The 72,089-nt window shown below is 42.7% G+C and overlaps 2 protein-coding genes and 2 long non-coding RNA genes across 6 annotated transcripts; 2 read left to right on the top strand and 2 right to left on the bottom strand.

The window, feature by feature from the left end:
• Nucleotides 1–9,773: 9,773 nt before the first annotated feature.
• On the top strand, nt 9,774–12,403 carry LOC107390441 (N-acetyltransferase family 8 member 3). The gene is made up of 2 exons (XM_015967141.3): nt 9,774–9,870; nt 10,384–12,403. The coding sequence occupies exons 1-2, from the start codon at nt 9,852–9,854 to the stop codon at nt 11,130–11,132; spliced, it is 768 nt and encodes a 255-aa protein (XP_015822627.1). The 5' UTR covers nt 9,774–9,851; the 3' UTR covers nt 11,133–12,403.
• Nucleotides 12,404–37,823: 25,420 nt separating this feature from the next.
• On the bottom strand, nt 37,824–38,398 carry LOC129164715 (uncharacterized). 2 transcript variants are annotated; one of them, XR_011516764.1, is made up of 2 exons: nt 38,120–38,398; nt 37,824–38,047 (listed from the first exon to the last, which is right to left on the bottom strand). It is a non-coding gene; the product is annotated as an uncharacterized lncRNA (long non-coding RNA). The 2 variants fall into 2 exon arrangements; XR_011516765.1 differs by having other exon boundaries at nt 37,824–38,004.
• A 7,183-nt stretch (nt 38,399–45,581) lies between these two features.
• On the top strand, nt 45,582–46,852 carry LOC129164716 (uncharacterized). The gene is made up of 3 exons (XR_008564219.2): nt 45,582–45,708; nt 46,612–46,675; nt 46,762–46,852. It is a non-coding gene; the product is annotated as an uncharacterized lncRNA (long non-coding RNA).
• Nucleotides 46,853–49,177: 2,325 nt separating this feature from the next.
• On the bottom strand, nt 49,178–51,593 carry LOC139063400 (spectrin alpha chain, non-erythrocytic 1-like). Of its 2 annotated transcripts, none has more exons than XM_070545218.1 (7): nt 51,437–51,593; nt 50,256–50,378; nt 49,968–50,185; nt 49,779–49,883; nt 49,590–49,694; nt 49,482–49,514; nt 49,178–49,409 (listed from the first exon to the last, which is right to left on the bottom strand). In XM_070545218.1, exons 2-4 carry the CDS (start codon nt 50,263–50,265, stop codon nt 49,848–49,850), a joined length of 264 nt encoding a protein of 87 aa, XP_070401319.1. In that variant the 5' UTR covers nt 50,266–50,378; nt 51,437–51,593; the 3' UTR covers nt 49,178–49,409; nt 49,482–49,514; nt 49,590–49,694; nt 49,779–49,847. The 2 variants fall into 2 exon arrangements, with proteins under 2 accessions (XP_070401319.1, XP_070401318.1); XM_070545217.1 differs by having other exon boundaries at nt 49,779–49,855.
• Nucleotides 51,594–72,089: the final 20,496 nt, after the last annotated feature.

Here is a 72,089-nt window from a genome sequence, read left to right as displayed (position 1 = left end):
CCAAGGAAATGTTAGAAAATCTGACATAAAAAGATCTAAAAACGCTAAAGGAGGTGTCTGATGGTTTATAGTCGAGATAATATAAAAGATAGATTCACATTCTCATAATTCCACTAAAATGCTACGTTTTATATTCTGCTCACAGCAACCTGGCAACTAGCATTCCTGATTATAGCAGCTGGTCTCAGCTGCTGTGCTGAATGATTTAGAGCTTTTCATTACTGGTAGTTCCTGTGCCATTCCATTCATTTGGCTGGGAAAACACCATTTATGGCAAAACCTTTAAAGGAACCAAAGCATAACTTGCTCATCAACCCAACCTGGGAGAAAGAGTGACAGAAAGTAACCGTCTTACTTCAAATCACTCAGTTCAAAGCCAATTTAATGCTTCATGTTAATGATAAGAATTTGCTTTAGTGGTGTGGATCTGATGAGAAACATCTGCCAACAGAGGACACCGGTGGTGCATTTTAGACAAAATGATCTACCTCTAAACACACAAGCAACACAGAAAAGAACATTATTTAATCTTGTTTGATAGCTTGTTTCTAAAATGTATGTGGATTTTGATCTTGGTATGCTAATACAGTATCATCATCATTATCATCTGCTCAAAACATCTTTTCTCAGAAAACTGCATTAATTCCCTTTAGCAGCAGGCCTTGATCCTCGAGGGGCTTTACCTAGCATTTAAGTGATTTCTCTGCTTCAACCGTTCTGGTTTTCATCAGTGACAAACAGCTGTCTGCAGAACTTGAAGACTTCCAGAGAAGGTAAGCATGGATAAGGGTCCCAGATGACCACAGGTAGACACCGCAGCCTTAAGCTGAACTAAAAACTCTGAAGAAGCCGAAGGACAGGCTGATGACGTTGCTGACGTTACTGCGCTACAACAGGCGCTGGTGACCTTTAGCCCAGAGGTTGGTGACTCACCTACCAAAGGCGAGGGGGGTCTCTCTGACTGCACCTGCGCGTCAAACGAGGGCCCTCCGGAGCCTCCACCTGCGCCGAACCCTCGCAAGGCTGCGCCACTCTACAACCTACAACGTCCCTGGTTTCCATTTCCAGGCCTGGTAAAATATGTTTTGTTAGTCGCGTGTTTCGGGCTGCTATCAACCGTAGTTGGTATCCATCACCAGCCACCTCTAACATGTCTGTACGAACCTGGGCCCTCTTCGGGTATCACACTCCGAGACCGCCCAGGTCTACTAATGACTAACTATCGTCTATTTACACAAAATATTTTCGTCAAATTCGACCCCGCTATGGCGTGTACTGATAAGATGAAGAATGCCTTCGGCAACCTCTCTGAAACGGGGGAACACTGGACCCGTACCATGACACAGCATGCAGTAGCTGATGTCAGTCACATTCTTAAGCAGGCACTTAAGTACACAGTTTCTAACAGTGAACTTTCCGGTACCAGCAGTAGACCAAAGCGTTTCCTGGATGGACTTTTCTCAGTTGGTATTGCAATTGGCAATCTTTTAAACTTCACATTCTCCCCAGTCAACTCGGTTGATATGCACACAGTTCGTCGACACGTTGATGAGCTTAGCAGAGAATACCCGGATCTGCGTAAGCAGGTACTGCAGCAGCGACGCGCCCTCAGACAGCTGGGCATGTCTGAAAAACAAACTATGGTGGTACTCAACACTCATAGCGACATTTTGCGCAAAACAACTTCAGCTGTGAATGAGTTGCGTTCCTTTGTGAATGCTGATTATGCTCATACACAGGCGCTAACCGCCTGCTGCTCTTCCCTTTTGCTGGATTACAATAAGTGCTCTTACAAAGATCAATTTGCTGTTTGTAATTATTCCCTACCCGTGGATACGTAAAAGCTTTGCTCCTGCTTCAAATTATTACCCGTGGAGATATAAAGTTGCTGCTGCATCAATTATTGCTTCCATGGAAATATCTGATAATCTACTGACTTGTGTGCTTCCCGAGGAGTATGCAAGACTGTTCTTCGGCGTGGTGTTCGTACCTCACCACTGTTGGCCTCTTCCTGTGAGATTGCGCCCTGCTCTGTTGTCGGGATCCTTCATAACTCTGGTTTGTTCAATGACCAGGTGGTCTCTGGACGGACCACCGTGCCCTTGAAAAAGGGGGGTATGTAACGTGATGAAGGAGCTATTTCTACCCTGACAGCTGTTTCCTTTTGACACAGTGTCAGTGTGCATGAAACAGCCTCAAGGTCATGCATTCACTTCTAAACTGTTTACATTCCAGCGATGAAGACAGAAGAGAATGAACTCTTTTCTTTTAATTAATCAAATAACTCTATTTAAATAAATCTAATCCATCAAAGTGTTAGTCAATAATAACCATGTGACCGATCTGTGAAATCATGATGTTATGTTTAATGTTTTAATAAGTAAATGACTTATTCTAGCCACTAGACACACTGATACACAAAGATAAATAATCATGACACATTCCGGTCGCAGACCCAATCAGAACCTTCACGTCTGAAGCGTGGCAGAGTCTCTATGGTGTTTATTTAATCTATCAGCTGTGATTCGTCCAGAATCGTAAACATCAAGATTAGTAAAACAGAACAACACAATTTTAAGTTCAGTATTCAGTCTTCAGCCAGCTCTCAAGATCCCCTGAAGTTCATCGCATGCTAAGTGAAGTATGGACCAGCCATGTATACTTTTCTTTTTAAGCTAGAACTGCCAAGCTGGGAAATCCTGTCGTTGTTATCAACAAAACAACGGTTCCTTCAGAATAAAAGCTGAACTCGCTAACCCAAAGGGGGGTCCCTTTTGACGCTATGAAACACCTGTCGCTTTTTACCTGGAGACTATCCAAAGACCGGTTTGTCGTGCTGCCGACGCTGTTTCATCGGCTCCAGTACCAGTGGAAGGTCGTGAACCTGGCATCCTGATCTGTACGGAAGTCTCACTGAAGGGTAATGTAGAGCGACACAGATGGCGTCTCATGTTGTTTATGACCACGGTTCAAACATTGATCAGTTAGGAGCAAAACATCATCTCCTACTCAGACTCGCTTCTCCAGAACGGAGGTTCTGAACTGACATCGCACCAACACACACTCCACCTCACATTCCATTCCATGAGCATCCATCACTAGAGAGTTAGTTCTGTTAAACTGCTTAAAATCATTTAGATAACAAATGTTGCTTAAACGTTTGGAGGTCTCTCTTCTCTTGTCTCTCAGAGTCTAGGGTTCTATTAATTTTAAACGGTTCATGCAAAGTGTTTATTTAATTTCCCTGTAATAAAAAGAACCACTCTTCTGATTTAAATAGCCAGTGTCCAGTAGATGGGGCCCATACTAGATATGGGTCTTTAATGTCTCTGGTCATAAATTAAAATGTAACTCTTTAATCCTCCATTACAATGATTCACTCCATGATGTTGAGACCAGGGCTCTGTGGGGGGTCAGACCATCACTTCTTTATGCTGAACATAGATCTGAATGACTTTGGATGTTTGGGGTCACTCATTTAGCATTTTGTAAATTGATAAAAATAAACAATTGTTATTTATATTTCTGAAAGCATATTTAATTTTTCCACACCTGCCTAAAACCTTTGCACAGTGAAAGATAATGATAAATGACTCGCACTTGTACAGCACATCTCAGAGTAAGGACTCCAAAGCGTTTTACACTACAGAGTATCATTCACCCATTCACACACACATTCACACACTGATGGGGATGAGCTACGATGTAGCCACAGCTGCCCTGGGGCGCACTGACAGAGGCGAGGCTGCCGAGCACTGGCGCCACCGGTCCCTCCGACCACCACCAGCAGGCAAGCTGTGTTGTGTCTTGCTCAAGGACACAACAGCAGAACCAGTAACATCCACTTGCTTAAATGTTGTGATGCAAATGTTGTCTATGCAACAGCATCACCCAGAAACCTCCAGAGATGCACGTGTTATCTAGATTTTTGTGGCAGCACGCATTTCAGAACCCACCTTGTCCATCTAAATTCAGAGCACAGCAGATGCAACGGTAAGTAGAAGAAAACAACAACAACTTGTTTTAGGGACAAACTTGCTCAGTAATATTTGGAAAATTAATTACTCAGTGACAAGGACATATAAAGCTCATTATCACTTCCCAATAGGCTGTAGTGAAAACTCTAGAGCCTGCTGTGGCATGCTGGTGCTCAAAAAATATGAACCCTAACCCTAACCCACCATAACCACGGAGCAGTGTTGGTATTCTTGTTTTAATCATTAGATCTTTCACATATTTTCTATCCTTCCTTTGTATTTAATTATAATTATTAGAATAATTAGGGGTGACAGTGGCTCAGGAGTTAGGTGCTCGCCCCGTAATCGGAAGGCTGCAGGTTCGAGCCCGGTTCAGTTTGTCGCTGTCGTCGTGTCCTTGGGCAAGACACTTAACCCCCCATGCCTGCTGGTGGTGTTCAGAGGGACTGGTGGGTGTGTGGATGTCAGTGTCGGTGCACCCCAGAGCAGCTGTGGCTACAGCATAGATCATCACCACCAGGGTGTGAATGGGTGAATGACTGATTGTGTTGTAAAGCAACTTGGGGGGTTCCAGAACTCTAGGAGGTGCTATAGCAAATACAGGCCATTTACCATTTACAATGACACTATTGCTACAACATCACAAAAATAACACAGGTCAAAAATAAGGTCATCACCACCCAAAATGGAGTTTGTAGACTTCTGCTGGGAACAAACTGTTGACAGTAGAGTTCACAACCCCTTAAATGGGTAAAAGTTGTTTCATTCATTGTTGATAACTTTATTAAAGACCTCACTTTGAAAAATAAAGATGAGTCCTGATTTGATTGATGATCTAGCTGCAGCAGAACTACTTCTATAGGATTTTCCTGCGTTCTTTAAATCTAATCTCAGATATTACAAAGTAGCTCATGTGAAACTTTGGTTTTAATGATTACTTTTATAAACTCAGACACAGTTTAACAATTATAAATCGAGTCCAAATGAGTGAAGCATTAGGACATTTTTGAGACATCTGCTTGATGTAACCACAAGGTCTATTTAACTGCTTTCTGTCTCATTTTCAAAGGGAATCTTGTGGTATTTGCTGAAATGTGTGATTGTTAGTTTATGTGTCACTGATTAAGTGTAAATGGACATGGAAATTTGTAAAATTATTGCTTGTTTTTTTCTTTGCCAACTGAAAATGTTTGCTTTCAGGATGAAGAACTCTTTGGGAAAAAGCAGAAACTTCCATGAATCTCTACTTCTTGACAGTAGCTGTACAAAGTTTGAGTTGGATAAAGTGAAGAACAACAATTTTACTGGTTTATGACATTTCAGCTCATTCTCAAATGAAACATATGTGCCAAGTGTATTTGGATTGCAATACTGTTTGTTCCACGGACTAGTTTTGGTTATCTAACCTTCTAGTAATTTCTGTTAACATTTTAAAGTCATTCAGTGACAAATAAAGTTTTTTGAACATTTCTGAATCCGTGTGTAACGGGCATTGGCTGAATCTCCTTTACATAGGAGAGTATCTCAGGATCCCATTGGACTATTTTGGTGATTCTAACCCCTGTTGAAACATGAGCCAATAGAATCTCTTGTTGTAGTTATTTTTTTCCCGGCTGGCTTTTATAAACCAATCACAGGAAGAGATTCGCTGTAAACCAGAAAATTATGGAACTTGGCACTGAAGATTTGTAAAGACTCTCCAGCAGGTAAAAAAAAAAGCCCCGAACAGTCAGGAATCAGTTCAGTTTGATGACTAGGACATAGGATTACATGAACCGAGTGTTATTTTTTTACTATAACTCAGATTATGACCATAAACCAGCAAAGGTAAGACTAAATTTATGTTTTTGACATCACAAAATTAGCTTAGTTTTGATGCCCTGTTAGCATTTAGCTTGATTAGTTTTGCAGGTAGAGTAATGAGACTGATGTTAGAAAGATGTGAGTCTGGGCTTTAATTGAAACTGCTGCTTTGGACAGGGTCATATTGCAATGTCACCACTGTGTGTTTTTCTTGATTGGTGTAATTAGCGTTTGTACAGGCTTTTTCAATTAGCAACTTGTTGTTGCTTATTGGGGGCATTTGATGGTGTGAGGTAGAAAAGGTGGATTATATCGTTGAAATCAGCCTCTTGCCATTATGCATAAATCGGGGAATATCAAGCATGATTTTGGTACAGCTTTGTTACAACTTTACCAGAAGTGTGCATGGATCTGGCATCGGGTCTGTCAGGCTCAGATGGTTTTACATCTGCAACAAACATTGATAAAACCTTAGACATATCTATTCATTAAGAGACTCTTTGAGCTTAATTAAGCCAATTATGTGCCTTTGAAGTTTTTTCTGACAATTATGAAATGTGCCAATCCATCCATCTGTTTCCGTCTGCTTATTCGGGGTCGGGTCATGGAGGTAGCAGCCTAAGCATAGCGGCCCAGACTTCCCTCTGCCCAGCCACTTGGGCCGGCTCCTCCGGGGAATCCTAAAGCGTTCCCTGGCCAGACGAGAAACATAGTCCCACCAGCGTGTCCTGGATCTTCCTTTAGGTTTCCTCCCATTCCAGAAGGCATTCTAACCAGATGCCCGAGCCACCCCATCTGTTTCCTCTCAATGTAGAAGAGCAGCAGATCTACACCGAGACTCACCCAGATGGCTGAGCTTCTCACCATATCTCCTAAAGCCGGGCGTACACTGTGCGACTTTTTCACTTTTTTGAGCCGTTTTTCCAGTCGTGCGAGAATCCGCGAGATCGGGGCGAGTTTTGCGCCGAGCGGTCGTGTAGTGTACAGGGGGTTACGAGAGGCCATTAACACCACGTGACCAGCTGCCGATCAGCAGTCGTAAGGTCGCACGGATTTCTGGAGTGTTTGATATTTCGCTCATCCCTCGTGAGGGTATCGCACTGTTGAAGCGGTGCTGCGAGCAGCTACGATCCAAAAAGTATCAGAACCGCTCACGGCGCATGCGCAATCCTGCACCAACGCCGCTCGCTCGCTATTTCCATAATAACACACGCTGTTCGTTTTTGTTTCTACACGTTTTTTTACTCACAAAGATTGTCAAGAAAGCGTGTTTGTCGTGTTCATGACAAATTAAACTGATCACAAAACACAGATTTACTTTCTTTATTTCGTTTTCCTCATCCAACCCCCATAAATCCCCGTGTGTCCTCCTGCAGCACTCCCGAAGGACAACAGGCAAGACAAGACAAAAAAGTCTGACGTGTTGAGTAAAAACTGCTATTTTTAGCATGTTTTTAGGGCCGACGTGTTGCTATCAGACGTACAGTGTGAGCAGTCAGGTCGCATGCGAGAACTGGGTCTTACAGTGTGAGCACATGACTCGTGAGATCTGCCCTGCGAGGAAGTCGTACAGTTTGAGCTGAAGCTGAACGCTGCGAGTGAAAAAGTCGCACAGTGTACGCCCGGCTTAAGAGGGAGCCAAGACACCCTGTGAAGAAAACAAATTTCGGCCGCTTGTTTCTACAATCTCGTTCTTTTGTTCACTACCCAAACCTCGTGACCACAGGTGAAGGTTAGACCGGTAAATCGAGTGCTTAGCCTTCAGGCTCAGCTCTCTCTTCATCACAACAAACTGATACAACGCCCGCATCGCTGCAGATGCAGCACCAATCCGGCTATCGCTCTTGTGCTCCTTCTTTCCCTCACTCATGAGCAAGACCCTGAGATCCTTAAACTCCTCCACCTGGGGCATGGCCTGGAGAACCCGCTTCCGACTCAAGACCATGGTCTCAGATTTAGAGGAGCTGATTCTCATCCCAGCTGCTTCTCACTCGGCTGCGAGCCCCTACAGTTGTAGGAAGCGTGTAAAGCTATAAATAATTACAATCTCACTCTCATCGTAGACAGGATCTCTGGTAGCAGGAAAAAGTTTTTGCCCAACAAGAGAAGTCGTTTGTAATCTCTTCATATATCTTCCAAGTACTCACATCCAAAAGCGGAGCTTCACTGAGAAACATGTAAAATCTTTTACTGTAATACACGTAATACTCTTTGACATGAGATTGGTCATTTTGAGTTTCATATGCATGCTGAACATGAAAATAATCTTTAATCCCTATTTCCCGCATTAGCCAGGCTTTCCACCGGTGAAGTGATGCCACTCTACGCTTCCGGGACGGGTCCCAAAGCGTGTGGACATGTGGCCAGTGGAAACCCTCATGGACTATAAAAGTAGCTAACTGCATCGCACTACGCCTCACAGACATTATACAGTGCTCTCAGGGCTTGTGGAAAGCTGTGAAACGGTCGGGTCAGAAAAAGCCAATCCCTTCCATGTCACGGGAAAGTATTCGCATTTATGGATTCACCCACCTTTGTTTGTGACCATGGAAGGCTGTGTGGAGTTGGAGGGGAGAGCAGAGTGCATCTCGGCTACTGTAAGCTAACCATTAGCATTAGCAACCCCCCAACATGGCAGAACATTTTCAGGCTTGTATTTAGAGTCACGCTGATGTTAGCCAATCAGAGGTGAGAATCTGCAACTCATGAATGCTAATGACTGAGACTGAGAATCCTGCTGTTTCCCGTCCCCCGGTCCTCTGGCTAACTTCTGCCTCCTGAGACAAAAACTCCAGAGCTTTTGTTTCCACAGACAATAACTCACATGGCATCCATTTATACCAGAGACCACAGGACATTTATTGAAATACTGAGTATATGCCTACTTTAAAACGGTACTATTCTCCAAATTTCACCCTCGGACGGAGGAAAAGTACTAGATTCACCTGCTTAAAACTTTTTAAATAACTATAATGTGAACTTGACAGCAATTATAAGGTTTGGAAAACAATGTCACATTAGTGTTTATTAAGTTTGGCTAATATGAGAGTTTTTAATAAGGCAGCAATTCCTGAACAGATGCTCTGTAAGCTCTGGGTTATAGCATTAACTCTAACATATCAACACACACAGAATGACTTTAAATAATGTGCTTTCTGTGCTAATAATGATACATTTGAGAGGAACATTATGGGGAGGATTATTATGAGTTCAAATGAATTTTAACTCAGATTACTGATATTTTTCATAAAAACATGTTTGGTGTGTTCCTCCTTAAATCAAATAATTCTCTAACTCCACATTCATCAGTTGTGATTACAGCTGTTTGAAGTTTAGAAGTTCAGAACCTACAGGTGAAACGTCTCGAGGTGGTTCCAGACGAACTCGACCTTCCGGCACTCACAGATTCATGAGGCGGTGCTATTGATTTAAGCAGGTGTAAAGGCCCTTCTCCTGCCAAGTCAAATTAAATCATATCCAAGGGCTACCAGATTATTGCACCAGACACCAACACCGCAGGACACCTTCATGCAGAAGGCCAGACTATATTAATAATGCTTTCACCCAGGACTGCAGGAAGGACATTGTCTGGACCAGTTCAGACGATTCTGGAGAGAAAACCACAAAAATGCAAGCACGAAGGAATTTTTAGGAACATTTTGGTCCTGGAAATAATAGAGAGCCAGAGTTGCGTTCTACTCAGTTTTCTGATTTTATAAACTCGGGAGATTTATTCATTCTCCTAATGAATTCTGGTGATGAAACTTTTTATTCAGCTGGCTGAGCCAGTTAAGTTCAGGAGACAACCAAACGGCACACGTTTATGAATTGGTATCATTTTTTAATCGTGCAATTTTGTATGAAAAGTGTTCATTGCTTCACGTGAAGTCCTTTGAGGTGTGTGTGTGTGTGTGTGTGTGTGTGTGTGTGTGTGTGTGTGTGTGTGTGTGTGTGTGTGTGTGTGTTCTTTTCGTGAACAGCTGATTATTAAATTCTGTCGCTTAAGTCCAGGCAGCACGGCGACAGCACTAAGTCCTTCAGTCTGAGCGATAGACGAGGGGGAGAGTCAGCATGGCCCACAAAGACAGCTGTAAGTTTCTTGCTTTGTTGATGCTCTTCTGTGTCTTTCTCTTGTAGCAGAGGCGATTATTATCGAGATTACTGATCCAACAGCAATGATGCAAATTATTAGGATCATTAACAAGCCTAGACGACAGGAAACTGCACTGAAACTGGGGACCTTTTGTTTGTTGCCTTCAGAGCTCACATTGATTGGATTTCCATCAGTAGCACATTTGACACCTAAATGTATTCCATCCCATAATGACTCATGCTTGACATATGAAAGAGAAATAAAGACATAATAGTTTCACTTGCATATGTACTAACATGTACTTGTCATATAAACGTAGGTTTTGTATTAAAGTGGAAAACAACTTGATCAGGAAGCATATTGTTATCTACTGTGTAAGTTAATTTTTAAAGTTTGGTAAAGTTTTTCAGCACATTGTGAAATCTAGCAGCGATTGCAGCAACAGGCGGATTAGCCTCATTCATCCATTTCTCCCCCTCCCTTCCCTTTCCTCTCTTTTTCTCCATATAGCAATTCAGTTTTCCATCAGGGAATTTCAACCCGCCGATCAACATGTGGTCATGTCAATGTTTCACGAGGGGATTCTGGAACATGTCTACCCAGCTTTTTTCAAGGCCATGAGCAATTCAGACCACATCGGCGTGGCTCTGAGCATTTCTGTGGCTGGCTACATTTTAGGAGGCAGTTCCTACTTCCAAGCTTTCCTCTTTGGTGCTGCGTGGGCTGGCCTCATTTATTACTGCTGTCGTGAAATATATGAAGAGTACATGACGGTGAGACTAAACACAGACATGGCCAACATTCAAGCCACCTATCTGGAAAACCCAGATAACAGCTTCTGGGTGGCGGAAGCAGATGTCAAAGGCCAGGCCAAGGTGGTGGGGATGTTGGCGGTGAGGGGGAGAAAAGGAAAGAGAGAAGATGAAAGATTTGATGAGTGCAATGGAGGAATGAGGAACACAGAGTTCACTCAGGAGACTGGGAATGGACGTTATGGAGAGATATCTCATGTCATTGTGATGTTTCCATGGCGCCGCAGTAACCTGGGCTCACAGTTGACACGAAAGGCTTTGGATTTCTGTAAGGAAAGAGGCTTTTCTCGCCTTTCAGTGGCAGTCAGCTCACCACAGGCAGCTGCTATTTCCATGTTCCAGAAATTAGGCTTCATTCAAACAATTTCTCACCACAGCACGCATGTAAATCGGTGGTTCTCCAAGCTAGCCAGAATAAACATGGTGGAACTGGAGAAGAATATCTGAACATCACCAATAAGTGATACTATAACAGTGACCAAATGTTCCGAGAATAACACCAGTGTTGGTTTCCACAAATCTTCCTCCTTTAGTGTTTTTAGGTTGTCTATCAGATGTTACCGTGGTCACTGAAGTAAAATTTATATAATAATGTTCCCTGATCCACTTAGTGCTGTAAATGACACCGTTCATCCATAATCTGTTGTCGGCTAGCCTGAGGAGTTCCTCTGCGAGGATGTCTAGGTTCCATTCTTTGTTCATGGCTGCATTCTGAGGCTTACCCCGGTTTCTCACTAGAAGCATCAGCAGCGCGAAACGGCAGCAGAACGGTTTACTCGCAAACTTCAAAGCAGCGCTTTTCACACTGGGAGTCTTGGCAGTGGCACGGCTTCCCTGCTGTGCTCTTTACTGGACTCGTGAGATCACAAGATCCCTCGAGACTTCAGGTCACGGTTTGTTTCTGCAATCTGCCATTAAGCCAAAAAGAAGGACATCCCGTCTGATATCTCTGTTTGACGTCACATATGATGTTGTTCCTTTCCACTGCGAGGATTAAAGCCATGAAAAACACCGCTGCACTTGTGGAACACTGCTGGGAGTAAATAAGCTGTTGGGTCACACATAAGCTTCATTCACATGAAATTGCACCTTTGTTACATTTGTACTGTGTTAGTTATCCAATTGAATTTTCTTTAGTTCTTCGTTGTACACAGAGAGATAAGGGTTTGTGTTCCCTTTGCTGACATGTTTTGTCATTCATGTCACGTCAGCAAAGGTAACAACAAGCCCTTTTCACTCCGTGTACAACGAAGAACTAAAGAAAATTACATAGAAATAGCATCGATAGCAGTACTTTTATTTTGAAAATTACTGGGTATTTTACACGGAAACTGTGTGATTTCCTGTCTAGCTCTAATTAACTGCGGAAGCTGACATAAGCGGCTCGCGGCAACAATAGAACCTGATCCAATCTTTAGCGTTATGCTGGAAATTGCCGCGTTGCTGCTGGTTTGAAACACTCCCCAGACTATAATGGATTATTTCTGAAGCCGTGACATTCTGCTGCCGTTCCACGCGGCTGATGCGTTCAGTGTGAAACCGGGGTGAGCACTCTTGGCTGAAAACCAACCCTACACATGATTGGTCTCTGAATGCTTTACTGATCTCTATTCTGAGTTTATGCAAACTGCCTGAAACTTTGTGACATGTAATGTTTGTCATTTTCTAAATCTTTGCGCATGGACATAAACACAGTAAAAATCTGATTTTTCACTTGACCCAAGGTATATCAGCAAATTTATTGTTTTTATTTTTTCATTTAATAAATAAAAATGTTTCTTAACTGGTCATTCATATTCATAGCTCACTATCTAGCAAGTCTGTAGGAACAGGTTCCCTCCAATTAGCATTCTGAGGGGTTTGGACTTGTTCATACCTTCATGTAATATGTATTCACCTGACTCATTCATACACTTAGAGAACAATGAGTTCATTAGTCAACTTCTAAGTTTGTCAAATGAGCTTATTATTAACTAACAGAGGGTAAATACCTCTCTTAGCAGCTCATATTGAATTGATCGCAGGTTGTTAAGCAAAATCACATTTAATTATGCATTGTTCCCCTGACCACTGCAGAGAATAAAACAATTGTACAAATGGAGATATTTAGTCATATGAAAATAGAAAAAAATTCTCCTAAGCCTCATTCCAGGGAGAAGCTGAATCCCTCTGCCTCACAGGAATTAATGCCAGCTGACTTCTAAGACCTCACGACTCTTTGCCTAAAATACCAATGAAAAATGCAGTAGTATCAGGATATCAGAGGGTTTTAAATTCTTTGGAGCTAAAAGAGCTCTGGGAGGGAATGCGTGTGGCATGAAAAGAGGAGAAAGGCTTCACTGTGCTGCAGTGAAGTTCAGTCATCAGACACAGAGCAAAAACTAAGATTATTGAAAACAAACAATGCCTCTCTGTTTCTGTGTTTGTGGTCTTATGGCATGGGCTAATTATAACAGATGTCATAGCAGGAACTGAAGAATTACCTATTTTTTACAAAGCAGGTTTTAGGTAGCAGCAAGCATCAAGTGGCATTAGCTGAAAGTGTAGATTTACAGATTTCTCAACATGCATTGCCTAAGAAATCCCCTGAAAGGTGATTACAGTTTCCAGCAAATTATCACTGCCACACAGTACCAGCTTATCATGGATGAGGGGACGTGTTACCAAGCAGGAAGCCTACAAGGTAAAACATCAAGCAGCCAAAGTGTGCAAGGACAGGTGTGGACTAAATGAACGTGAAGAGGGAGTGGTGGATGGATGGAGCAGCTTGGCAGTGAGATGCACACACCATCAGAGGCCTTCTGGCATCAATCATTCCTGCTGAGGCCGTCGGAACAACATTCGGCTGGTGGCCAGTGAGCAGGTGCTGAACTCGCCAAAGGAAGATGAGAGTAAATACTGGCCAAACTGTTGTCATCCTCGCACAATTACCAGTATAACCAGCCTCAAGGTAATGGCAGCTTGATTGCTATTCCTCTCTCACACACGTCACACACACATACATACACACACACACACACACACACACACACACACACATACATACACACACACACACACACACACACACACACACACACACACACACACACACACACACACACACACACACACACACACCTGTTGACATTTTTGTGGGACAACATGCTAAGAAGAAAAGGCTTCCTGTGTCTAGGATGCTGCCAAAATGATGCAAATATCCTTCTCTAAATGAACGAATTTTTAGCATAGCATAGCATAGCATAGTTTATTTATATAGCACATTTAAAATGCAGCTTGGGAGCTGCCCAAAGTGCTGCACAGGCTAAAACAAAACACTAATGTTAAGATGACACTTCTATATTAATGAGGTTTTATTTGCTATTCTACAACATAACAGCAATAAAGACAGAAAATTAGCCTTCAACATGCAGAACCCTAACCCTCTTCAACCAGAGGTCCGTAGACATGCGTGGGACTGGTCATTATGATGAAGATACTAATCCTAATACTTCTGAATACTTTAAGACCAGGAGTTTTTTAAACAATATTCTACAACAGATTAAATAATGAATTTAAAATATAAAAACTGAAACAAAAATTTCAGATAATTTTCCAGGTGGGAGTCCACCATCACCTCCATCATAAAACAAGCCCAGCAAAGGATGTGCTTCCTGAGGCAGCTGAAGAAATTGAAGCTATCAGTACAGTCGATGAGGCAGTTCTACACCGCAGTCCATCCTCGCCTCTTCAATCATTGTGTGGTATGCTGGAGCCACCATCAGGGACAAGAAGAGGCTGCAGAGTGCCGTACGCTCTGCTGAGAAGGTCATTGGCTGCAAACTCCCCCTCATGCAGGACCTGTACACCTCTAGGACATTGGGGGCATGCAGGTCTCACAGGATCACAGCTGACCCGTCTCCCCCTCGACAGTCTCTGCGACTCGCTCCCATCTGGCAGGAGGCTCCGATCCATTCGGACCAGAACCTTTTAACACAAAAACAGTTTCTTCCCCTCTGCGGTCCAACTCATGAGCCACAATTGTAGACCGCCGACAATAGCTGCTTTGTTTCAGTCACATGACCCTGTGTTTGCGACGATGCGGTGTGGGTGGCGGCGGACCACGTGTGGTGGAGCTGACCCAGGAGGCAGAAATGCAGGCTCAGATAACATAAAACGGATTTAATGACTGAGGATACAGCAGGAGCAACGAGACAAGGTGGAGACACAACAACAATGATCCGACAAGGACACATGCAAAACGGGAGGTATAAATACACAGGGAACAATCAGGAACACGTGGGCAGGTGAGTCCAGTAAATAACTAATCAGGGGCAGGAGAGAGCAAGAGTCAGAGGGGTAGGAGCAGATCCAGACAGTGTTCTGTTTGCACCTGAACTGACCCACTCTGACCAGTACCAACACTGACTTGTATAAAGTAGCTGCTTCCCTTATTGTCTCCCTATATAATTATCGTTTCATTGTGTTTACTTCTTCATTCTAATTTAGCTTATCATTAATTTGTTCTTGCACCAAGTACCGCAGCAGTTTCCTAATGTTGTGATGGCGATTAAACCCTTCTGACTCTGATTCTAAACATCATTAATAATTATTATCTAGCCTCCAGAGAGTTTTCCTGTTAACAACTTCAACTTTTTGAAGTCCCTGGGACGAGTGCTAGATAGTGCTCCATCAGGGGACTCCATTGTCCTGCTGGGGGACTTCAATGCTCACGTGGGCAATGACAGCTTGACCTGGAGGGGTGTGATTGGGAGGAACGGCCCACCTAATCTGAACTCGAGCGGTGTTTTGTTATTGGACTTCTGTGCAAGCCGCAGTTTGGCCATAACGAACACCATGTTCGAACATAAGGATGCCCACCGGTACACTTGGTACCAGGGCAGCCTAGGTCGCAGGTCGATGATAGACTTTGTAGTCGTATCATCTGACCTGCGGCCGTATGTTTTGGACACCCGAGTGAAGAGAGGGGCGGAGCTGTCAACTGATCACCACCTGGTGGTGAGTTGGATCAGATGGCAAGGGAACATGCCGCGTAGACCTGGCAGACCCAAACGCATAGTGAGGGTCTGCTGGGAATGCCTGGCAGAAGAACCTGTCAAGACGGTCTTCAACTCCCACCTCCGGCAGAGCTTTGACCACGTCCCGAGAGCAGTGGGGGACATTGAGTCCGAGTGGGCCTTGTTCCACTCTGCGATTGTCGAGGCGGCTGTTGCTAGCTGTGGTCGTAAGGTGTCCGGTGCCAGTCGTGGTGGCAACCCCCATACCCGCTGGTGGACACCAGAGGTTCGGGGAGCCGTCAGGCTGAAGAAGGAGGCCTACAGGGCGTGGCTGGTCTGTGGGTCTCAGAAGGCAGCAGACAGGTACCGGATAGCCAAGTGGGGTGCAGCAGTGGCAGTTGCCGAGGCAAAATCTCGGGCGTGGGAGGAGTTTGGTGAGGCCATGGAGAAAGACTATCGATCGGCTCCAAAGAGGTTCTGGCAAACTGTCCGGCGCCTCAGGAGAGGAAGGCAGCAACTCGCTCACACTGTTTACAGTGGGGATGGGGAGCTGCTGACGTCAACTGAGGCTATAGTCGGACGGTGGAAGGAATACTTTGAGGAGCTCCTCAATCCCACCAATGCACATTCCGAGGAGGAACCAGAGCTGGGAGGCCTGGGGATGGACTGTCCGATCTCGGGGGCAGAAGTTGCTGAGGTAGTCAAACAACTACACAGCGGCGGAGCCCCGGGGGCGAATGAGGTTCATCCTGGGTATCTCAAGGCTATGGATGTTGTAGGGCTGTCATGGTTGACACGTCTCTACAACATTGCGTGGTCATCGGGGGCAGTTCCTGTGGAGTGGCAGGCCGGGGTGGTGGTCCCCATCTTTAAGAAGGGTGACCTGAGGGTGTGTTCCAACTATAGGGGGATCACACTCCTCAGCCTCCCTGGAAAGGTCTACGCCAAGGTACTGGAGAGGAGGGTCCGATCGATAGTTGAATCTCAGATAGAGGAGGAGCAATGTGGTTTTCGTCCTGGCCGTGGAACTGTGGACCAGCTCTATACCCTTGCAAGGGTGATGGAGGGGGCATGGGAGTTTGCCCAACCAATCCACATGTGCTTTGTGGATTTGGAGAAGGCTTATGACCGTGTCCCCAGGGGCACCCTGTGGGGGACGCTCCAGGAGTATGGGGTGGGTGGCTTTCTGTTAAGGGCCATTCAGTCCCTTTACCAGTGGAGCGTGAGTTTGGTCCGCATAGCCGGTAGTAAGTCGGACCTGTTCCCAGTGAGGGTTGGACTCCGCCAGGGCTGCCCTTTGTCACCGGTTCTGTTCATCACTTTTATGGACAGAATTTCTAGACGCAGCCGTGGTGTGGAGTGTGTCGAGTTTGGTGGCAGGAGAATCTCGTCTCTGCTTTTTGCGGATGATGTGGTCCTCCTAGCTTCATCCAGCTCTGACCTTCAGCTCTTGCTGGGTAGGTTCGCGGCCGAATGTGAAGCGGCTGGGATGAGGATCAGCACCTCCAAATCTGAGACCATGGTTCTCGACCGGAAAAGGGTGGCTTGCCACCTCCGGGTCGGGGGAGAGGTCCTACCTCAAGTGGAGGAGTTTAAGTATCTCGGGGTCTTGTTCACGAGTGAGGGTAGGAGGGATCGGGAGATCGACAGGCGGATTGGTTCGGCGTCTGCAGTGATGCGGACGCTGAGCCGATCTGTCATCGGGAAGAGGGAGCTGAGCCAGAAAGCCAGGCTCTCGATTTACCGGTCGATCTACGTCCCAATCCTCACCTATGGTCATGAGCTTTGGGTAATGACCGAAAGAACGAGATCGCGGATACAAGTGGCCGAAATGAGTTTCCTCCGTAGGGTGGCCGGGCTCAGCCTTAGAGATAGGGTGAGGAGCTCGGACATTCGGGAGGGACTCGGAGTAGAACCGCTGCTCCTCCGGATCGAAAGGAGCCAGTTGAGGTGGTTTGGGCATCTGGTCAGGATGCCTCCTGGACGCCTCCCCGGGGAGGTGTTTCGGGCATGTCCTGCCGGCAGAAGGCCCCCGGGTCGACCCAGGACACGTTGGAGAGGTTACATCTCCAATCTGGTCCGGGAACGCCTTGGGGTCCTGCCGGAGGAGCTGGTGGACAAGGCCGGGGAGAGGACGGCCTGGAGCTCCCTAATTGGGATGCTGCCCCCGCGACCCGGACCCGGATAAGCGGAGGAAGACAAAGACGAAGACAACTTCAACTTCCAGAATCCCATGGAGGTTCATGAAAGAAAAGGTACATTTTCACACTGCTGTCAGTTTTGTATTGCACAGCTGTTTACATGGAATTTGGTGTTTGTGTCACATGAAAATTTCATATGCCACTACACCAGAGAATAGCCGAGACAACGTCTGGAACGTTTGCAGAGGGAAAGTGTTCCGGCAGGGAAGAATTTTCTGTGCTACAAACGAACACCACAGCGTTTGAAACGTAAAGGTTCGAAGAAACACTTGGGGTGCTAACCACCGAGGTCTATGGAACCTGCGAGATTACATGTGTCTTTCACACAAAACGTTTGCTTTGCTATCAAACAATAAAACAACAAACATGTTACGAGTCAGAAACTCACGTGAATTCAACTCACAAACAACAAAAACATTACTTAAATAAAACATGCAGTTTATGTATTAAGTGTGTGCGTGCGTGTGTGTGTGTGTGTGTATGTGTGTGTGTGTGCGTATGTGTGTGTGGACAGATAGACAGACACAAGAAAACAACTGAAACCATCACAGTAGAGAGACCCATGGTTTGAAAGTCAAAATGCACTTTTGTTTTTACTAACATATTACAGTTTTACTCAGATGCTAAAACACTAAAATTCATAGACTGAAGAAAGTTCTCAGTTGCTTGAACTCATTAAGCTAACTGTTGAGCCTGTTGTCAAAACCTTAAACCGTTCACACGGTTTAGCAGAACTCTAAACACATTCTCATTCTTAAACACATTCTGCACTCTAATGTACGTGTCGTCCATAACGGTAAACACCAGCGGCACATTTACCCATAACAAGAGCTCAAATGTCATTGGTTGAACTCAATCAGTCAAAATAGATTTCACTTGTTTCAAATGATGTGACGACCAATATAAGCAAGTTCAGAGAGCAAACAGGTTGTTGAAGGTGGGAATGAGAAAGTGTGACAATGGATGGAAGAATTCATGTGATAGGATGGGCACGTATGCGAGATGGGGGATGAAAAGGAGGGCAAGAGAAAGAGGAGGATGAAGAGGAAGAGCAAGACAAAGAGTGGAAATATCCAATGAAATCTGAGCTACAAACATAGACCATGTCGTTGTCCATGGGCTGACAATGAGGGAAGCAGGACTTATGGGCTCGACACACGGGAGGCCACATCGCCTCTCCTCCATTCATTTTCAATGAGACGTGCGCGACAAGGCGATAATCGCGGGTCTCCCTCCTACCAAGCGAAACGCGAAAAACGTGCGTGTGAAATTTTGCGGTCGTGCACGTGTCGTGCACAGGCGACCCAGCGACGCGATCCCAGAAAGTTGAAACATTTTCAACTTTTCATCGCTGTCGCTCGGACGAGGACCAATCAACGGAGGTTTCATTCACTGACCAATGAGCGGACAGGATGCTCCGAGCAAACATGGAGGAGAAGTTGGTTATTATTATGTTTTATAGTAAAATCAGAAGTAAGATTTCACATAACTCTAGCAGCACCTTGTGAAACATCATATCTATCGCTTTATTAACTCTGAACCGCTTAAATAACCTTAATTCCCTCCAACCTGACACAGCCAAGCAAAACAACGGAAGTTCGATTTCGCCATGGAACAGAACGCGTGGACGGCTTTGCCGCTGGCCGCTGCCGCGGATCGCCTCCCGTGTGTCAGGTAATAAAAGCGACAGCGACACATTTCGCTGATCGCGGTCGTTTGTCGCCTCCCGTGTGTCGAGCCCAATAGAGAGCAACCCAGTTTGAGCCTCAGGAGGGAAAATATTGCACGTGATGTCGATGAAGTGCTGTGGCCTGACCCAGCCCACACACAAGAAGATGCCCATTGATAACATGTTTAGTCCTTTGATGCTTTTAATTTTATGTATTTATTTTCACTGTCACTGAACACTGTAGCACAACAGACTGCAGGCTGTATATATGGTACAATGAACAAAATGTATGGCCCTGAACTTTGTGCTTTCTATTTTTTGGTGTATTGTTTACTGACCGCTTGATGGTGTATGTAATTTTGAGTTATTTGTTCATGATTTGAGAGTAGTGTTTAATTTTGAGCACAGCTAAAACTGTTTGGAGGCGAACATTTGATTTTGCGAGAGGAATGAGAGGTTTTGTAAATCGTGCTTGAAGCTGAGGTTTTGTGTTTAATGGTTTGAGAAAAGGGAGCGAGGTTTCAGGAATTGTGCTTTAGCAATGGAGAAAAACTGTCATGAAGCACGTTTAACAAGTGTCATTTCAAAATGACCTTTTATTTGTAATTCATTTGTGCTACGATGCTCCAAAGCACTCCATGTTAAATTAGAGACTTTTCATCATCATCATCAGATGGGAAGATTTTGCTGCGAGATAGCAACTGACCAATAAAACCTGCAGAGTCTTCTAAAAGCTTAGGTCAGAAATCCAATTGGAAAGCATCTTTGTGCCCACTTTAAAGGGGAGGTGTGTGTGTGAGTGTGAGTGTGAGTGTGAGTGTGAGTGTGAGTGTGAGTGTGTGTGAGTGAGTGAGTGAGTGAGTGAGTGAGTGAGTGAGTGAGTGAGTGAGTGAGTGAGTGAGTGAGAGAGAGAGAGAGAGAGAGAGAGAGTGAGAGAGAGAGTGAGTGAGAGAGAGAGTGAGAGAGAGAGAGAGAGAGAGAGAGAGAGAGAGAGAGAGAGAGAGAGAGAGAGAGAGAGAGAGAGAGAGAGAGAGAGAGAGAGAGAGAGAGAGAGAGAGAGAGAGAGAGAGAGAGAGAGAGAGAGAGAGAGAGAGAGAGAGAGAGAGAGAGAGAGAGAGAGAGAGAGAGAGAGAGAGAGAGAGAGAGAGAGAGAGAGAGAGAGAGAGAGAGAGAGAGAGAGAGAGAGAGAGAGAGAGAACTTGTATTCTTATCTTATAAATCCAACTCTTATCTTGATCTAAGCTTTGCTGTTTAGGATTTAAAGAGTTTCTATAGCTTAAGGTAAATTTGTGAAGCCAAAACAAAGTAAGTCAACATTACGAATGGCCTGTGTGTAAAAGCAGGTCTGTTTCTTTCCTATACTGGTGCTCTTATTGAAAAGATGAATGTTATGGAGATTAATTGCATAAGGGTACCTGCTATGTGCTGCTGTATCAGAGCATAAAGTAGAATTGTTTGGATCATTCATCATCATGTGTTATTCACAACTGCCATCAATAATCACATTTCATCTTCATTGTTGCGCCACAGGAAGTGGGCACACAGACAGGCCACCCATCCCTTTGACTACACTTAGAAAGCTGATATTATGCCAAACTTATTCTTTCATTTCCTGAGTAACTGGTCTATTATCTCCTACATGGTTCGGAACAATAGATGAGAGTGCACATTCTGAAGCAACAACAAGTCAAGTTAGCAGAAATGAGATCGCTGGATCTTTTTGGACCAGAGCTTGAAGCAGCAGAACATGTATGCAGACAAGATGAGCATCTCTATCATTTAGGATTGGATGTCAAATCAAGCGGATAAATGTGGGATTAGAGTGGAACTAATACAATAGTAGAAACATCAAACCTGTTGATAAACAATCCACACAACGTCAGACTCCCGCTCCATTACTGATCTTCACATTCAGAAGCAGAGGACGACGGGGAATTGCCCACAGAAGTAATTGGACACAACAACGGGCAAATCGATCACAGCTGTTGTAATTTCAAGAAATATAGGACATTCAATTTGTATTGCAATCCAATAAACACCGGTGTAAACGTTACTGAGTGATCCATGTGTGCTTGACCAGATGTTGCTGCATGTTTTTAGCTAATGGAGAGAAAGGCTCTCAGTCAGATAAATACTAATGTCACGGCGGTTTGGGGGTTGCTGTTGGCCAGCTCCGTCAGATGTTTCCCCGGCCTGAGTCGGGTGGTGGGGGGGTGTGGCGGTGCACCAGGAAAAGCATGGCTGCAGGGGAGGGTGGAGCAGGTGAGGCTGCAGGAACAGCAACATGAGCTCTCAGATCCATAATCAGCACGTTGTCCTTTTACACAGCAGACCCGTGGGACTGGTGAAGGAGGTGTGTTTGTGTGTTTGACCCCAGTGTAGCTATAAAAACTGCTCATCCTGCCTACCTCTGTGTGTAAATATGCTTACAGATGTTTGTTGTAATTGAACTGAACTGAAAGTAAGTAAAACCATATTTGCTTGATTTTCTTGACACTGAATCTTGATGTCACCTTTACTCTGCAGCATCATTCCTACAGATCATTAGAGTTCAAGTTCACTGACGAACCATTCTTACTTGATATTTCTGCCCATTCGCTCTGAGTTTCACATTCAGGCTGAGTGACTATCCCTAGTCACATCTACGCCAGTATAAATTAGAATTCACAGACTCACCCATCTTGGCTCACAACGGGGAAGGCTGTCGTCGGTTTAGTGTCCAGGAGAGAGCAGAGTTTTTGGCTAGTAGAAGCCATTAGCATTAGCAATTCCACAACACAGCAGAAGCTCCTTCAGGTGTGCGTCTGTGGAGATAAAACTTCATGAGTGAACAGAAGTATTTGTAATGAATTGTTAATTACATTTAATAAAGGACCATAAGACGTTAAAAATTCATATAGAGTATGAATTCCATCTTATGGACCCTGGGTTATTTAAATTAGAAGATTGGATCTTTTTAATGCAGGGATTTTAAAATAACACTTTATATTAACTGAGAGACAAGAGAAGAGAGAGAGAGACCTTCAAACATTTAAGGAAATTTATTACTAAATAGTTTAAAACAATTTAACAAGACTAACTCTCTAATGATGGATGTTCTGTTTGAATGAAGTGTGAGGTGGTGGGTGTGTGTGTGTGTGTGTGTGTGTGTGTGTGAATGTGTCATTCAGAACCCTCACATCCGGAGAAACAAAGTCTGAGTGGGAGATGATGTTTTGCTCCTAACTGATCAGAGACTCGTAGTCATAAACACATGAGACGCCATTTATGTCGCACCCACATACCCTCAGTGAGACCTCCGTGATGGATCCAGAATGCCAGGTCCCCGGACCTTCCTTCCGGTACTGGAGCCAATGGTACAGCGTCACAGCACGACAAACTAGTCCTTGGATTGTCTCCAGGTAAAAAGCGACAGGTGTTTCACAGCATCAAAAAGAGGACGAGCGAGTTCAGCTTTTATTCTGAAAGGTACCGTTGCTTGGTTCACAAAACAACAGAATTTTCCCAGCTTGAATGGTTCTCAGCTTAAAAAGAGAAGTACAGATGGCCAGTCCAATACTTCACTTATGCGGTGAACTTCATGGATCTTGAGAACGAGATCTTGAGGACTGAACTTAAGATGGCGTTGGAACTGTTTTATTAATCTGGATGTTTATGATTCTGGACGAATCAAAGCTGACAGATTTATAAACACCACAGAGACTCTGCCACGCTTCAGACTAGGAAGGTTCTGATTGGATCAGTACAGCAATGTGTCTTGTGATTGTTTTTCTTACGTGTGTCAGTGTGTCTAGTAAACTAGAATAAGTCATATTACTTATTAAAACATATTAATCATAATATTGTGATTTCACATATTGGTCACATTGTATTATTGACTAAGTTGTTTTGATTAGCTTTATTGAAAATAGAGTTCTTTGATCTGATAAAAGAAAAGAAAAGAGTCTCTTCATCTTCTGTCTTCATTGCTGGGAAGTAAACAGTTTAGAAGCGAATGCATGACCTTGAGGCTGTTTCATGCACTCTGGCACTGTGTCAAAGGGAACTGTGGAAAAGGTTAAATAACCTTGGAGGAAGAGCTCCTTCATCACGTTACACAGTGCTGTTAGCCAATCAGCAGCAAGATGATCAGATAGCATGAACAATACTAAGTAAGATCCTGCCGGTTTCTGCCCCCTCTCCTCTGGCTCACCTCTACTTCCTGAAACGGGAGCTCCAGAGCTTTTTCCCCTCAGACATCGAGTCTCCAGACATTCATTCATATACTAGAGAGCATAACAAATGCATTACAAAAAGACTGAATGAGAGCTTTAATCAGTAATGAGTAACACAGTTAAATGTGTACAGATAAAGTCTCTACAACTAGTGAACTTGGCCCATACCCACACATTTAGCTCTGTTGTTCATCCCACAGATGCACAATCATCATAAGTTCTATCTCATAGTAAAGGCCACTCAGGCTCTCCAAATATTTCCAATTTATTTCCAAGAAGTTTCGTTACATAAAGGAATAATCAACCAAACTCCTCCATCTAAACTTCACTCAGGATAATCCAGTCCTGACCAACTCCATTCCAACCTCTGTCCGAATTCTCATCTGTACATAAAAACAAAAACAACTTCAACAACTGTCCACATAGTGACTCAGTGCACCATTTTTATCCCCCAGCCTTCCATGACTCTGTACACTTACCTCCCATTAAACATAATCACATTCTGTTCTCAAGTCTCTGCTAAAGGGTTTGGTTTGCCGATGTCACGACTCGAGGTAAGTGTCTAACCCAAGACATGCAGAATCATCACTCGAAGTCCAAAGCAGGTAAAGTAAAAATGTCTTTATTACAATAACGGTAACTGAAACAGCCCAGGGAAGTCCTGTGGGGATGAGCAATACGGCTCGAGTCTCTGAGGTGTTCAGGATGATCAGGAGAGGAGGGGAAGCCGGGGAGGATGCTGGGCAGAGGGTGAGAGATCCAGGAGGGGTGAGGTAGCAGAGGGAAACCAAACAGGAACGGCGGAGGAGGATTGGGCGTGATGAGTATATCCCAGAAAACGAAGACAGCGGGGGTGAGTAGATGATGAGATGATCCTAAACTGGTGCAACCATCCGGCAAAGTGAAGTGTCTCCATCCTCCTTTTAAACCCGCGTTCCTGATTTGGGAATCGCCTGCAGCTGTTGCTCCCTCTGCTCCTCACCTGTGGAGAATTACCTCAGAATCTGGTGAGAGGAGATGGTGTGACTCACCTCTGCCCAGGAACATGACAGCCGAAGTCAGACCGACGAGGCTAATGAGTGGGTTTCATCTTGTAATTTCCCCCATTTCATCCCACTTATTATCCTGCACTCCATTTTAATTCAGAGAGAGGAAAACAAGCTATTTATATTTAGGTTTCCTAAAAGTTACGATAGAGACTGACTGCATAAACTCATCAAATCCTGACATTTCAAACTTTGTTTTGAAAAGTCTCGTTGATATGAAATGCAAATTCTGGTTTACTTCACTAAGGTTGGGGTTGAGGAACTATTTAGGGGCCTTCAGGAGGTCTTCATGCAAATGCGTTCACGCTTCATGAGTATGGAGAGAGCCACTCAGGTTTGTGTTGTAAAGCCTCATTTTTGTCATATCAGTGTGATCCAGCTCCAGACCAATGGATGAGGATGAATATACATATTGGATGGATAGACAACATTTGTTTTTAGTTTAAAAAATAAATAAATGTGGCAAGCCATCTTCTGTGAATACATCTGGTTACATCCCATAGACAGAGCTCAGTGGTGGGGCAGTATTCATGGTTGTCTGTCTCCACATGCTTTTGGACAACGGACAACGTGACACACTCACTGCTATTGATGTCAGTCAGCGGGGCAGTCCACCATACACAACTGAAGAAGACACAAATACATCCTTTTTTAAATAAAGGATATGAGTATCTGCTCTTGACTCAAAGAAAAGCCCAAGACTACATACCATACTATCTTTATTTATAAAGCACATTTAAAAACGGCATGGCAGCCGACCAAAGTGCTGTACAGAATAAAAAGTAAAAACATAATATAAAACAATACACGGTCAACAATAAAATGCAGAACAAGGCAGATAATCATGGTCAATAAAAAGACACATAATAAAATAATAAAAGTCAGGGATTTAAAAATGCCTGGTCGTAAAAGTGAGCCTTCAGCAGTGATTTGAACCGGAGGAGGGATGGTGCCAGCCTCACCGAAAGAGGAAGTGCATTCCATAGTGTCGGAGCAGCATAAACAAAAGCACGCTGCCCCCGCGTTTTGTATTTCATTAATGGAACATGAAGCAGCAGGCAATCAGCAGACCTCAACGCCCGGTTTGGCACATACCTAGTGACAAGATCCGACAGGTAATCCGGTGCCAGACCGTTCAGGGCCTTAAAAACAAAAGTCAGGATTTTAAACTTGACCCTAAAGTTCACGGGTAGCCAGTGGAGCTGCGCCAGTACAGGTGTGATATGTTCTCTCCTAGGAGTGTTTGTTAAAAACCTGGCTGCCGCGTTCTGCACGACCTGAAGCCTGTTAAGAGCAGAGGCAGGTAAACCAATTAAAATGGAATTTGCATAATCCATTTGGGAGTCATAGTCCAAAGTTGGTGCCAAAGTCGTTTCAAATGAGCCGCAGCCTTATTTTAGTTTCCGTAACATCCCTCCCACCAAACGCCTGCGATTGGCTAGACACAAGACTATTTGAGCTTGCAGACCGACGTTCAGAGCTAACTCAATTCACGTCTGCTTCGGTCCGTCTAGATTTCTAGACAATGTCAATCTTTTCCTCTCAGTCCTAATAAATTAGCATTTTTAATCGCTAAAAGCTCATATGTAAGATTGTTTGAAAAGTCTCACCAAACAGGACTTGTTATAAATGCGACGACTTTTAAGGGAAAATCTTGTTTATGAATTTTACTAAAAATATTATTAATTTTGCACATTAGTATAGTACGGGAGCCCAAAGTGATTTACGGTACAGTCATTCACAAACATTCACATGCCGTTGATAGCCACAGCTACCATGGGCACAATGACAGAGGGGCGGCTGTCACACACTCAGCACCACCGGCGTCTCTGACCACCAAAGAAGGTGAAGTATCTTGTCAAATGACATGGATGAAGCCTGGATTCAAACCAGCAACCCAGGGCAAATTCTTCACACCCCGTGTACAAAAAATGGAACACAGCCCCGAACTACATTTCTTTATTTAGCTCAATATTCTCAGGTTTCAAACTCCTGGCTGCTATCGATGATCAGCAGGTTGAGTAAAATCCCTTCGTGTGTGTATATTTCTTATGTTCTTTATTTATTTATTTGCAGAGTGAAGACGAAGGCCACCTAAATAAGACTTGAATGCTCTGCTTCTCACAAGTGGTGTACTGTTCCCATGTCTGATAGAACAAGTACATTTGTAAATATCAAAATGTACTAAAGTTACCATTTTAAATATTAGATGGTTTCTTTTGTCACAGTGACTCACATCTAAATTTTAATTTATTTTCGCACTTAAATGATCCAGTGACTCATACTCCTAGCTCACGAACTCCTATTGGGAGTAATTACTGCACCACTTCACCATGTGTGTGCATTTCTACGGATTTCAAAGCAAGTAAAGGAAATAATCCCTGGCACGGATTGCCAGTAGAAACCATTAAAATCCCTCTTTGATTCATCTCAATATTGAATAAAGACTTCTGAAAAAATTTGAGGTGAACACTGGAAGCCTGTTTGTTATCATGGCCGTTCAGTAAGTCATTGATTAATTAGGGCTGTGGTGAGGATGTCTGGTATGTATTCTGGCGATATTAAAGAAAAGGAGGGATGAGGAGGACAAATGAACTCTTTAGACTGTGATTTCTCTCTGAGGATGTGAAAAGGACACGGGAGCCCTTCCTGGTGCTGTAAGTTCTGTTAGGAAACACCTAACATGCTAGCTGTCATACCAGAACAAATAACGTGGTGGGTGTATTGTTCATTGTAGTATACCACTCTGAAGGGATGTTGTGGTGTTTTAAAGTCAGTGCAGAAAGGGAGGCACACATCAAAAATATATCTCTAATAGTGTAAAAGAGTGCTTCTCAGTTAGTGGGTCACACCAACCTGGGGGCCATTCCTCCCAATCCCATCCCCCCAGGGTACACTGTCATCAAAGTTCCCCAATAGGATGATGGAGTCTTTGGTTAGATCACTATCCAGCACTCGTTCCATGGCCTCCGCTTAGAGCTGCTTTTTTCTGCATAAGCACCAAGGAGCAAACGCTGCCTGCCAAAGTGAAGCCAACCAAGAAGTGACAAAATTGCATTTTCCCACTCAAGTTGAATAACTAGATCGGATTGACGGGTAGCTTGAGCCGTCAGAGCTGGTGCTAGTGGCATGCTCCGGGGAAGGCCTCAGCCTTGGCATAACGTTGATTGTGATCAGGCATTTTGATTCTCTGAACTTCAGTTGTGTCCTCTGTGTGTTCAGCAGCGTGAGTTACTGTGTTGCACAGTTGTATCCAGCAGCTGCTCACAGCTGCTCTTGATGAACCTAACATCTATGATGGTTTCCAGTCAGGTTTTCGTAGAGCTCATTTTACTAACACAGCTCTTCTTAGGGTCTCTACTGATCTTCTGACTCACAGAGATGCCGGGGACAGTTCTGTTCTGACCTGACTGCAGCCATTGACACTGTTAACCATCACCTGCTACTGAAAAGGGCTGAGAAGGCCTATCAGGATCTGCTCTGGAGTGGTTCTCCTCATATCTGTCTGAGCGTTCCTTCTCTGTGGCCGTCTATAAGTTTCGGTCCTCCACCACCTCTTTCACCCATGCAGTCCCACAAGGTTCTGTGCTGGGGTCTCTACTCTTCCTCCTCTATCTGCTTCCTCTTCAGCACATCCTGAGCTCCTTTAAAAGAATCTCCTACCATCTTTATGCAGATGACATCCAACTGTACATCTCCTTTAAGCCCCATGAGATGTCTAAGCTGCAGCTGTTACACACCTGCTTAGACTATTAAAACCTGGATGGTGGGAGCTTTCTTCAGCTGAATGAAGATAAGACTGAGATCCTCATCTGTGCCCCAGACAAGCTTGTTCCCAAAGTCAGAGACTCTCTTGGTCAGCTTGCTTCTCACACCAAACGTTCTGTCAGGAATCTTGGTGTGACCTTTGACCCAGCTCTCACCCTGGATTCTCATGTCAGTTCTCTTGTTCGCTCTTCCTTCTTCCATCTCAGGAACGTTGCTAAGCTGAGTCCCATTCTGTCTCGCTCTGAACTTGAGACAGTTCTCCACACCTTCATCTCCTCACGCTTAGACTACTGTAACTCTCTTTTCACGTGTCTGAGCAGAACCTCCCTGAACCGTCTACAGGTGGTTCAGAACGCCTGTGCTCGGCTTCTGACCAAGTCCTCCAAACACACCCACATCACCCCGCTTCTCCTCCAGCTTCACTGGCTGCCAGTCAACTTCAGGGTTCATTTCAAGATCCTGGTTCTGGTCTTTAGGGCCTTACATGGACAAGCACCATCATACATTGGGGATCTTCTTAGTCCCTACACCCCCAGCAGGTCCCTGGGGTCCAGTGACCAAAGCCTACTGGTTGTACAGCACCAGGCTAAAGACCAAAGGGACTTTGATGATTCATTAAGTCTCCTTTAGAAAGTTGTGTTTTCTTGTCACTGACAATTCAGAGATGTCATCTGAGATGTGTGCTCTAATGTGGACCAAACGGTTCTATCGAATACCCTTTGGAAGCCAGAGAAAGAAAATTCTGATATTTTTCATGGCACCATTGCTTTGGACAGGCTGGCTAAAATGTCCTAACCGTATGTTTTGCTTGCTGCAGTTTCGGCATCTCTGAGGATCATTTTTCAGGAGGATTCTTGCTTCTGACACTGATTTCCTTCAAACTGAAACACAGACTTATCTGCCTGGATGTATTATCCAATATGTTAAAATCGAACCTGGTGGAAAAAATACACAAACGTTTCATCCTAATCATGCATGCATATAACAACAAACACACTGGCGGGATAATTATGGGTTCAGGTGCAGCAAATGCTTCTTTCGAGCATCTAGAAACCAAAGATACAAACATATTTTGAATAAACTCAATATGCATGTGTGTAGGTCAAATTAAGCGTAAAAAGCAAAGGTTGGAGGATGACAGGATGACAAAGGTAAGATTGAATGAACCTTCATTTATAAGACAGAAGTTTGACTCCATGGAGAAATAGTAAGGCTGGGTGTTTTTATCGTGCTAGGCATTTAAATCTCCACCCATTTAAGGCATGTGCTTTCTTTATTTGGTTTGTGCGTATTATACAGTCATACATATATCTGATTGTAAGAAAGCATTTTTCAGTGAGCAGCTTTGTTTCAGGATCACAAATTAATTGTTTGAGGAAGCATGTTTCTTCTGTATGTAGAAGCTGTGGCTGTATTAATTCGTATGTAAAGACATGGTCAGTGTCTGCCCTAGCCACAGAAATATTTTACTCCATTTCAAACAGGTGAAAAGCAATGTTTTTACATTTAGATTCTAGTACTTTGGTTTCACCCAACTACACATCCATCCATCCATCCATCAGCTCAAATGTGTCCTTTTTTATCATTATTCTCTGGAAATGTCCAACAAAATGTTGTTGAAAATGAATTAAAGGATGCCCAGTTTTTGAAAATATTGGTAGCTTCTCAACCTATACCCATAAATTCTGTTCCAAAATACATGGGAGCAGGTCTAAGTACCTGGGTAACGCCATATTAGATGCCATGTTTCCTTCTACGGGAGTCATTGAAGACAAAACACATTTACTGATTTGTAACAAACAATTACAAAACTTTCACCATTCATAAACTTTGTTGTTTTACACATTCACTTCTTCACCAGTTGCCAGTGATAAAAGGGAGTCTGATGTGCTTGTTATTTTGCTGAAGTTTACACTCCCTAGACTTTTTTACCCGGAGTAAGACTTGTGTCTTACTCCGACACAAAAATACTGCTTGCTTGCAACAGTTTAGGTATATACTGCCCCCTATCGCCAGGAAAAATACACACTGTCACTTTAAGCAGAGATTTCCCAGATACCTCTCTCCTCAGCTATCTCCTACAGCTTTTCTAGAGGGACTCTGGGGTGTTTCCAAGCCAGCATTGAGACATAATGTGCACAGCTGGAAATTCAGCAACATAGGATGTGAGGATGGGTAGCCACATCTCCACAACCACCCTGAACATGGGTACATCACACATGGCCACTGAGGCCTCTTCTCTTCACTGTCTAAACTCATGGCTGCTCTCCTATCCTCCCACAGCAACGTCATTATCGAGTTTGTTGATGACACCACCATCATAGGCCTACAGCAGCCTACAGGACCAAGGTCCAACATCTGATGTGTATGTTTCTGAACTGCACTACAAAGACCAAAGAACAAGCAGTGAACTTTAGGAGAATCCATGTTCAGTGCAAGTGGCCCTCTTGATGGAGTGGAGGTGGAGAGGGTGAAGAGCTTCAGATTCCTTGGGGTTCATGAAACGATTGACCTTTCATGGTCGACTAGCATCTCACGCCAAGTGGGAATGGCTCAACAAGGACCTTAGTCAGAACCAGGGTGACGCTGCTGTTAGCTACTATGCTGCACACAGGAGGAATCAGCTTCCTTATGACCTCAAATGTGCCACACTTTAGTAACTTTGAGATAAAAATTGAAATGCTTCATGCATTCATCAGCCTTTGAATGACTGTTTCTTATACTGCACCTTCTACACTGAAACTGCTCAGCATTATCTTTTTTAGTCTTTCTGTGCAGAAAATAAATGAGTCTACTGAAAAGGCAAAAGGTTCCCACTCCATGACTGTCACATAACAGAACTGGCTGCAACAACCCCTACCTGAAAAAGAGTATGATTGTTGGAGATAAAATGATCCAGCCCAGTGTTGAAATGAAATGTTCATGGCCAAACTAATAACTCAGGAGATAGTGAAGGCTTTTGTTGCTCTCGTCCAGGATAGCACTAACTCTTGTAAGATGACTAAATGACATGACTAAGTGGAAGTCATCATTAATATATTTGACAATGTGATAATAACAACAGACACTGCATCTATAACCTGTGATTCAGGAGCTAAAATGCTGCTCAATATTTAGTCACTCAGCCTAATTTCACATGTCTTACCACTGATTCAGTTCAATTCAATTCAAAAATACTTTATTAATCCCAGAGGGAAATTGATTGCTGTAGTAGCTGAGAATAATAATAATAATCAAGTCATCAAAGAGTTGTTGTATATTACAATGGCTGTTGGCAGGAAGGATCTCCAGTAGCGGTCAGTGTTGCAGCCAAACTGAAGAAGCCTCTGACTGAAGACACTCTTCCATTGTCGGACAGTCTTGTGAAGAGAATGCTCAGGGTTGTCCATCATTTTCTTGATTCTCTGGAGAATCCTTCTTTGCATCATCTCCTCCAGCGGTTCCACAGTCGTCCCCAGAACAGAACCAGCCTTTTTATTAGGCTGTTGAGCCTTTTCAGGTCCCTGCTTCTGATGCTACTACCCCAACAGACGATGGCTGAAGAGATTACACTCTCAACAACAGACGTGTAGAAGATCTGCAACATCTTGCTACAGACATTGAAGGACCTAAGCGTCCTCAAGAAGTGCAGTCTGCTGTGTCCCTTCTTGTAAACAGCTTGGCTGTTCTTTCTCCTGTCCAGTCTGTTGTCCAGGTGAACTCCAAGGTATTTGTATTCCTCAACCACCTCCACTTCTTCTCCCATGATGGAAACAGTGTTTGACTCCACCCTGTTTCTTCTGAAGTCTAAAATCATCTCCTTTGTTTTGTTCACGTTCAAGGTCAGATGATTGTTTCCACACCATGCCACAAAGCGCTCCACCAGCTCTCTGTACTCAGCTTCCTGTCCATCTCTGATACACCCGACAACTGCAGAGTCATCTGAGTATTTCTGTAGATGACAGGTCTGTGATTTGTACTGGAAGTCTGAGGTGTACAGGGTGAAAAGGAATGGTGAGAGTACAGCGCCCTGTGGTGCTCCAATGTTACTGATCGCCTGGTTTGATGTGCAGTTCTTCAGCCTCACAAACTGTGGTCTGTTTGTCAGGTAGTCTTTAATCCAGGCGATAGTTGAGGCCCCCACCTGTGTCTTCTGGAGTTTCTGGCAAAGTGCATCAGGCTGGATTGTGTTAAATGCACTGGAGAAATCAAAGAACATGACCCTCACAGTGCTGCCTGCTTTGTCCAGATGACAGTGGGTTGGTTGAAGCAGCTGGATGATGGCATCTTCAACTCCAACTCCATGGCGATAAGCAAACTGCAGTGGGTCCTGATATGTTCTAGTTTGCTTATTCAGGTGGACCAACAGGAGTCTCTCCAGGACCTTCATGATGTGGGATGTCAGGGGCAACCGGTCTGTAGTAGTCATTGACTGATGGGCAAGTTTTCTTTGGAACTGGAACAAGGCAGGATGTCTTCCACAGGACTGGAACCTTCTCCTGGGCCAGGCTGAGGTTGAAGAGGTGCTGCAGAATCCCACAGAGCTGCTCTGCACAGGCCTTCAGTACTCTGGGGCTGACACCATCTGGACCTGCAGCCTTGTTCCTGTTCAGTCTCTCCAGCTGCCTCTTCGCCTGACTTCTACAGACAGATAGGTGGGAGGGGGAGGTACATGGGGCAGCAGCATCTCCTGACTTGGTTGAAGACAGATTTATAGAACCAGAGGAGTCCATGACTGCGTTAGAGGACAAAAGTGCTGGTGTGTGACAGGAAAATGTTGGATCAGAGGAGGACGTGATGTCTGATTGGCTGGGGACAGGCGAGGAGGATGCTGAGTTCGTTCCTGAACTGAACCTATTTAAGAACTTGTTCAGTTCATTGGCTTTGTCCAGGCTGCCGTCTGTACAATCCTTCCTCTGCTTAAAGCCTGTGATCTTCTTCATCCCTGACCAGACATCTCTGATATTGTTCCTCTGTAGTTTGTTCTCCAGCTTCTTCCTGTATGCCTCCTTGCTGTCTCTGATCATGATCTTCAGTTGTTTCTGTATACTCCTCAATAATTCCCTGTCTCCCTCCTTGAATGCACTTCTTTTCTCATTTAGCAGATTCTTCAGTTCACTGGTGATCCAGGTTTTTTTTTTTAGCAAAGCATCTCAATGTGCTGGTGGGTATGATGTTGTCCACACAGAAGTTTATATAGTCAGTGACACATCCAGTCATGGCATTGATGTCCTCTTCATATCCTTGGCAGAGAGTCATCCAATCTGTGGTCTCAAAACAACTCTGCAGGGCTTCTTTAGCATCCTGTGACCATTTTTTCACAGTTCTTCTTGTCACAGGTTGCCTCTGAACAAGTGGTTTGTATTCTGAGCAGAGAAAAACAAGATTGTGATCTGATTTTCCCAGAGGAGGTCTAGTTTTGGACATGTATGCATTCTTTACATTTGCATAACACAAATCCAATGTCTTGTTTTCTCTGGTGGTGCAGCTGACAAACTGTTGAAATGTTGGAAGTGTAGCAGAGAGCGAGGCATGACTAAAATCATCAGAAATAGCCACAAATGCATTGGGGTGCTGGGTTTGTAGCTTAGCGACAACGGAACTGATGGCATCACATGCACTTTCAGCAATGGCTGAAGGTGGAGTATAAACGGTTGCCAAGACAACACTGGTGAAATGGGGAATCCTGACAGAGAGACGCTATAAGCGGGCATATGGTCCTGCAGCCACATCTCAGTGAAACACATAACACTGCACTGCCAATACTCTGGCTGAGTCATTGAAAGGGCTTGGAGTTCATCCATCTATTTGGCCAGTGATCTCACATTGCCCATTATGATCTTCGATGGAAGAGATGGTTTGAATTTCCTCTTTCTCTGTCTCCGTTTTGCTCCCGCTCTGCACCCACGCTTCTTGTATTTTAGCTCATTTGGGATTTGTGGCTTCAGTTGAGGTATTATTTCAGCCTTTCCAATGTTAATCAGCTGCTCCCGATTGTAAACCAGCTTGTTGCCATGGTTACGCATCATAACAAATGCTCAACAAGTGAGAAAAAGTGAAAAAATAGCAGTAAAATTCCTCTAAGCTTCACAGCACCAGAAACAATAAAGTAAAATGTCACAAAAAACATGTCTTTTTCTTGAGAAACTAGAAGAAAAAAATGTCCAAAAAAAGAGGCTAAACTACCATATAGTCAACAGAATTACTCCAACATGCAGCCACCCAGAGCAGCACAGTTCCAGAAATAAGTAAAAAATATGTCTCATAAGTAAAAATCAGTGGGAAAAGGACATTTTTTAATATCTGGGCTCTACTCAATAAAATGATATTCAGATACAATGCAGCACAGTGATGCTTTTATGAAAAGATAACAAGAAAGTTTGCTGGTGAAGGATTCCTGGAAATCCCACAGCATATGTCTGCAAAATAAAGCAATGAATATTCTTTTCCAGCTGGGTAAAAGCCCACCCATCCTCCCACACACACTCAATGTGTAACACACACAAACACACACACAGGTACTCAGACAAACCTTCATTTTTCATTTTTTGGCCCCATTTTTGTTTGTGTCCCAATGTGGCTGAACCACCTCCGGGCTGCCTCCACTGGTGCTCTGGGCTGAATAAACTATTACCCTTTGACACAGCAACCCAGAAGCTTGGCCATCAGCTACAGAGGAGGGCAGACAGATGGATATTTACTAATTCAATGTTCTACATGTAAATGGTGTGTTCCAACGCTGGGTTTGATTCCATGCTGAGGTGCCCAACATGAGCACATCCTGCTTCTATCCCAGGAGACATAATTGTTGTTGGACATGTTTTGTGAATCTCTGCAAAGTTGCCGTGAATTTTCCTTCTCTTGCAGCATTTGCACCAACTGCACTCCGGGGTTGCTGTGCTGTTATTCTCGTCTTGTTGTCTGATTCATGAGTATGGAAAAAGCTGATGAAACCTAAAATAACCACACTCATCAGTAAATTACCTCCTCAGGGTTAAACACGCAAACCACATGGACCCAATCATGGCTGCATTTGAAATTTGCTTAGATTTTCTGTATGACTGATATTTTATTCAGCTCATAAGTGGCAAAACTGCTGCTGAACATAGTGAGAATACTAAAGTTTCATGATCAAAGAGACTTGGAATACAACTGAATGTTTTTATTTATTGTGATCAAATACATTTTTGTTTGATAAAGGTAAATGTTGAGGATTTTGTTATAAAGCTTACAAAAATGATCTCTGTGACCAATAAATCCCACAAAATAATGCTGTGATGTGTCACACAGGAGATGTGATGTGTAAATTTAGCAGTAAACAGAAAATACAGTTAAACCACAAAATGTGTTGCTGCAAAGTTAGAATTTTTAAATAAACCTAAAAACTGTGGTAGTTCAGAATCTTATTTTTAGTTTTATTGCCTTTTAAATTAGCCTAGTGAACTAGGAAACGTTTTGGTCTAGGAACGCTCCACTGGAAACTCCACAGCCCCTAGCAGCATTCTGGCTGGCCAATCACGGCTCTCAAAAGGGGTTTCAAACTGATAGAGTGCTGGGATTGGCCCACCATTGCGAAGCGCTCTATCGGCTTTGTGGGCCAATTAGGGCCCTCTATTTGTCTGGTGGGTGGGATGATGCAACAGAGTAGAACAAGATGGCGACAGCTTGTTTGAAATGGCTTTTACATCAATTTGGGATTATTTGGACTTGGGCTTTATGAGAATCAGGACCAATTAGATGTGTGTCCATTATTTAGAATAAGGATATATTGTTGCCTTCTTCAACAGCGGACTGGCTCGTTTATCGACATCCCTTGCGGTGAGTATGCTGCTCATTGTCCAGAAGCATGCAGAAATCATTTGAAGGACAGCAGTAGAACCTGCTCCACAGCCCAGAACTGTCAATGGAGCGTTCCCAGACCCAGGCTTGCCAGGCTAGTGAAACCAAACATCCAACTGTAAAAAATCAAGCCACTGAAACAGAAATAAAAATAGAACCCTCTCTTTTCTGCTCTACCAACTCACCATATATATTCATATGCTGATGGGAAATCTGTTCATAAATACTACTGAAGACAAGCTGAACAAGTGCCATTAGCATTAGCATGCTGTAAGTGTCAGTGCTCTCTGAACTCATCATTTCAAAAGCCAGCAAAGTCTCTGTAATATGGTCTGCAACACCGCATCCAATCACACACGCGTTGGAGGCTTTATGTCTCACTGGCCTGCTAACATTTTAGTATACATTCAGGAGCACAACCATTTAAAGTGCATGTCAAGTGTGCCTCAGAGTCTTACCCCACCCACGTATCAATTTTAAAAAATGCAACATTGGTAGGCGTTGCCTGGAGGACCGAGAGGGCGGAGCCGCGGCAGTGACGAAGAGACGGCTAACTAGACGAAGCTAGCTCCCTTCACTCTGAGCAGTCATTAGAAGTGGAGGACGTTTCTCCCCCTCCTTACCCAGACACTCGAGAAGAAAGGGACCAAGTCTATTGGGAGGAGACAAGCGGACATGAGCCTTATTGTTTTGAGCTTGTGAGTTGCCTGAAATTACCGGAACCGACCCAACAGAACCATCTCTGAATGTAAGTAGCCGTTAGCCATAGCATTGGATTAGCTAAAGGGTTTGTCTCCACGGCCCGAGAGCTAGTATTCAGCATGATTTAGAGATTTATCTGCATCAACACACCTGGTTTTAATCAGCAACAAACAGCTGATCTGCTTAACAGCTTATCTAACCTGTTAAAGCAGGAAAATCCACTGAAACGTGCTGGATAGCAGCTCTCCAGGAGATCTGGGCTCAAGCTACAGTCTGCTGCATGAAGTTATGAAAATATCCCATGAGAAAATTATTCTGTAATGTGTTCAGCCCACTAAAACTGTCCTGATTTCATTATTTATTTACTGATACTAGCTGCTCTTGGTTGCAGGTGATCCTCTGGTGTCTGCAGCTGGTCTCCTGCTGATGTCGTCGGGATCAGGAGCTTCCAGAAGAATGTGCCTTTCAATGATTCTTTCCCCCTTATTTGTTATATTAATTAAATAAATCTCAATTTATATATTTCCTGTTTTTGTTCATGTCCATAAATACTTAAACATGCTTGAAATTAAAACGAGCTTTTAACAGTGAGGTGCTAGTTTAGTTCATCACAATAGCTAGATAAACATGCGACAATGTGATAATTCAATTAATATAATTCATAAATATCCATTAAAATATAAAAACTGGAATTAAAGTGAGATATTTGGCAGCAGAAAAAACTTGTCAAACACAATATTTATTATAATAATTGTAGGCAGACAGGAGACAGAGCTGATGGAGGTTCTCAGTCATCGAAGGATGGCTGAAGGCTTTCCAGGAACAGGAGATGTGGTGTTGTCTCTTCTCTCTCTATTCTGCTAGATGAGCTGATAGGTTACAGGTGTGTGAGGACATCCTCATGCTGTCATAACCAGATGACAGGAGTTATCAGGTGATCAGCCAGGCTAATGAGATGCAGAAAGAAAACAAATCCAGGACAGTGTACATTAATAATAATAATATGTGGTGTTGCTTACCTTATGTGCTCTTATAGAGTTATTAACGTGTGCCTGCCTCATGGTGTAGAGTCCATATTTTGCTGAGTGTCCTGCAGTAATGCAGGTTATTAGTTAATTTACTTTTGATAGCAAAAACAAAATATTTAATTTAAAAGTTATTTACCAGGTGAATCAGCTCACACGTCACCACCTGGTGGTGACCACCAAGTGTCACAGGGCCAGAATCAGTAGCCTCCGTCATGATGTAATCACATACTTATTTAATTGTTAATATCTTAAAAATTCAGAAATGTTTTAATTTTTTTACCTTGAACAGTTCACTGAGCTTGCACTGTCACTGAGGTGGAAGCTGGAATCAACAGCAGACACCTCACACCTTGGTCTTTTCAGGAGGTGTGGATGCTCTGGGACCTTCTGGAAGATGAGTTTCTGTCATGGTCCCTGTGTCACAAGACACTGAGGCTGTGAGCTCTATAAAAACAAAGAAGCAGCACATTTATAAACGTTTAAAAGAGCATAAAATCACTTGTAACAATCTGTAAAACAAATTAAAACTAGAAGGTAATAAAATGTTTACATGGAAGATTATTAAAAATAATTCACCTTTGCTACGGGTAACACCACGTCAGCCTGGACAAGTGCATTCTTGCAGATTACTAAATCAGTCTGACAGTCAGTGTCTTGGGTAGATTTAGCCTGAAAAAAAATAGAAGCACATTGATGTTTATAAAGTCAGATAAAATACAAAAGAAACTGTCCCATATAGGCGCTTTATAACATTCCTAGTGTGTGATGTTATTATAACGTAAAAGTCAGTCACATATGATGTGGAGACCCTGAAATGCGACCTCCTGAACAGAATTCCTCACGGAACCGGGTCACGCTGTGCTAGATTTCACGCTGTAATGCTGTCTGTCAACTAGTGCTGCGTCACCCTTACGAAAAAGAAGTATACTTTAAGTATCTAATTTCAAGTATACTTAAGTGTACAGAAGTTTATTTGCATACTTGTTCTTAAAGTTTACTTAGAAGTATACTCCTTGGGACTAAATTGGGCCACTAAAAGTATACTTGAAGTATACTACAAGTATACTTCAAAGTAATAATTTAAGTTTATTTGTAGTGTACTTCTGATATAATTGAGTATACTTTTCTCTTTGAAAGTATACTTAAAGTAACCTCACAAGTGTACTTGGAGTGTACTTCAGATATAATTGAGTATACTTTTCTCCTTGAAAGTATACTTATAAGTTTACTTGTAGTGTACTTCTGATATAATTGAGTATACTTTTCTCCTTGGAAGTATACTTAAAAGTAACAATATAAGTTTACTTGTAGTGTACTCCTGATATAGTTGAGTATACTTTTCTCCTTGAAAGTATACTTATAAGTTTACTTGTAGTATACTTCTGATATAATTGAGTATACTTTTCTCCTTGGAAGTATACTTAAAAGTAACAATATAAGTTTACTTGTAGTGTACTCCTGATATAATTGAGCATACTTTTCTCCTTGGAAGTATACTTAAAAGTAACAATATAAGTTTACTTGTAGTGTACTCCTGATATAGTTGAGTATACTTTTATCATTGAAAGTATACTTAAAAGTAACAGTATAAGTTTACTTCTAATAAAATTGAGTAAACTTTTGCCCTTGAAAGTATACTTGAAAATAAACTTTAAGTAGCATTATAAGTTTACTTGCAGTGTACTTCTGAAATAATTGAGTATACTTTTCTCTTTGAATGTATACTTAAAATTATACTTAAAGTAATAATATATGTTTACTTGTAGTGTACTTCTTATATAATTGAGTATACTTACAGTTTTGAAAGTACACTTTACAGTAAACTTGACGTAATATTCTTTTAGTACATTTAAGTATCTCTATTTTTTCTATAAACACATACTGCAAGTAACATTTAACATCTGCTATTTGCTTACTACCAATACATTTAATTTCCACTATTTACTGATACTTCGTATTTATGCAGAGAAAAAAAATTAAATAAAATAGCTAAGTCATTTTGTTTAAATTTATTAAACAGAGAGAATTAGAACAGAACAAAAACAGACCTGTTTACCAGGATTAATCAAAGATGAGAACGCAAACTGTTCTGAACATGACGTGTTAATTCTGTCCATTTTGAAAGACTTTTTAAAAATGCCTTTAAAAAATCAGTCCATTTTATGGATCCACTTGCTTGGTTGTTGATGCCTTTTTGAAGTTTTCATTGTTGCATTTCTTTCGTGTTATTTTTCTTACATCTTGAACGCGCAGAGATGGAAACTTCAACTGAGCATGCCCTGTGAACACACAAAGCAAATAAATGAACACTTGAACTGTTAGGTGAACTCTGACACCACAAAATCTTTAATGTTCATACACTGTAAACCCGAATAAGTAGGCAGAACTCAAAAAATGTAAGGCAATCAGTTGCCTCATATTTTCTGAGTTAATAAACTCAGATATTTGAGTATATCAGACCATAAATAAACTTGAATATTTGGAGTTTATATTAAATATATTTTCAAATTATGATCAAATTAAAGTTACCGATTAAGCCAACTCAAACAGAAAATAAAACAAAATTTGAAAGAAACAATTACAAACGCACACTTTTGAAAACTGGACAACAGCAGTGTGTAGTCTTTCTTTGAGTAGGTGGTTTAAAGCAACATCAGGATGCACATCAATTCAACATTAACAAAATATGAATTACACTAACCACTATCAAGTAAGTCAGTGAGTACTTTATGCCATTTGGCATAAAACCAGTTGAGTATTGAATCGGATTAGCCTATGGGCTAATCCGATTCAATTATTTACGCTAAACTAAAGCCACAAATGAGAGTTGCCAGACTCAGAACGGCTGGACGAACAGAGAAAATGTAAAACTCAACTGTTCCTCCCACTGTCTTTATGGGTGACCCCGCGAGGAAAGTTGACCATTGAGCAGGGTTGATGGTTTATCCCTTGAGGTCCACGTGGCAGGGGGGAGGTGGTGCTCACTCCTCACCCCTGCCACGTTGACCCAAGGGATGAACCATCAACCCTGCTCAATGGTCAACTTTCCTCGCGGGGTCCTACCCATTAGGACAGTGAGAGGTGGTGTGTTACTTTAACATCAACAATTAAAGAGCAGACAAATAGTAAATTACATTGTGGATGTGGACAATGCTCTAACAGAGTGAGCCATCTGAATCCACCACTCTTTCAGATTTTGAGTTACACATGTAACATCAGGTCATTTTTGACTCTGCAGCTTGGGTGACAGTTTAGACTCATCAAGACCAAGTAAGATTTTCTGCGTGAACTCAAATGTGTTGGTCAGTCCCTTCGGATAATCTAGGTGTAAGGCATAGATGAGGCCGAACATTACCAGGAAGACATCAGGAAGGCTGGAGAGGTTGACAATCACATCACCCTCTAGGATAACAGATTCTCACCGGGTCGTACGTAACCGGACTCTCGGCATCATCTGTGATGGTTGTCAGGAGGACAACTGCTGCATCCCTGAGGTCAGGCTCATTGGTATCATCCTTACAAAAATGAAAGGGAGATCATACACTAATCACATTTGAACTAAAACTCTGACTGTGGCCATTTTTATTTCAGTAGATTGTCATGTAAATAACAATAAATGCAGTCTGATAGACTCCTGTTTAGGGCTGGGCAACATATCAAAGATTTATCGTTATCCAAGTTCTTGTCTCTCACCCAGATAATTTTTCCCATGTCAATAAATTTGATAATAAAAAAATGAAAAGATGTGTAAGTTGGCCACATTTATGTCCCTTTAAGAAGCTGTAGCACCTTGAGTCGTAAAATTTTAGTCAATGTAATACATGAGACAGCCCCATCTAGTGGACAAATATTGTTGCTACGCATTCCTGTAGTTATCGACTACTTATCGTTATCGAAGTGAGATCTTCAACATATGGTGATATTGATTTTAGGCCATATCGCCCAGCCCTACTCCTGTTCATTCTGTTGCTTTGTGCTCTCATTTACGAATAAAGTGAGATGGCTTCAGTGTGTGCCAGTGTTATGCTAATGAAAGCTGCTTGAATTCTTTGCAGTGATTGTTGATTTTTCTCAGTGCCTTAAAGCCTGCCACACATGAGGGCCATCTGCTGAGCAAACGGTCTCGAATGACCGCTTGCTCAGCAGATACCTCGCCACGTGCGCCTGATTTTCACAAGAGTTTTCCGCCTCACGAGACGCTGAGGTGAATATCTGACCAGTTAAGATATTTTTCGCCTCACAGGTGTAAAAACTCGCCGTGTGCACATTACTGAGCTGCTGGTTGAGCTGAAATATTCTAGTGGCCAACCAAAGCACGTTCTCCGCTCACATGACCCCAAGATGGCAGCCCCCTGTCTGCATGTCAGAAAAGAAACAACACAGAGACAGAGCTGGAAACGGAGGAAATGCCTATCCTTTTTTGTTGATGAAACGTCGCCGCCACCGGCATTTGAAGGTTAGGAAAATATGGGTACAGTAGCTGGAAAGATGGACCAGGCAAGGAGTTTATGCCAATTTACTCCAAGAGATGCACCTGGAAGACCCAGAATCCTTCCGAAAGGGTAATGGAAACAGTGGGCCCATCGATCCACAAGGTACCGTTTTGTTTATTTTTCAGACACGCAGACAGGGCAAGGGGCTGCATCTGAATCTATCTTGGGGTCATGTGAGCGGAAAACGTGCTTTGATTGGCCACTAGAATATTTTAGCTCAGCCAGCAGCTCAGTAGTGCACACACAGCGAGTTTTTACCCCTGTGAGGCGGAAAATATCTAACTGGTCAGATATTCACCTCAGCGTCTCGTGAGGCGGAAAACTCAGTGAAAATCAGGCGCACATGGCGAGCAATCTGCCGAGCAAACAGTCATTCGAGGCCGTTTGCTCAGCTGATTGCTCTCGTGTGTGGCAGGCTTAAACATCTTGCCAAAGGTTTGTAGTTGAAACAATAGCACATTTTCCAAAATGTTCATGTGTGTTGTCCTTGTGTTGTCTTTATGCATAAATAAATAGAATGATTTGTTCAAATTTACAATACTGGGACTTACCACACATGTCCTCAAAAACCCAGAGGTTTCCTCACGTAGATAGACAGGAAGGGCATGGAGAACAGTGGTACGCCTTGTGTGGACATCATGTAATTCCTAAGAAGATTAAGAGTGTAAATACTGTCAAGTTTACTAATCAAACTCAATGCCAAATTGCTCTGACCAATTTTCCAAGACAGTGATATCTGCATCTAAATCCAATGATAAACTGCTGAATTTAAAAGTTAATTTGAAGTGTTTAAAATTGCATAATACGGAGGGGTATTAGGGCAACTGAAGAAAAAAAATTCTGAAAATAAATAAAGTCAGAATTCTGACATTTATCTCAGTATTCAATTGTTTCCTTCAGTGGCCCTAATACTGCCTTATTGCCTAAGAGAGAGTCACTGAAGAAAAAGAAAATAATTGAGAAAAAAAAGTCAGATAATTTCAAAATTCTGGGATTAAAGTCAGAATTCTGACTTTTTTCATGAACCTAAAACCAAACAAACAAAAAACTATTTAGGAATTTTTTTGTAAAAAAAAATCAAAACAAACAAACAAACAAAAAAGCCTGAATTTTAATATTTAAATCAGAATTCTGATCCCCCCTCATAATCTTCCCCAATTTCCCTTTTTTTTTTGTTTTAGGTACCAGTCAGATTTCTGAGATTAAACTCAGATTTATGACTTATTTTCTCAGAATTCTATATTTTTTTCCCATCAGTGGCTCTAATACTCATAGCATAAAGGCATTACCTGTAAATTGTATATTCACCAGTTTTAAAAGACAAATCTGTATACATATATACATACATACATACATACATATATAGTCATGTTATTTAGGATGTGCAGTGGTCTCACTTGTATGAACCTCTTGGGGGTCAACAGCAGCATGCCATCAATCTTGTGTGCAGAGAGTGGGGTTGGATCATTGAAGTCTGACTGCAGATTCATAGACAGGCTTCCCGGTGTGGCTGACAGCTCATAGGAACGCAGATGCTCTACATTTACAGATCTACACCAGGAAGCATAATCAGTAGAGAAAAAAACATTGTGAATCACAAGGTAGATCTGTGTTAGTCTGCAAAATTTAGGCAGTCCTCCACTATATATGAAGCTAAATCATTAATCATCTAAATTATATGTGTGTGTGTGTGTGTGTGCGTGCGCGCGTGTGTGTGTGTGTGTGAGAGAGAGAGGAGATTCAAGTGTAATTTGACTTATCCACACAAAGCTAAAAACATAACATTTAAGAATCTGGAGTAACAGTGTACAGTAAGGACAAAATTACAACACTAAAATACTGTGAAAATAATAGAAAAAGCGTTCTGCGGTTTAAGATATGTGCAACTGAGCACTATTTAAAAAAAAACTATGGAGGGGACAAAAATGGAGGGAAGGAGGGAATATAGCATCGAGATACAGCTTCATCTCTTGCTGTCACAATCCTCTTCTACGGTTAAAAAAAGCAGGCTGCTTGCAAAGCTATCGCACGGGTGCTACGGGGAAATAGTTTACAACACAGACTGATTTTTTTCATTGCTGTACAAGAGACCACTGCTCATTTACTTTTAATAAGTGGACGTTTAAGTTTGACTTGGTGGCGCTGAGCTCCCGCTTTTATTTTTTTCTCAGAACGTCACGTTTAAAAAATTATGATGGAGGGGACAAAAATGGAGGGAATAAGTCTGTAGAAGTCTAATAAAAAAGTATCTAAAGTAATGCTAACCTTTAATAATGAGATAGCGCTGCTCATTTCATTAAATAAACGGACTTTAGTCGCACACAAAGTTAATAACACAGCTAACTCATGCAATGACTTAGCATATTAGCTTGCTACGTGACCAACATTATTCACCATGTCCGTCTTAAAAACATTTAAAACATTTAAGCAACTTTTATGGCAGCTACTTACATTTAGCTCAGTGGTGCAGAACCAGTGACTGTCAAGTGCAGATGCAGAACAGAAGCGCGACCTCCAAGTTAATGCACCTCCAACCCTTGCTCTTCTTCTCGGTCTGCTGAGAAGCTTCGAGAGAGCTAACCATAGACTGTACATATAACTGAGCAAATGCTACAAAATAAAAGCACTTCCTATGCGTGTAATTTCACAATAATTCCTAATTTCATGTTATTTAGGACAGACCATAGACTGTACATATACTGGACAAACGGATTCCATTGGCTTCAATAACACGTTTGTTGTCTATAATGGGAGGTGGCCACCACCGCCATTTTGACCGTGTCACAGGTTCCGTCCAGCCCAGACAATTCCATAAAAGGGAAGAGAGGAGGCGCTGAGGGTGTGGCTGTAAGGCTGGGCTCGAGTGACGACACCCAGGCGAACTAGCTACGAGCTAACCTGAAGCTAACCCTGGCTAACCCAAAGCTAAAGCGGAGGTGGGAGCCGAGCTAACGGATGTAGCCACCTAGCTTCAACCCAACCGGAGCTAACTGGAACACCCATCGACCTGAACCTTACACGGAGTTTAGGTGGAGGTTTTCTGCGCCTGTTCGTGAGAAGTACCTGTATTAAAAAAGTTTTAAATCGGTAAGTTTATAATTTATTTCCGTAATGAAAACATTTTGCTTTGAGCAAGTTTTCAGTACAGTTTTTTTCGGCGCTATCACTCCTGAGTCGCACCAGCCATTAAATGTATCATGAATAAGAGAAAATATATTTAAGTCGTATTTTGGGGGGACATTTTATTATCTTTCTTACAAAATCTGAGACCAAGCGTTTCACATAGCAACACAAGCACCGGTAACCATAACAGAATGAACAACAACCAGCAGAGGAGAGGATGGCGGTGTTTCAAACCCTCCCGGCCGGCGAGGACAGCTCATTCCTGGGCTGGAGCCGGCCCTCAGCACCCCGCCACAGGCTCTAACAGATGCTGGCGGTGTTTGAAACCCTCCCAGCGGGACAGGGGAACTCATTCTTGTGTGGGTCGGAGTCGGCCCGCAGCAGCGCGGTGTAGCCTACATATTTTGTTATATAAGTCGCTCCGGAGTATAAGTAGCAGGACCTGCCAGAAAATGTAAAAAAGTGCGAGTTATAGTCCGGAAAATATTGCAGTTATTAGTATTCGAGCTAAATTAGCAGCGTAAATACATTTCATATATTTCCAAAATGTTATACTTGTTTGTATCTTGTACAGCCAACTAGTCTTTATTCTGGACTCAGTACAATTTACCAAAAGTAAAGAGACATTCTACAGATGAAGTAAGCACAAGATAACTTACTGGAAGACACGGAATTATCATCAGAACCAGAACAAGAGAGCCTGATAACAGTCGTGAAAATAACAGTTAAAAAGTATGTATGTATAATAGAAATAAAAATATATTAGAATTAGTGTAACTCACTGTGATCCAAACAATAAATCAGCCATAGCTGATTAGTAAATATGACATGAGGTCTGGGAGTTTTTAATTTTCATTTTTTTCTTAGATCTGTTTAAATGTCACCATGGCAGCCTGTGTGTCTCCAACATCAGCTACACAAAGCATCAAGTGTAAGTTCCACATACCTGTCTCACCACTTCATGTATGGTTTTGTACTTTAAACAATTATGACAAACCTGTTATTTTTTCTCCATAGCCATTTGGATCATTGGAGACAGCTGAGTGAGGCGTGGTGCCCAGAGAGCTGCAGAGACAACCTTGGCCTCCCTGACGTCTGTGTCTCCTGGTTCGGTTGGGGTGGACCATCGACATACATACATGTGCTGACACTTTGCGCCCTGTTTTATAAAATGTGTTAAAAATAAATGTTTTTGCTCAATTACTGGAATTTCTTTGGTTAAGACAAAAGTGAGGAATAATCATTTACAAGTTATTTGTACAACAGGCCCATTTTAAATCCCAACAGTTTCTTAGCAGACAATAGAAGTGTGTTCTTAACTAACTTTACTTGGTTTAAAAATCTTACTAAAATAGTGCCGTATTGCAAAACCCAATCATACTTGTTATGTAAACATTAGCTTTGTAGATATTTTTTACAGATATATATTTGTGTGCAACAAATCCAAACTTAGTTTGTCATTCTTTATTGAAAAACAACAAAATACAGTTATACAGAAGTGTGGGAAAATGATAATGTGAAAGTATTGCTATTTAAATGTAATCCTATTTATCTTTAAAAAGAAAAACTCTAAAAATGTCCTGTACAGCATCATGACAGAAGAATGGTGGTCTGTCTGTCAGAATGTGCTGAACAGATTTGCTCTTTGAGGAGGAGTGTCGTGTTTGGAGGAAGGTACTTAACCCAAGACATGCAGAATACAACACTGACCAAAAACTGATGGAAAAAATGATTTATTTATAAGGAGGAACTTAAGGTGCACAGATAAGTCTGTGGTTGGAACTGCAACAACAGCTCAGCATCTGGAGGAGGGAGAACACAGGTGAGCTTAGGTTCTGGTTTCAAAATCCATTGTAGGCAGGCAGAGGTGTTCAGCAGACTTACTGTGGTGGGTGTACGTGCTGGCTGGAGGAGAGAGAGGTAGAGAGGAAGCGCAGGAGAGGGAGCAGAGGTGGAGAGAAGCGGGGCGTCCTGGTGGATGGGGCACTGGGTGAGATGAGAGGTGGGTTATGGAGGGTGGTGATAAGGTCCGTGTGTTGAATATCCAAATCCTGGAGTAGAGGTCAGTATCCAATGAGGTCGACAGGAATCCTGAAGAATGGTAAATCCAATATAAGAGCAAAAACACTACGAAATAACATTAATCCTAGGAACACTAGAGGTAACACGAGTGGCTGGTTACTACCAAAACTGAGGCAATCTTCTGGCGTCAAATTTTGTCCTCCATGCACCTTAAATAGGAAAGCACCCCGCTGATCGCTGATCAGGAACGGCTGGGGTGGAGTCACCAGAACCATGAAGAACGTGTCTCCAGAGACAACTCGGGTCCTGGTACCGATCAGGAATGCGGACCTTATCACCCAGAGCTGCCAGGTCACGCTCAAAGCCTTCATGTTCACGCTGCAGAGCCTGAACGCTGGCCAGGTGGTGGCCGTAGTTGTCTGTGTTCAGGGCCTGGTTCTTCTCCTCGATCCACTCTTTGGTCTCATCAGCGTCTCTGAGAAGACATCAGAACTCCGTCTGAGTGTGGGTCCAAACTCTACTGACCCGTAAGCGGCGCATAAGTGTGCGGGGTACCTGTGGAAGCGCTACACCTCATGGGCGCTGCCCAGCATGTTGCAGCGAGCGCCAGCGGTTGTTCAGCTCCTGGAGAGAAACCAAACCCAGTGAGATGAAGGTGGACGCCAGCGGGCTGGACGCCGGACGAGGAAACCTGGAGACAGATCGCTCAGACAGGAAGGGAAGAGCTTCCTCTTACCTTGATGGAATTAAAGTTAGCCGTCGTCTGAACGCCCAACCGTACGGTCTGAGGTCAAAGGTCACAGGAAACACACCAGTCAGCAGTCATACAGATGCATAAAGATAACTGTAGCCATGGCAACCAGCTGACATGTCCCCACTTTCACCAGCACCTGGTGCCTGCCGGGTCACCTGAATTCCTGTGTGATTTCAGCACGGTCGGCCGTGACTGCGGCCATCAGAGGTGACCTCTGATCAGCTGAATGAACTCACCTTCTAGGGTGACGCCGTGTTACCCCGGGTTTCCACGGGAGCCGTCAGCAGCACGTTACTGCAGCAGCACGTCTTGCTCGCGTAAGCTGCTGCTCGGCCCTTCCCACGAGACGCGAAGCAGCAGGGGAGCAGCTGTCACCGACAGAGCACGAAGTCACACGAGTGACTTCGTCAGTAAACACAACAACAAGCAGGAGAAAACTACAACATGGTTTGTGTTTTATGTTCTGTCCGTTTTATAATCGCCAATACGGACCTGAAAAACAAAGGAGACCGCTAGCTAGGTGATAACTTCTCACGGGGCCGCTCAGTTAGTAACCTTTTTTTAAAAGTAAAGCAACCGGAAGGCAGTACGTTCTTTATTCTGAAAATCTCGGTAGCTTCTCTCAATTTCCGCGTCCGATTTCCTGTCTTTCCTTCCCCAAAAATGTCGAACTTGACCCGTTTCAGAGGCGTCGCGCGTAGAAAATAGAACCGGCGCGTAAAGGCCGCGACATGCTGCTCCTGAGACGTGGCCGACTCGCGCTGCTGACGGCTCCGGTGGAAAAGGTTCTGTTGACCACAGCGGTTCCTATCAGCAGCTATGACGTGCTGCTGCAGTAACGTGCTGCCGACGACTCCTGTGGAAAGCCGGGGTTAGAGTCGGCTTCATCCTGTAAACAAACAAATGAGTGGTAACAAAAACACCACGTCTGGTTCTGGTGGAGGCGGAGGACAACACGCACCTTTCCAGGAGCAGAACCCAGATGTTCTTGTTGCTACAAACAGAGACGAGCAGAGTTAACAAACCAGGAAGTGAGAGGGACCAGCTGCTGCAGACAGGTGACGCTCACCTGAGCCTGAACCATAGGAGCCTCCTCAGCCATCAGACCTTCTGACTCCAGTTCAGATGCCACCTTGTTGATGTCCCTCAGGCGGGACTCGTTGGCCTTCAGGTCCTGCAGGACAAAAGCACCTGCTGATTATCACCTGAGCTGATCTGACAGCTGCTGCTGGAAGACGGAGAGGAGGAAAAGTCCGACCTTCTGGAAGTCGTCAAACTTCTTCTGCAAGACCTCGACCTGCTCCAGGTCCGACCCGTCTCTCCATCCTCATTCAGCTAAAGACGCGAGTTCAAGTAAAACAACCTAAAGTCACACAAACACAAAGCAGGTGTGGAGATGTTCGCTCTGAGCTGGAGGTCGTTCCTCGGCTGTGAAGGGCACACGAACCTTGTTGGTGCTGTTGAGCAGCGTGAGGATGTCGCCCTTCTTCATGGTGACCTCTCCAGGACTCTTCTCCTGGTAGTCGTACAGAGCCAGAACCAGCTCCTTCCCGGTCTCATCGTCAGTTGGAGCCACTTGTTGCTGTCGGGTTAACAGGTCTGGTGTTAGAACGTGGTGGATAAGAATGTTCTGACGGGCCGAGGGTTCTGAACCAGCGAAGTGACCTGGACCCAAACAAAGTGAGCCAGAACCTGCAGACACCTCAGAAACATGTCAGGACCAGACCTGCTCTACCTTCCTCCATTATGGTCTCTCCTTTCTGGGTGACAGCCTTGATGCGAGGTTCATGACCTGTGATCTCAGCCTGCAGAGCCTGGTGCTTCTTCAGCAGGTTCTGGACACCAATCAGGTCCTTCCCTGAGGACACATGTTAGAGTTCAGCATTATGCAGTAGACAGACCAGTTTAACCCAGGGGTTTCTTTCTTCTACTATCTGCTCTTTAACTGTATTATTTCCTGCTATTTCAGCTGTTAACTTTATTTTTTCTGTAAGTGTTTTTCTCCCCAGAAGAAGCAACAATGATGCTTTGCTGAGCTGTGGTGGCCTCATGGAGGGGGCCATCGTCTAGCACACTGCTGCTAACCACTTAATCATTCTCCCTCTCCTGATAATAACATTTTACTTTCTTTGATGTTGGATGTACTACTGCTAGTTTACCCGTTTAATTATAGATTCACTAGGATAAATACAATAAAGTTTATCTCTCGCCAAATAGAATATTTACTAAGAAATCACAATGTAACGTGTGTGTGTGTGTGTGTGTGTGTGTGTGTGTAAAAGCCATGCGTAGTGTTTATTTATAAAGCATATGTTGTTGGATTTTATCCAGAATCTATACTTTGAAAATATATAGTTTAATTACAGTTTGATTTATTTGACATCTGTATAATGTTTATTATTTTGTTTTTTCCCCCTAAATACCTAACGTTTTAGTTAACATGAATATTAGTCATTCATCCCAATACATGAAGTTACACATTTTAAATTTTAATAGGGGAAGACTGCAGGAGGGAGCAGTAAAATACAGGGGGTCCCCTGCAAAAACTAACTTTACGAGTCTGATGAAAGTTGCTGGTATTCCCGCTGTCAGCCCGCAGCAGCGAGGCGCCGCATCGATCAGCCTGCCCGGCCTGACCGCTGGGGATTACCGGATGAAAGAATAGAGCACAGAAGTGTCCCCCCAAGCGGCGCGCCCCGTCATATTTCAACCCATTTTTATCTTAAATGCACTGGGTTTTACCCTATTACCCATTTAAATATGCCCTATTAATTATTTTACCGTATTTTACATTTAAATTTCATGGTTAAACAGTACATGCTACATGTTAAACTGATAGTTAGCTAGCTACTTCGGTAAACTCAGCTAGTTTAAAGGCAGCAGTGACATAAAATACAAATACAGATTTTAACTTACCGAAAAAAATGAAGTGGAGACTCCTTGGACGCTCTATTAGTGCAATTAATACCACAGCAAGTCATTTTGTCCAACAATTGCACCAATATTATCCAAAACAGAATTCACAAGCACAGAGACTCAAAATCCCGACACAGTTTCCAGGAGAGACCGAGGCTGTACTGAGGCCTTTCCACGGAGCTAGCTCTGTGGTCACGTGGGTCTGAGGCGGCGGTCACGTGTGTCGGATGCTCATTAATTATACAGAATTTTAGGCTTTCAATACACTTAAACAGAAGAGTGAGAAAAAAATTCACCCCCCTCAGAGTTGTCATGAGTATAAACTAGATAATTTAGACAAAAAACCATTTTTTGAACCAGGCTGTAAACATGTTTATTTCTGCTGTGAAAATGGCATTTTTAACATGGGAGTCAATGAGGATTTGCTCGCTTCTGGTACCAGCCCCCAGCGGATGAGGGTGGAACTGCAATTTTTCTTACTTCCGGGTTGGGACCATTTTCTGAGCGGCATTGTGGGGGCTTGGGACAGACAGACAGAGTAGTTATTTCAAAATAAGGCAAAGTTTCAAGCAAGGATAAACTTAATATGGAGGAAGTGATTATGTTAAACAGAAAGGACATGTCAAAAAGGAATGATTTCAAAATATATAAAGCTTTAAAACAGGATTTGATTGTTAAGAATATAGATATTAAAGAAAAATGGGAAGTGGAAGTGAACATAATGATAACAGATGAGGAATGGGAGGAAACACTTGAAGCAGGCCATAAACTAACTAATAGTCCATCTTGGAGGGAATTTGAATGGAAGGTGAAGATGCATGCTTTAAAACTCCACTTATCATGTCTAAATAGTAATGTTTCAAATTTATGTTGGAGAAAATGCGGGCTAGTGGGAGACTTTTCACATACACTTTTGGACTGCCCTAAATTCATACCATTCTGGGAAGGTGTTAGGGAGAAATTGAAAGAACCTTGAAGGTGAAATTACAATTTAAGTTAAAATGGTTGATACTGGGAATGCTGTACCAAAAATCATACACACATAATGGAGACATACGTATTCAGAATTCTGCTTATGACTGCCAAGAAGTGTATTACAGTTTTATGGCTGGACACAGAACCCCCAAGGGTGGCACAGTGGAGAGACAGACTTAGACAGGTCTACAAAATGGAACAAATTAATGCAAGACTATGACTGGGACTAGGGAAATTTGAAAAAATTTGGGAACCAATAAAACAAATGTTAGAAAGATAGTACTCTCATGTGAAAATTATTATTATTAATTTTTATTTTTTTTTATTTATGTATTTTTGTCTTTTGGGTGAGTTATTTAGCTAGATCAAAGTAAAATGTAGAATGTAGTAGAGAGCAGATAAGATGAATACAGAGAAAGCTTGTCAGAACTATATGTACTGATTGGTGATTTGGTTAAGTTGGATAGATCTTATGGCCACAAGGAAATTCGAACTTTGTTCAGGGAAACACTGCCCTGGAGAAGGGAAGAAGAAACTCAAATGCATCTCCATGTAAATGTTGTTGTTCTAATTCAAAAATAAAAAGTTCCAAATATATATATATATATAAGTATATATATAAGTATATATGTATATATATATAATTATATATATATATATATATATATATATATATATATATATATATATATATATATTATATATATATACATATATACTTACATATTATATATAAGTATATATATATCATATATATATATATATATATATATATATATATATATATATATATATATATATATATATATACACATATATACTTACATATTATATATAAGTATATATATTATATATATATATATACTTATATATATAATATATATATATATATTATATATATATACATATATACTTACATATTATATATAAGTATATATTATATATATATATATATATACTTAGATATATGTTATATTATATAAGTATATATATATATATATATATATATATATATATATATATATATATATATATTAAGTATACTCATACATTACTTGGTGAAATATACTTCTGATAGAGTCAAGTACAAGTATAGTCTAAATGTAAGTAAACTTTAATGTAAGTATGTATTAAAGTATACTTAGTAGTATTTAAAAAATGTACTCGGATAACTATACTTCTAATAAGTACATTGAAAGTAAACTTGGAAGTATACTGTATTCATTTTTAGTATACTTCAAGTATACTTCAGTGTACTTCTTTTTGGTAAGGGCAGTTTAGAGTCACTGTTGCAGAATTACCGACTGACACAAAAACAACCCGAATTTTCTCTGAGCCTGACAGTCATGTGGACCGTTTTGTCGGCCAGGGCTTTGAGATATGTTCCGATTCGCCGCTGATTCCAACCTTACATCCCGTTCCACATTTTGTGAACTTGACAAATCAGCCCGAAGGCAGTGCAGGCTGATATTAGCTAAATGGAGTGAACCACGTCTCTCAAACTTTGCATTTAGGAAGGGAATTGTCTTTAGACGATGTTAAAACTTTTATTTAGCTTACTCACCTCAGACTGTAGCCCGTCATGGTGGGGGAGCAGAGTCGGTGGGCTGTCGCGGAAGAGCCACGGTGGGCACAGCCTCCCTCTTGGAACGAAGACGTGCAGAATCGCGGGTAAAATGCTGGTTGCAAACTACAGCACCAGGCGGGAGCTGAATCTTTTCCAGACACGCAACCACTGGCGCCTAATTTCTAAGTCCAGCGGAAAGGAGTGCAACCCGACAGAGCTCCGCAACCATACTACACTACACCATCTCACCATGCTAACACGATATGGAGCACTAAACCCGAACTACTTTCCTAATTACACTAACAGCCAAACAGTAACTAAACTACAATATCCAACAGCCAAGCTAACACTAAATAAGTATGTATAACACTAAAAGCTATGCTAAAGACTAGGATATGCTAATGCTATATGCTAATGCTGAACTACGGCTAGCCTCCTACACTCTCATGCAAATCCAACTCCCAACTCGCCACAAGGCGTGGCCGAGACTCGCGATGCTTTTATAACGTTGACACAGAGCTGCTACGTAGTACTCTACTGGTTTACGTAGTATCTTACTCTTTAGCCATTGGCTAAAATTTATTCAAAATGAGTCAAATTCTATGTTTTAAGCTGAAGGTGGAGCTATACTGTGGTATTTAGGCAGAATTTTTAATTTTTTAAGAAAATGCACCAAAATGCTAAAATAATGAATACACACATTTAAAACACTATTAGACACTCATTTATACAGTTCATCAGCAAAAAAAAGTTAATTTAGACGTTACTTGCTCTTTAAACACTGTGATTTAGAAAGTTCTCCTGCTTAGAAATAATGGAGGGGTCTGGAATTCACATTGTAGGTGCATTCCCATTGTGAGAGACAAGCATTAAAAAGTCAGAAAATTACATTGTATAATTTTTTCATAATTTTTTTGTATTGCATTGCTGCATATAAGTATATGAACACCTGATAAAATCAGTCTTAATGCTTGGTACAGAAGCCTTTGTTTGCAATTATTCAAGCTGTCTTTAGCGTGACCTTCTTCACCACCCTCTCTCTATTCTACTTATTCCACCTTTCCCGTGATTCAGAATCAGAATCAGAGAATCAGAGAGAATTTTATTGCCAGCGCTCCAGCGAACCAGAGCATAGGAACTTGACTTCACAGAACAGCCTGACCAAGGTTACACACACACATATAGACAGGACAGATACAGGCAGACCACGAGAGCAGCCATAACGGCGCTCATTTCAGTTAGATGAAGAGGGGATTACATGAGGAGAGTTGGGGGAGGGAAAAAAAGGCAAACCAGAGTTACTCCTGGCAGGGAGTAGCTCTACTATGCAAAATAACACCTGAACATATAAGCACGAACGTCACAGTGCACAAGATGAGACCCGATTGGGGGGGAGGGGGGGCTGGGATCCTGGTTCCTCAGCGGGAGCAGCCCGTATGGCGCTCAGCTAACTGTAGCCACAGGTGGGTGGGAGGTCATGGGAAAGGACGCAGAGCACATTGAGTTCCTGCATTTTGATGACCTCGCTAGGCAGAGACCACAATCTGAAGGCGGGGAGGGGGGGTCGGGTTTTCACAGCATCTGTCTGCATTCCATCCATCGTGGGGGTTGTAGCATGCAGCTCCAAGGCTGCTTTGGCGTCAGATTGGATAACAAGACTTTGTTTGGGTCAGGCAGAGATAATTTTCCTCTCTGCCTTAAAGTCTGTATTGATCGATCAAGTCCTCCGGTGAAGCCTATTCAGGTATTAAACATCTCCACACCGTCCAGTGACCCTCTCCGAGATGACATCCATTTTGCGCACTAATACCGGCAACGCAGCAAGGACATTGTCCAGCTTACGGTTCACCTCGAGTAACGTCCCAGTCTGTGAGGCATCCGCCCGGGCGGTGCTTGCCATGGGTGCGGGTCACACTCCAATCGCTCCCGACTTCCCAAATTTCCAGAAAACCAGATATCCTCCCACTCCAATCAGAAGAAATCCAGTGATCATCAGGCCAAATATCCACATATCTTCGACGTCCTCAATGGACAGCTGAGAGAGACAAACGATCCTCCAGACCTTCCAGTAATCGAGCGCATATCCCGCTGCGTGTGTCCCTTGAGGGCAGGTGGGAGCCCCCTCCTCCGTTCTCATCGTGGAAAAGATCTTATCAATCGCGTTGAATGACCAATTAATTAAATCCATTTCTAAAAAATAGGGATTTCCAGAAGAAATGCAGAGAAGCGCTCTGTAGGCAGATGGGACAAAGAGCCTTGGGAAAAAAGATAAGGGAGCAAAAAGGGAAGCGTCTGTTCTCTGCGAGTGCCACTGATTTTCCTCTGTCCTATTTATTTTCTCTCCACCTTTCCTTAGATTATTTTTATCATTTTTTTTCTCACAGTTTAAACATATTTTTATTCATTTTTTAAAATCTTTTTCATACTTTAATGGTTTTTTTTTGTTTGTTTGTGAAGCGCCTCGTGATTTTCTTCCTGAGAGGCAATATATAAAAGATAATTTTCTTTCTTTATTTCTTTTCAGTGACAGAGGCCAAAGGTTTCCTGTAGTCCTTGACCAGGTTTGCTCACACTGCATCAGGGATGTTGGCCCACTCCTCCACACAGATCTCCTCTAGATCTGTCAGGTTTCAGGGCTGTCACTGAGCAACATGATGTTTTAGCTTCCTCCAAAGAGTATCTATTAGAAGTAGGTCAGGAGACGGCCTTGGCCACCCCAGAACCTTGATGTACTTCTTACGGAGCCCCTCCTTAGCTATTCTGGCTGTGTGCTTACGCTCCTTGTCATGAAGACCCAGCCACGACCCATCCTCAATGCTCTGACTGAGGGAGGGAGGTTGTTGTTCAAAATTTTAATACAGTGCAGTCGTCCAGTCCCCTTGGCAGAAAAGCATGGTTTCCACCCATGCTTCACAGTGGAGATGTTCTTACTCATCCTTCTTTTTACTCCAAACACGGTGAGTGGAGTTTAGACCAAAAAGTTCTGTTTTGGTCTCATCTGACCACTTGGCCTTCTTCCATGCCTCCTGTGGATCACCCAGATGGTCACTGACAAACTTCAGACGGGCCATGACATGTGATGACTCGAGCAGGGAACTCTTCCATGTGATGCGTGACTCTAAACCATGACAGTGTAGTGTTCCACTCTCAGTGATGTGGTCCCAGCTCTCTTCATGTCACTGACACTTTTAAAAAACAATTGAAGACCTTTTTTTAAAGCTGCTTTTATCTAATTTTTTAACTCCAATTAGTAATATTCTTTCATTTGTTTTATGGTATTTTGTAATTTTATGACTTAATTTTTCAGATTTTAATCTATTTCTTTTTAAGATCATTATGATTGAATGACTTTATTTTGTTTTGATCTATGTGAAGCACTTAGTGATTTTTTTTTGTCTGTGATGAGTGCCATACAAATTAAATACACTTTCTAACAATTACTCCAACAGCTAATCTATTTTCACCAAGCTGCTTGATGATTTCACCTTAGCCCTTTCCAGCCTTGTAAAGGTCCACGATTTTATGTCTGGTGTCTTTTGGCAGCTCTTTGGTTTTGCCCTTGGTAGTAGGTGGAGTCTCACTAACTGTGCGGTGGACAGGTGTCTTTAACAAGCTCAGACAGGTGCTACTGGTTTAGATTAATCCGTGGAGTAAAGGTGGACTTTTTAAGGTGGGGTAGCAGGTCTTTGAGTGCCAGAATTCTGGCTGATTACAGGTGTTCAAATACAAAAAAGTTCTTTCACATTGGGAAAACACCTGCAGAGTGAATTTCAGACCCCTCCATGATTTCAGTTTCGGTTCAAATACTTATGCTCCTCTCTGTAACAATAACAACTTTCTAAGACCTAGCTTAATTTGATCTAATTTAAATGTAAGCCAGGTAAATAAATCATATTGGTGGTAAACTACAGTACATAACATGTACTATTAAGAGCTGATAACAGGAATTTATTCCTCAAGAACAAGAAGGATCGGACTTAGTACGTAGTAGTATTAGTATTATGTGATTGCCAGTCAGACAATGGAGTTTTGTGTTAGGTTTGTCACCTTGCGAAAAGATTCCTGAGAATTCCAGCCTTGTGCAACCATAGTTGATGCAAAACGAAGAATGTAAATGGTAAATGGCCTGTATTTGATATAGCGCCTCCTAGAGTCCTGGAACCCCTCAAGGCGCTTTACAACACAATCAATCATTCACCCATTCACACACACACATTCACACACTGGTGAGCTACGATGTAGCCACAGCTGCCCTGGGGCGCACTGACAGAGGCGAGGCTGCCGAGCACTGGCGCCACCGGTCCCCCTGACCACCACCAGCAGGCAGCGTGGGTTAAGCGTCTTGCCCAAGGACACAACGACAGTGACAGACTGAGCGGGGCTAGAACCTGCCATCTTCCGAGTACGGGGCGAGCTCTTAACTCCTGTGCCACCGTCACCCCAAGAAGATAAAAGAAAAGTGGTGAGTGGCTGTTCATAGCGGGGATGGTGTGCTGCTGACCTCCACTTGGGACATTGTAGATCAGTGGACGGAGTACTTCAAAGACCTCCTCAATCCCACCAGTATGTCTTCTAGTGGGGAAGCGGAGTCCGTGGCTTTTGGGTTGGGCTCTTGAATCTCCTGAGCTGAGGTCACTGAGATGGTCAAAAAGCTCCTCGGTGGAAGGGCCCTGAGATGGGATAAGAATCACATGAATTTTCCTCTGCCTCTGCAATATTGCTTGGACATTGGGGGCAGTTCCACCGGATTGGCAGACAGGAGTGTGGGTTCCCCTATTTAAAAATGGGTGTGTTCCAGCTGCAGGGATCACACTCCTGAGTCTCCATGGTAAGGTCCACTCAGGGGTTCTGAGGGAAGGGTTCTAGGCACAGTCATGGTGCTCTAACTGTATTTTAAATCATGAAGCTATCACTGCCTCCATTTTTTCCACCAAAAGACTCTAAATGTTGACAACTAACATGTCTGTTGTCCAGCAACACACTTTTGATTTGAGTCATTCTTGAGTCACCATGCCAGTGAGGAACTGTCCTTCTCCCGCTATTCGCTTCTGGGCTTCACTGGAGACAGCTGACAAGACAAAAGCAACTCATCTTCATTTTAGCAACCGCATTACCATTAATGTGCTTTTTTCGTGCATAATGCAACTCATCTCCCTCAAGAACACGGTCAAAGTAAAAGTACAATATCCAGAGAGATGGGCTTGTCATTCATGGTTATCATCAAGTCTTCGAGGAGGAGCTGACTGGATGAGGATGGGACCGGCTTTCACCAAAAACTCAGCAGATATGGCTGAAATAAATACTTGCACTTAATCAATGTAACAAAAACAGATTAAATAAACAACCAACATGATGTCATTAAGTCCAAATTATAGGTCAAACTAAAACACACATGACCAGTTAGTTATTTTGATTTACATCCACTTAACTTCTGTTTTTGAATTTCACTTCTTGTACATTTCAGTAAACTCTTTGTAACTGTTGGTCTATATTCTTTGATTATTTCTTGTTTTTTGTTTTTCTCCCTCAGTTCTCATTAAATATGTTCTCAAACAGTTATGAGTAACCAGTAATCAGTCCTCGATATACTGTATATTCAGTGGCAAGTTTATCGTGTTATAAGGTACATCTGCTTGTCAAGATAATTATCTAATTATCTAACTATATGACAGCAACACAAAGCATTCGTTCATCTAAATCTGCTGAAGTGCAAACTGAGAATCAGAATGGACAAAAAAGAGGTTTAAGAGGCTTTGAACAGTTGGTGGCTGGCTGGTCTTATCTACTGATGTTTCAACCCACAGCCATCTCTATAGGATTCACAAAGAATGGTAAGAAAAAGAGCCCATTTGTGTTTTATTTCATAACCCTTACAAGAATCAATTAGAAAATTGGTGAAGAATCAGATCAATAGATGATATTGATAATTGAATTGATTTTACTAATTTGTTATCAATTCCCATCCCTACGATCACGTGAGGGTGTGTCACCTGGGATTTCTGCTCGTCAGTGCTGAACTGGATTTCAGTACAAGGAATTTAATTATTATTGGTCATAAATATTTTTACATGGTAACTACAGCAGCATTATGTTTGATTTTGGAGAAGAAAATGGTAATATAACTCAAGAAAAGTCTCAGCCAGGGCGAGGACAACTCAGATGTTGCGTGAGGTCAAATGCTAGCTAGAGGCTCTAGCTGTGATTCTGGTGTTAGCCAGCAAAAAGGATATGATCTTGGAGAAAGTTTGACCCAGTTATTGGATCCACTGAAGGACTGAAGACCAGCTAAGAACTGCATGGCACAGAGAATATTAACTCTGCCTGCCCCCAAACAACTCTGTTCTGAATCTGGCGCCCTTGCAGCCTTGAGGCAGCGGAGAAGCTATGAAACCTACCCCACCTGCCTTTGGAACTGGCCTGGCAAGGACACCTTACCTAATGAGTCAGTATGCTCTACGCACCCGGATCTCCCTACCACCTCTGAACAAAAGGGATTGAGAACGTGCACTGAGGCTGCGGGCACTCCCTGGAGCACGGAGGTCCTCAGCCCCTACCTCTTGGAGAACCATACCTGTGACTGTCAATTTATGTGCTTATCAAGGTTTTTCCTGAATCTCCAATGCTGCCCCCAGAGCAGAGGGACATGTATATTCTTTGGGGTTTTTTTTTCATACCCCTCTCCTCATCTTGTTGGTTTTTCTCTCCATCCTGTTCCTGCAGATGTCATGTTCTGCCCCTGCCTTCCTGACTGTGTCCCTCTCCTGCCTCATTAGTCCCTATTGGTTTCACCTGCCCCTTGTTAGCCTGCCCTTGTGCTCCTCATTTTCCCCAGTGTATTTATACCTCCCGTCTCGTTATGTCCTTTGTCAGATCATTATTGTTTGTCGTGTTGTTCCTGCCGTATCCTGCTATTAAATCCATTTTTCTTTCATCCGTGCCTGCTCTTCTGCCTCCTGGAACCCTCCACCACACACGGTCCACCATCTCCACCCTCACATCATGACAGCAGATGGGAGCGCCGTAAAGGTGCCTGCCCAAAGTTCAGCCTGCTTCTGTTACGGGTTGTTCTGAAACTGTCATCTCGTAACGGGATGCTAGTTCAATGACAATTAAAGCTTCTTGATTATTTTGATAATGCAAACTATAAATTATGACACTTTAGCATTAGTAGCATTGAGGATGATAGCTCCTGCAAAGACTTAAATCTTTAGAGCACAGCATTGCAAACACTAAACCTCAGTATGCATCACGATGAATGGCTGTTGGTGCTTTTATTTTAATTATGATTAGATCTTCTACCTATCCATGCCATAATTACAAATGTGTGGCGATGCATCTGTACTCTACTGTGAAGGAAATCAAAGGATTTACATCTCTCAGGTGATCTGGCACCTTTTCTAACAATTTCCTCTGGCAGGATGATTGTCACAACCTTGATGTTTACTCAAGAAAATCAGATCTTTTTACAGATAGCTACTGTGGAAGAAATGCTTGTTTGTCTGAGACAAACTGATACACTGGTGGTTATATTCGGAGTCTACGGCTCACCCACAAGCACTCCTCTTACACATGATGTACTTAAAAAACCAAACAGTTTAGGCAGGAAATTATAATGATTGTTGTCAAGCTGACACACTGGATCTGATTATGATGCACTTTTATTGTCTAGCACTGGAGGGGGTGTACTTACTCTTATTTACTTGGCTACCAAAGGCTGATCCTGCTCATGAATCATGTGTAGCTCCCATCTTCATCGTCTACCTGAAGCACGTAGTGGCCTGATCTCCAAAGATGCTTACTGATTCAAGATGATTGCTGCCTCCAGACACACCAAGGAGAGGATTAGGAGGAATTAACATATTTTCAAAAAACACAGATATGATTGTTATTTCTATTCATTCACTGCACCTTATGATTTAGATAAATACAACTGACACCATCTTAAGATTTGAAATAATTTTAAGGCTGAACTTACAAAACAAGATATAACCAAGGTCTCATTTTTGGACCTTGACTTAAAATCACAATCTACATTAACAAAGGTTTGCTCCTGAAAATAGTAATAAAAGTTTCAAGTTTCAAGTTTATTTATAAAGCGCCAAATCACGACAAGAGTCGCCTCAAGGCACTTCACATAATAAACATTCCAATACAGGTCAGTTCATTAAGCCAATCAGAAATAATGTTTCCTATATAAGGAACCCAGCAAATTGCATCAAGTCACTGACTAGTGTCAGTCTTTACAGCAATCCTCATACTAAGCAAGCATTTAGCGACAGTGGAGAGGAAAACTCCCTTTTAACAGGAAGAAACCTCCAGAGAATCCTGGCTCAGTATAAGCAGCCATCCTCCACGACTCACTGGGGATGGAGAAGACAGAGCAGACACACACACACACACACACACACACACACACACACACACACACACACACACACACACACACACACACACACACACACACACACACACACACACACACACACACACACACACACACACACACACACACACACACACACACACACACACACACACACACACACACACACACACACACACACACACACACACACACACAAAGCAACTTAACCCTCTGATGCATGAATTACTTAAGAACAGCGCCACTTTCACGTTCAGTATTCCTCAGTCATGTGCAGTGATGCTTTTCATTATTTTTAATGTTACTGGACTTTTTATTTTATTGATCTTTTTTTAATCTGTTCTATGAAAACATGAATACAATGATCAAAAACAGGTGGATGTGAGCACATCCATGGGGAATATTTGAAAAAACTTATGTCTCACTCTCAGGGGCTCTTCAGCATCAAATTAATTTAGAATATGAGGAAGAAGAACCGGTGATCTGAGGCACTCTGAGGATTTCATTTATTAAACAAGGAAACACCGACGCGTTGCCGGCGGCAGCGGGGGAGTCACCGCCACGGCGGTGCCGCCCTCCCGATGTGTCGGACAAATTTGAAATTTTGCTACACCCACACCTAACGTTTCTTCTGATATGAAAATATTATATTCATATTGTATGCGTACTTAAAATTTGAATCGAAGTTCATAAAAAGGCTGCAATCATACTCGAAAAAACGGTAAAAAATAAATCTTACATTCTTCATCATCACAGTGAGACTCAACAGGTGTAGAAGACAGTCCCGCCCCCGTGGTGGCCACAGGTGCCTGTCGTGGCTGCAGATATTGTCTCAGTACATCTGGACACGACGATTCAAAAGTAAAATTAATTGGTTAAAGTTGTGAGATACTGTATTGTGAATGTAAACAGCTAGCGAGGGTCTGTCCATGGACCATGTGTGGCAGGAGAGGCAGTTAGCAATAATTGTAACGCAAAAAGTTCCTATGCCAAATTTATAAAGTCTACATACCTCTGCTTTGGGCCCGTTTTTATTCTTCCTCCTTCCTTCGCTTTGGGAATGCTGATCCCGATGGCTTAGGTGTTCTTTTCATCGTAAAATACCAAAAGTTTAAATGCGACGACAACAGGATGTCCTTCTACAGTGCCAGCCACGCACGTGATCTACGGCACCCATAACGCTCAAATGCGTCGGAGCGGTGGCCCAAGCGGGAGCTTGTCATGCAGCCAGATCATTAGAATTTAAATATTGATGTTTTAATTTCATGTCGTTTCCAAGGGGAATTTTGAGTATGTAGAGAGTGCATTTCATATTACAAACATAAATTTAACAAACTTTTATTTTTATTTTATTTTGCGCCCTATCCATCAGATGGCGCCCCAGGCTGCCGCCTGTGTCGCCTGTCAGCAAAGCCGCCCCCCCCCCCCCCCCACACACACACACACACACACACACACAACAGATGCATCAAGTAATGTTTCTATGGTTACATTACATAAAAATGTACAAAAATGATGTTTAATGCTCCCTGAACTACTCTTTCATTTTCTGAGCCTGATGAATTCTGGCATTGTCTTCTTGGAAAATGCCCGCGCCATCAGGGAAGAGGGAATAATCTGTTCATTCAGTATATTCAGGTACTCAGCTGACCTCATTCTTGGAGCACATCCTGTTTCTGAACTAGACTGCAGCAACCCCAGATTATAACACTGCCCCCACAGGATTGTACAGTAGGCACTAAGTGTGATGGGTGCATCACTTCATCCACCTCTCTTCTTACCTGATGCACCATCACTCTGGAACAGTTCTTGACCCAGTTTTAGTCGTTTCTGTAATCTCCTGAGATGTTTTCTCTGCTTGATGCGCGCCAATGATCTGACCCTTCTCACACAGACTAACATCTTTTCCACAACCACCAGATGTGTGTTTCCACATGGTTGTTTTAGAAATGAGAAGCAACTCACTTCACCAGTTGGGGGCAAAAAACTAGTTGCCAGGTGAAAGATGATTGCCTATGCAGTGATTATCCAATAGGAGGCGTGTACATAATTGCTTAGTTAAATCTAGGTGGTGACTTTGTTTTGGCCGAGCAGTGTATAAGTGTTGGTTGCCGTAATCATAACTACAGAACAGTGCTAGTCCAAGCTACAGTAAAAATCCACTACAATGAGCCACTGCTAATGCTAGCTTCAGCCACTGCTAATGCTAGCCTCAGCTACAGCTAATGGTGGTCTGATCCTTGGCTACAGACGCCAGCTCTCGGTGATGTCACTTCTCTGGTGGGGGAATAGCCAGAGTTGCTGTGGAAGGTTGAGAGGTTCCAGCTAGATAAAGTGGGTACTCATCTCAGTACGTGGCAGTAGCTCTGGAACCAGTTCCCTTGTGAGAGGTTGGACACTCTGGAGTTACCTACTCAGATGTGCCGGGCAGAGTTGGGCATTCTTGTTGCCCCCATCTTGATGCCGGTATGTTAGAGTTTAGATGGGGAGGATCCCAGTCAGACATGGCAGGCCCAAACGTACTGTGAGGGTTTGTTGAAACATTCAGCAGATTCTCCTGTCAGAAGGTGCTGCTGACAGATGAAGTGCGCACCCCTCGGGGGGCCCTGTGGCGGATGACCAAAAGGATGAGATCACAGACACAAACGGACAAAATGAGTTTTCTCTGTAGGGTGTCTGAGCTCTCCCTTAGAGTTAGGGTAAGAAGCTTGGCCATCCAGAGGGGCTCGGAGTAGATTCACAGCTCCTACACATTGAAAGGAGCCCATTGAGGTGGCTCAGTCATCTGATTAGGATGTCTCATGGACACCTAGATGGTGAGGTTTTCAGAGCACATGCATAGCCATGAGGACATCTACTGGATGACTCGGGATATAATGGAGGGACTACATTGCTCGTTTGATCTGGGAAGGGTTAGGGTTAGGATTCCCCTGAGCCCAAGTAGCTGGAAAGAGTGGAGGCTGGCCCTCTCTTCTTAGGCTGCTGGCCCTGCAACCCAACCCCAGATAAGCAGAGGACAATGGATGGGCCGACGACTGGATGGATGAATGAATGGATGAATGGACAGATGGATGGCCGGATGAATGGATTACCCAAAATGGGCTCCTCCACCACCATGCAAATCTGGGACCCTACAGTATAATGCAAATCTGTTATTTGGATTTCTTGGCATATTCCATGTGAATGTCACAGCATTACACCAAGTGGACCATGTGTGGTATGTTGTTTGGGATAAAGTCTTATTACATCAGGCTGCCATGGTCCAGAATTGGTTCCATGAGCACCCTTAATTTGACGTCTTGTACCTACCTCCATACTCCCCTTTCTTCAATCTGATAGACGAGTTTTTTTCAGCATGGTGGTGGAAGGTATATGACCTGTGGCCCTATGACCGTATGCCCCTCATTCAGGCAATGGAGCAGGCCTGTGATCAGATCAATGCTGCTTCTGTGCGGGGGTGGATTCGTCACACGAGGCAATTCTTCCATCGGTGCCTTGCCATTGAATACATAGCCTGTGATGTGGGTGAGATAGCCTGATCCAGCCAGATGGAGAGATGATGTTTACTTACAGTTTTCATGCAGCTTTAACAGTACTTTGTCTTCATGCAGTGATTTTGATTTGTCTACAGATTTTTTGTTTCATTGATTTTATTGTTTGTTGGTTACTCTAACTCATTATGGTAACTACTGTTAGTGTTGAAATACAGTAAACACTTGAAATATTCATTCTCCACCATCAGAGCTGTGCAGTGCTTGGTAGTTCATGTCTGTGTCCATTCTCTCTATATCTCAAACTACGTAATCATGAAGAATGTGGGTTTGTCACTATTTCGCTTTTTAAATCATCCCTTACATAACAATGTATGTACAAATATCTAGCAAATGCTACTTCCCAAAATTAGGCTGTTTCCAAATGTGTTTTTTATTTATGGTGGTGATGTGGAACTGGCTGCAGTGGTGTCTGGTTATTGAGAACTGTGTTGGGTGAACGAAAACTAACAGCATTTTAACACATGTGTGCAAGTTTTGACTGACTTGTGTCCAATTGGAAACAATCTATGAATTATGCAAATTGTGTGTGGTGTTTGGACAACTGTGATTCTATTTTGAAAACATGAACCCAATTTTCTAAATTGCGTGTAAACAATAGAAAAAAGATACAAGATGCTCCTTTTCTGTCAGCAGAGTATCTTCTCATTATCGACATAGAACCATGGAAGCTATAAACATCTGTCATTAAACCTTGGATAAGTGAAAGACGATGGCTGTGTGTGTGTGTGTGTGTGTGTGTGTGTGCGTGCGTGCGTGCGTGTGTGTGTGTGTGTGTGTGTGTGTGTGTGTGTGTGTGTGTCCGTGTGTGTGTGTGTGTGTGTGTGTGCATGTGAGTGTGTGTGTGTGTGCATGTGCGTGTGTGTGTGTGTGTGTGTGTGTGTGTGTGTCTGTGCGGGAGTGTGTGTGTGTGTGTGTGTTTCTGCACTCAGTGCTGAGTTATTATTTTGTTCAGCTATTTTATCCCACTTCTCAGAAAATAAAACAAAGAGCAGAAAACCACCTGCTTTAAGTGTTCCAACATCCAAAGCACCTGAACAACGTCCTCCAAGAGACATTTTAAAGGTCAGTGTTAAGTTTAAAATTCAACACAACACACCTGCCACCTCAACTGTGAGGAGAGTAAACATTTGAGTTACTAAAATCCTCTTTTCTACATCTTGATCTGCAACACAATCATGAAATGTGTGTTTGAAGTTGTGAGGATGACCCTATTTAATCACATGGATGCAGATCTATTTGTCTTAGATGGACTATCCAGATCTTTTCTAGACAGTCTGGTAAATAATTCCACAGTTAGACCTATTTGGGTTTTCTCTTAACATACGCAGTTAACTTTCAAATGAATTGCTGCTTTTGCTTCACCGTCACACAGGTCATTTTACTCTTCTGCATATACAAAAATAATGTAATAGTATGCAACTGGTACAATTTCTAACTACGGTTACAATGTAAAAGGCTTTAATAATTGCTTTCTGCACCAAAAATGCTAAATGGCAATTTAAAGAAAAAGGTAGATTGCCTCAGTCAGAGCCATACTGATTTTTGTTTTGTTTTTTACAGTGTAGGAAAAAAGCTTAAACACAGTTTCAACGACAATCCGTAATCTGGCCGTCAGGCTGGCATGTTTACACAACTTTTGTTCTCTTAAAACCATGAAACGATTTTCATCTTGGTATCAATTTCCACAGTCTGGTCTGATGGATCCAACTGTGCTGATTTAAAAAAGATCTAAGTATTTTGAAATCACAAACAAAATTGTACTTTTTCAGTTTTGTGCTTTTAAGATACTGAAAGAAAAAATAAAAGAAAATACATTTTAAAAAAGTTAAGAAAATATGAGAACAGTTTGTTCCTGTCTTCTCATGAATATTCAAGTCATGTTCCATTTTAATGAATCAGGACGGTACAAATGACGTGGTTCTTCACCTTGGTGGATCTAGGGGTTTAAGATCATTCTGATACAGACTTGATCAAATTAACATGTTTTTTTGTACCTGACATTATTTTCTGGCCTCTTGAGGGCAACAAAAAGACATCTAAATTTAATTCTGACATTCAATAAGATCTGAAGTTTAATTAGGGCTTAGTGAATAATCTCATTTGTGTTTAACGTTTGTTGTCAAATTACCACAAATGTCTTTATAACATTACTTTCCAGTTTGCAAAATGCTCTGGATAGATCTTTTATCTTGCATCAGCTGACTTAATGGGTTATCCTTCACAACTTTATATGATTTAATGGTTGGAAAATCAGCGAAGAGTATTGCACGAGCTGTTGCCTTGCAGCAAGAAGGTCCTGGGTTCACTTCCTGGCCTGGGATCTTTCTGCGCGGAGTTTGCGTGTTCTTCCTGTGCAAGCGTGGGTTCTCTCCAGGTACTCCGGCTTCCCCCCACAGTCCAAAAACATGACTGTTAGGTTAATTGGTCTGTCTAAATCAGGGGTGGCGTTAGGCCCGGCTACTTGGGCTCAAGCCCCCGAATCTTTAATGAAAAGCCCCGGATCTCAAACGTGGAAGTAACACGCAGTACCAAAGTCCAACAGAGAGGGCGCAGCTGGCAGTAGTTTGTATACAGCCTGCCTGAGCCGCTGAAGAAGAAGCCCTTCAGCAGCCGGCTTCTTCTGCACTCTCTGCCTGAAACGCATGAGTGAAGATGGACATAAGGACGTTTTTTAGACCAAAAGTACAACGACAGAACCCCAGCTTTGATGAGAATGGTGTTGACTCAGGTTTGTGAGTCTTATTAGAAAATATTTGTTGTGCTGCTGGTTTGCCTAAAGTTAGCTTACTATCAGGTAAAGTTGTTGGAGAAAGAACGGGAGTATTTACTATCATCTCACACTAAACACTAACAGGAACAATACTCTGCCCTGAAAATGCTTAATATGTAGCTTCAGATTAAAAATTATGTGGTACAAAACAAATATATATGATGTTGACCAGTGCGTGTCACGTGTGTGTTAAGCCCCAGATCTTCTTCAGTCCTTAATACGCCCCTGGTCTAAATTGTCCTTAGTTGTGTGTGTGTGTGTGTGTGTGTGTGTGTGTGTGTGTGTGTGTGTGTGTGTGTGTGTGTGTGTGTGTGTGTGTGTGTGTGTGTGTGTGTGTGTGTGTGTGTGTGTTTGTTTGTCCTGTGTGCCTCTGTGTTGCCCTGCGATGGACTGGCTCTCTGTCCAGGGTGTACCCCGCCTGATTGTCCATTGATCGCTGGAGATAGATACCAGCTGAAGCTGCAGCCACTGAAGCCTGATTGGAGTTAGAATAAGACGCTGATGCTGACAGACGTTCGGGGAACTGACAGAATCACTGGGTCCTTCCTTTATCTGAAAGGAAGGACCCAGGTGGTGGTGGCGTCAGTGTTGTCCGGCGTATTTAGCGTTTGCCCAAGAAATCCCTGCACAGGCCCAGTTCCAAGCAAGGTAGCAGTGGTGCAACAGGGTCTGGGCAGCGGGAACCTCCTCTTCCGGCACCTTCCGGCAGGTTTCCAGTCCCTTCCTGTGCCTCTTAGGCCTCTGTGAAGAGTGTCCCCAAGCCACGACCTCCTGGCGACAGGCTGCAGAAACGTAGAGGCAGTTAGGTGGAGTTTCAGCGGGCGCCAGATCCATTTGGAGGGCGGCCTGGATGGAGTGTGTAAAATAAATGTGTAAAATATTCATTATTATGATTTTTTTTTACTCCCACAAAAAAAGCAGATCTGTCTTGTTAACACATTAATCAGAACGTTTGCTGCTAAGTGATGATGAATATTTATGAGCTTCGGTAAATCAAAAATACAAATCAAAGATGAAAATCATCAAGCTTGTTCAGATGACCGTTTAACTGGAGGTTTAAACTTTCCTTAAACTGTTTTTAAATAGTTTTAGCAAACAGGTCTTTTTGTTTTGTTCTCCAGATGATGTTCACATGCAAGCAGCCTGTTCAAAGTTGCTGTTCAACACTGTTCAACAAGACATCTCCATACAAGTACTGGCTGACATTTGTGTACAGAACCTCCATTTTCAGCTCACTTAAAGTGGTCCTAGAATTCAAAACCATGTTGAATAGAGGCAGCTTGGGGTTTCCAACCTGCTTTTCAAAGTCAGAAGAGAAGTAACAATTTTGTAAAGGCCGCAAAGAAATGGGTCGTTCTGAGGAAAGCTGGTATAACATCCCAGCTTCGAAACATCCTAAATCTGCACGTCCCACTTCAACGTCTGCAAAATATATACATGCTGCACTAATCCTAGCTGCAGAGCAATGCTAGCCTGAGCTACTGCTAACGCTAGCCCGAGCTGTCCGCTAAAGACTATGTTTGACAGGAGGAAAAAACAAAGAATAATTAATACCTCACACTCCAGGGTTTACGGGGAAGATCCAGATTTTGAATGGATGCCAGATAGAGCCACAGCTTTAGATCCTTGCCACAACAGCGTTTGATGCTATGTAGAAACTCACAAAGTAGTTGTAAAAAAATAAAATGAACTAATTCTATGACACCTTTACTGGCTTAATACTATGAGCCGTAGAAGTGGTATTTAATTCCGGGACTGGCGGTCTGGTATCCGGCACATTTTAGTGGTTTCTCTGCTCCAACACACTTGATTCAGCGGTTGAATCACCTGTGCAGCAGCTCATCATCTGCAGAAGCCTGTTAATTACCTGCTGATTAAAATCAGGTGTGTTGCAACAGAGTTAAAACTAAGGCCCTGTCCACACGTAGCCGGGGATCTGCCAAAACGTAGATATTCTTCTACGTTTTGGCCTGTCAGCCACACGAAAACGGAGTTTTTTCACACGAAAACGGATCTTTTTAAAAACTCCGGCCAAAGTGAAGATCTGCGTTTTCTCCGTTTTGGGTGTCTGCGTGTGGACGGACAAAACCGGAGTTTTAAGGTCCGCAACGTCACTTTCCGCAACAAAAAAATGCTGACATCACGTGTGCGACCTGTGTTTACACTAGCCGACAGCATGGATGCCCTCAGAGCTGCGCTCGCTTTATCAATTGTCCAAGCGCTTTTTGCTTGTTTGTTTTTGCAAGCGGAATTACTGCTCCTTGCGGAAGACCACAGACGAAGGACGAGGTTAAGAACGGGGGAAGTACTGCCGCCTACAGGTCTGGCATGTCCTTAACAACGTATTTATCCGGGTACGTGTGGACAGAGTTTGTTTTTAAAACGCGGTGGTGTGGATGCAAGTTTTTGGAGGGGCGGATATTCGTTTTTAAAAAACCCGGCTACGTGTGGACTAGGCCTAAGACATGCCGCATACCGGCGCTCCAGGATCAGATTTGAATACCACTGAGCCATAAGGAACATGATGGCTTCTGATCATGGGTGGCTGCCATTCATGTTATTTCTCCTTTATTTGCCACTTTGACTAAGTTATGGGTGTAACGTTACTCAAACAGCGCCATCAGGGTACAGAGTTAAGGATTCTGTGTATCACCACCAGTGAAAACCTTTGTGCTCTGTGTGTTTAGATGTGTTTTAATTAACTACCTTTACCTTTCACTCAGATTACTTTCATGAATATATTGAGTATTCTTTTATGTACTTTTTTTCTCATCAACAAACTATTTCGAAGGTTTAGTTTTATGCATAGCCTAGTTTGAATGAATTTAGATGATCACTACATTTTTTAGAAGACATTTCATCGTTAAGTCAGAAAAGTTCGACAGTCGAGCCTCTTTCAAAATGTTTTACAAAACTTTAGTTTGAGAACGGGTGCAATACAGTTAACAAGCTAAACTGAAATACAGTTAACAAGCTAAACAGTTAACTTGTGTGCTGAAATGAATTTAAAGCCACATCTGGCTTTGTGCGTGATTTAAAATAACAAAAATGATACTCGTAGACATAGAATCCTCTCAAACAAATTACATTTGGTTATCTCTTTTTATTCTCCTCAAATTCCAAATTTCATCATCGTCATCATCATCATCATCACCATCATCATTCAATAATGTTGGCTTTAAGATGGCATATTGACTTTGTGCACAGGTGTGCGACCCAGGCGTCTGCGACACGTATCTTTAACTTCAGCCAGAAATAATCAAAAATGTTACTCATGTCTAATTTTTAAGGAAATGCAGGTTGAAGCAGCTTTTCAGTTTGTTTGTTTTTTTTTTCATTTAAAGAAATAAATGTAGTTTTTTTATTTTATTTTCCACAAATATCAGCGTTCCATATCAAAAAAA

Source organism: Nothobranchius furzeri, chromosome 15 (assembly GCF_043380555.1).
Source record: "Nothobranchius furzeri strain GRZ-AD chromosome 15, NfurGRZ-RIMD1, whole genome shotgun sequence".
Taxonomy (NCBI): domain Eukaryota; kingdom Metazoa; phylum Chordata; class Actinopteri; order Cyprinodontiformes; family Nothobranchiidae; genus Nothobranchius; species Nothobranchius furzeri.
This window is presented reverse-complemented; position numbering and strand designations above follow the sequence as displayed.

Excerpts from the sequence above, each read along its gene's own strand:
- LOC139063400 (XM_070545217.1), bottom strand. Across the intron at positions 49,856-49,967 it reads TGCTCAACAGCACCAACAAG|CTGAATGAGGATGGAGAGAC; the intron begins GTTCGTGTGCCC and ends TCGCGTCTTTAG.